Below are 72089 nucleotides of genomic sequence, written 5' to 3'. Positions count from 1 at the left end.
CAGAAATGCCAGTAAACCAGACTCTTCCAGATCCGCCAGTCAGCCAGACTCTTCCAGATCCGCCAGTCAACCAGACTCTTCCAGATCTGCCAGTCAACCAGACTCTTCCAGATCTGCCAGTCAACCAGACTCTTCCAGATCTGCCAGTCAACCAGACTCTTCCAGATATGCCAGTCAGCCAGACTCTTCCAGATCCGCCAGTCAACCAGGATCTGCCGGAACCGTCAGTCAGCCAGACTCTTCCAGATCCGCCAGACTCTTCCAGATCCACCAGTCTGCCAGACTCTTCCAGATCCACCAGTCAGCCAGACTCTTCCAGATCCGCCAGTCAGCCAGGATCTGCCAGAGCCTTCCTCCTCTCCTGTGCTGTCAGAGTCTCCCACCTGTCCGGCGCTGCTGCCGGAGTCTCCTGCCTGTCCGGCGCTGCTGCCGGAGTCTCCCGCCTGTCCAGCGCTGCTGCCGGAGTCTGAAGAGCCCCTCTGTCCCGAGCTTCCCCTCTGTCCCGAGTTGCCCCTCTGTCCCGTGTTATTAAGTAGGGTTGCCGTGGCTAGGAGGTCACGGAAGCGGACAAGGTGGGGGGAAGACTACGGTGAAGTGGGGGCCACGTCCAGAACCAGAGCCGCCACTGCGGACAGATGCCCACCCAGACCCTCTCCGATAGGTTCAGGTTTTGCGGCCGGAGTCCGCACCTTGGGGTGGGGGGTACTGTCACACCCTGACCATAGTTTACGTTGTATGTTTCTATGTTTGTTTGGTCAGGGTGTGATCTGAGTGGGCATTCTATGTTGGATGTCTTGTTTGTCTATTTCTATGTCTGGCCTGATATGGTTCTCAATCAGAGGCAGGTGTTAGTCATTGTCTCTGATTGGGAACCATTTTTAGGTAGCCTGGGTTTCACTGTGTTTGTGTGTGATTGTTCCTGTCTCTGTGTTTTGCACTAAATTATTTTTTATAAAAAAAAAATAGGGCTGTTTTCGGTTTTTGCATGTTTGTTATTTTGTTAGTTTATCGTGTATAGTTTCTTTATTAAAATAAAATGAATAACAACCACGCTGCATTTTTGTCCACTCCTCCTTCCCACAACGAAAGCCGTGACTGTAACGGCGTTCTTCGTTTGTTGAATGAGAGTCGGACCGAAATGCAGCGTGGTGGTTACTCATGTCTTTAATGAAGAAAAACGGAACGATACATGAAATAACTAATAAATACAAAAAAACAACAAACGGAACGTGAAACCTATTACAGCCTATCTGGTGAACACTACACAGAGACAGGAACAATCACCCACGAAATACACAGTGAAACCCAGGCTACCTAAATACGGTTCCCCATCAGAGACAATAAGAATCACCTGACTCTGATTGAGAACCGGCTCAGGCAGCCAAACCTAAACTAAACACACGCCTAATCAACCACAATCCCAATGCCTACAAAAACCCCAATACGACAACACAATAACATAAACCCATGTCACACCCTGGCCTGACCAACTAATTAACTAAAACACAAAATATTAAGACCAAGGCGTGACAGTGACACCCACAGGAGATACAGTATGTTACCAATAAACAGACGCTTTGCATGTAAAAGGTTGTATGATGATGTAGTGTACATACAAATAAATGTGTCCATTCATTTCCCATGTACCAAATTAAAAATACAAATTTCAATGGGTTTCCATCGCATTTTCAACTCCACTGATGGTTCGTCACAAAAACTGTTGTGTTATATAGACTGCTGTGTTATATAGACTGTTGTGTTATTATAGACTGCTGTGTTATATAGACTGCTGTGTTATATAGACTGCTGTGTTATATAGACTGCTGTGTTATATAGACTGCTGTGTTATATAGAAAATGTGCCAACTCTGGTCTTGACACATGCGCTTTAGCCAACAGCTCGCAGCTACAGTGGGGGTAAACAATCTACATTATGACATTATTATGGATAATAGTGATTATTATTTGTATTTGTCAAACGGCAGCAAAGCATGGATCATCATGTTACCAGAATAACACCCTTGATATTTATTGGATAGGAGCATCAAGATCACCGTGAACTTTCACCACCATGTGAAGTTCATCATCATTTCTTCCATTTGTACTCTAATAAACTGCATGGTTTCCCATGTCATAGTGGGCTGCCCACACAACATATATTTTTTTATTTTCTATTTTATTTCATCTTTATTTAACCAGGTAAGCTAGTTGAGAACAAGTTCTCATTTACAACTGTGACATTGGCCAAGATAAAGCAAAGCAGTGCGACACAAACAACAACACAGAGTTCAACATGGAATAAACAAGCATACAGTCAATAACACAATATAAAAAAATAAAGTCTATATAGAGTGTGTGCAAATGGCGTGAGGAGGTAAGGCAATAAATAGGCCATAGTAGCAAAGTAATTACAATTTAGCAAATTAACACTGGAGTGATAGATGTGCAGATGGTGATGTGCAAGTAGAAACACTGGTGTGCAAAAGAGCAGAAAAGTCAATAAAAACAACATGGGGATGAGGTAGGTAGACTGGGTAGGCTATTTACAGATGGGCTATGTACAGCTGCAGCAATCGGTTAGTTGCTCAGATAGCTGATGTTTAACGTTAGTGAGGGAAATATAAGTCTCCAGCTTCAGCGATTTTTGCAATTCGTTGCAGTCATTGGCAACAGAGAACTGTAACGAAAGGCGGCCAAAAGAGGTGTTGGCTTTGGGGATGACCAGTGAAATATACCTGCTGGAGCGCGTGCTACAGGTGGGTGTTGTTATCGTGACCAGTGAGCTGAGATAAGGCGGAGCTTTACCACGCATAGACTTATAGATGACCTGGAGCCAGTGGGTCTGGCGACGAATATGTAGCGAGGGCCAGCTGACTAGAGCATACAGATCACAGTGGTGGGTGGTATAAGGGGCTTTGGTGACAAAACGGATGGCACTGTGATAGATTGCGTCGAGGATCGGTAGAATAGTCCGTTTTACGAGGGTATGTTTGGCGGTGTGAGTGAAGGAGGCTTTGTTTGCGAAATAGGAAGCCGATTCTAGATTTAATTTGGTATTGGAGATGTTTAATATGAGTCTGGAAGGAGAGTTTACAGTCTAGCCAGACACCTATGTATTTGTAGTTGTAGATATCATCTGGTGACTCCATGTTAACTTCGATATGATGGTCATCATATGATTTTGGCGTATTAAACTTGGCCGGTGTGTGCTGACAGAAACACGCATCAATCTCAGATAAAGCATCCGAGCTAGCGAAATAGCATCCCACTGTCTCCGCAAGTGCAGACCATGTATCTGATGCTGTCTGGACAACTGGCATGTCATACTTTTTCTGGACAGACAGCATCCGTTATATGGACTACATATAGCAAGACAGAGGGGCGCTGTTTCGCTGGCTAATTTCAGCAGAGAAGAAGAGGCAAAGCAAAAGGGCTCACTCTCGCCAAAATATGTCCTGGATAAGCCCAATGCCCAAAGCTTGTCGCCTGCATTCCCGCCTTTGGGAAAACAACTCGCATTGTTAGGGTGGAGACATGAGGATCTCGTCAGATTATAGAGATCTCTGGTTTCAGCCACTTGCGAATGAGGAAGGAAAGTTGGCGGATGCACAGTGCACTATTCGGATGCTGGCTTCCCCTAAAGTAAATTGATATTTTGCCAAAATTATATAATTACGCCTGTCTAAATAAAATCATTCAAAATATTTTACCAGAGAGCTTGACTTAGCCACAGAGGATCATTAGCTTCTTAAAAAAAATAGCTGTGCATTGTTTCAAATCACAAGTGCACAAGCCTATGCCTATTTGGGAATCCAGCATCTTGGGCAGCACGCACAGCAATAGGCCTAGCTGATTATTAAGTTGTGGCTGTCAGTGAAAAGCATCTAAAATGTGTAACAATAATGTGTCTTGAGTATAATTTAAAATGTTGAGAAGAGAAGAAGGGGAGGGGTGTGTGGTGAAGATATGGGCGTCTTTCTCCAGAATGCATGCACTCAGCTCTCCAGAATGTGCTCCGCAGTCTCCCTCTAATAGTTGCCCAGTCATTGTTTCAATGTGTGAATTGTTTGCCCTTTGATTGTTTATTTGTATCAATACCCCATTACACATGTAACCAGTAGGCCTAGTAAATGTACCGTTAATCCCCGTAATTTGATTACAACAATTACTGTTAATGCATGCATTACAGTCATTTACCGTTCTCATTATCTGAGTGGAAACGTCGTTTGCAGAGTTCACAACCTGCTACACAAGTTTTGGTTCATTTCCTAACAATAATTTGGGAATTTAGTTAATTATTTCATTGTCTTTTTTGTTTGGAGTGCTCCATGTGAGCAATATGCATGTGTGTGGTTTCTCTGTCCTGATAACATTGAGGGAGCGAGCGAGCCTGAGCACACCAACCTCCTGAGATGATACAATGTTACACTTCATAAGTCATGACAGATAGAAAGGGAGGAAGACAGGCGGTGTAGAGAGATGAATGCAATTGAAAGAACCTGAATTTTCATGAGGATATTTTTTCTCATTTTTAATTTTCATCTTTAGGCCTAAGTAATTCATGGAAGTTATAGGCCTACTGCTGCATTGGTCTATAGACTATCTCTGAGTTCCATGCGCTAATTTCTTTAACCGCCAGTGGATCAATGGATCAATGTGTCTGTATTGCAAAGGCTGGTGCTCTTGCATTTAGTTGAATTTTAACTTTCAGATTTGTATAATTGAGCTGCCTAATGGTCTTTATTATAACACCGTTAACAAAACTCGTGCATGCGCGAGGGCGTGCACACAGGTCCCATGGAAAAAACGGCCCGCCTAAAGAAATCAGTTGCCCATCCAACTGATTCATTTTGATGCAATACTCTTTAGGCCCAGACAGCATCAGATACATGGTCTACAGATACTGAGACAGAGAGGCGCTGTTTACCTCGCTCGGATGCTTTATCTGAGATTGATGCAATTTTCTGTCTCTGTGAGTTTAGGTCAAATTAATGTGCAATATTTAAATATTTTATTTGGATGGGTAAGTAGGTACGGTAGGGCGGTCCAGGGGTTTTGATCCCCACATTTTTAGCAAAATAAAATTGTTATTTTGGCATTAATAGTGTCACATATCAGTTTGCAAACAATGTAATTTAAAAATATATATATAATTGATTTAATAAAGCCGCATACAAATATGGTCTCTTTTTGTTTTCTTGAGCAAGGCAGCTCCAAAATGCAGATGTTTTAGCCTAGCTCAGTGCTTTCTGTGGGGATGGGGCAAGCCAGCAGAAAATGCGGAGCGTTGCAGCCTGATTGGCCCAGTGATCTGTCACTCATGGGGACACTACTACTACTACTACTACTACTACTACTACAAAGCCAAGTCGAAAGGTAGTGCTAGAAAATTCTAGCCCCTTGGGTGCTACCATAGAGTTACATTAAAAGTGCCCGTCAAAGAAGGCTCAAGGTCAATGGCCACAGATAAAATGACCTCAAATCTCATTATATGTACAGTGGTTTTGATTGAACTGAACATGTCAACATCATACTTCCAAAATCTTAGCTAGGAGTCATCATCATGAATCAAGTCGACAATCTACTGGCAAATCCTTTTTAATCCTTGTCATATGAAGATAAATAATGAAGAGAAATGATAGATAAAACATATGGGTGCTCATCGGCCATTGGACATAAGCATTACACAACAAGTGGGATATCACAAATTCAACAATGAGTGTTTTGGAAGGGATCAGTGACAGTGGCTATTCAGTGTCTGTGTGGTCCCAAATCTGGGATTAAGGGGCTCTTTTCCAAATTTCAAATGAAAAACATTCAACACTGGCCATGCTATTAGTCTAGAACCAGTAAGAACATAGATTGAATGATCTGCTTTGTGCTATTGAGCAAGAGGCCTGACCCATTTCTATGCAAGAAGCCACACTTTTTATTTTTAGCTTCTTAATTAACTAACTCATAAATATGTTTTTTTTAAGTCAGCTTAACGTATATACTAGTACAAAATACTAGGTACATACACTTCAATCATTAGAATAATTGTCGTACACTCTATAATTTTCGTACACTCTACAATAGGTAAACATCTACAATAATCATGAGATGTACGCATCAGAGTTATCAAACCCCATGTCGGGGTTTGTACAGAGTTGGTTAATTCCCCGAAACCGAAATATGACATGTACATGTCATCATGGACAAAGGGTCATAAATCAATTATCGTCGACTTTATTCTCTCTCTATCTTCACTGAACAAGAAGGGTGCGGTCCTTATTTCGAATCGAAACCCATGTAGACGTTGTTTAAAACCATTCTGACTTTCCATGTTGAAAATCAATATGAAGACCGTGTTTAGAATATTGTCCATCCATAATGTCGTTACAAATATAATTTTTTCAGTGATATGAATCCCTCTCGGTGGCTGCGCTTCTAACTTGAAGTTGCAGCCCACATAGTGTTCATAAACGACATTATCTTACATATAGCTATTGTTCATGATAATCAAAGATTAGGATGTGATGTTGTAGGCTAGGCTATACAATTAGCACACAATAGCAAACAAGTAGTGTAACACATATTAGGTAGGCCAAAATGCTACGTTGGCCCCTGTCAGTCGGTTCAACTTACCTCCGGAGACCACCATTCGTGCCAGACAAAGCCAGAAACACAATCTGATGAGCGTTAGTTTGGGCATATCTGCTAGACTGTTTGTTTGTAAAGATAATAAATAACAGTACATTCAAATGAGATATGCTAAAACACTGTGTGCTTCATCTAGGCTGCTTCTGATCTTCTTTTCCCGAGGCTGTGAAAGTGAAAGTAAAATGTGGTTTAGTTCCTCACTATTCATGACCTTTTCGTGGAAAATAAAACAACGTTCCAATTGACTTGTAAATAATGTTTCATAGCTGCAATACAATCACACTGTATACCAACTGTATACAGTGTATAACAACACATTGCATTATGTTTATATGCTATTTAAGCAATAATACTTGAGAGGTTTCGCTTCGTGGCTATGATGATAAAAATGTCATAACACATGGCCTCGAGTGTATTTTTACTTTTATACAACGGGTTACCCGCATTAAAAATCAAGATTATTTCACAAACAATCAATTTTCTGACCAAACATGATGCTACATTCATTAACACTGGTTGTCAGGTGACATTTCAGGCGTTCTCTGGTCGTTAGTTATTTTCGTATTGACTGCCATGTAAAGAAAAACTACCCAAGTGCTGGTAGATAGTTCCCGAACCTTGGTTTCTAGGGGCGCTGTCCATGGTACTGAAAACAGTGCTGAAACATTGCAGCAAAGACATTGGAACAGCAGATCAGAATAGAAACCACAATGACATTTTCTTCGGATGGTCACAGGATCTACAGCTATTTATATGTGATACACATTGAATTTCACATTTCCATTCATTGTGCAATTCGTGAAGTAGATGTCTAACGCCGTGGTCTCAAGCGCAGTTGGGCGCCATTTCTCAGGAACAACTGCCTTGTTGTCGCACACAGCTACAATTGAAGTCTAGAAGTTTACATACACTTAGGTTGGAGTCATTAAAACTCGTTTTTCAACCACTTCACAAATTTCTTGTAATCAAACTATAGTTTTGGCAAGTCGGTTAGGACATCTAAGTTGTGCATGACTGTCACGCCCTGACCTTAGTTATCTTTGTTTTCTTTATTATTTTGGTTAGGTCAGGGTGTGACAAGCGTGGTTGGTTTAGTTTTTGTAATGTTCTCTGTGTTTTTGACCTGTCTAGGGTTTTTAGTATGTCTAGGTATATGTAGGTCTATGGTGGCCTGAATTGGTTCCCAATCAGAGGCAGCTGTTTATCGTTGTCTCTGATTGGGGATCCTATTTAGGTTGCCATTTTCCATTTTGGTTTTGTGGGTTATTGTCTATGTGTAGTTGCATGTCAGCACTCGGTTTATCATAGCGGCACGTCCGGTTTGTTAGTTTGTTTAAGTGTTCTTTGTTAATTAAAGAAGAATGTATTCTTATCACGATGCGCCTTGGTCTCATCATTACGACGAACGTGACAGAATAACCCACCAAACCAGGAACAAGCAGCGTGAAAAGGAGGAACAGCGCTTAATGGGGAAATGGACCTGGGAGGAGATATTAGATGGAGCAGGACCTTGGACACCGCCGGGGGAGTATCGCCGTCCTAAGGCGGAGTTAGAGGCAGTGAAAGTGGAACGGCGATACTACGAGGATAAATACAGAAGAAAAGAGGAACAGGCTATTCTAGCCCGGTGGGCTTTATTCCAGCTCCTCGCATTTTCCGGGCTAGAATGGTTACTGTCGCCGGATGCTCTGGACATATTGAGCCAGCTCTATTTTCTGGATCTCCAATGCGTCTCCACGGTCCAGTTTATCCTGTGCCTCCTCCCCGCACTCGCCCTGAGGTGTGTGTCACCAGCCTAGTACCACCAGTGCCAACACCACGCATCAGGCTTCCTGTGTGCCTCCAGAACCCAGTACGCCCTGTTCCTCCTCCCCTCACTCGCCCTGCGGTACGTGTCACCAGCCCGGTACTACCAGTCCCGGCACCACGCACCAGGCCTACAGTGCGCCTCCAGGGTCCAGTACGCCTTGTTCCGCTCCCCGCACTCGCCCTGAGGTGCGTGTCCCCAGCCCGGTACCACCAGTACCGGCACCACGCACCAGGCCTCCAGTTCGCCTCCAGGGTCCAGTACGCCCTGTTCCTGCTCCTCGTACTCGCCCTGAGGTCTGTGTCCCCAGCCTGGTGCCACCAGTGCCCGCACCACGCACCAGGCCTATAGTGCGCTCGGCAGTCCAAAGCGTCCGGCGACAGTACCCAGTCCAGAGTATCCGGCGACAGTACCCAGACCAGAGCATCCGGCGACAGTACCCAGTCCAGAGCGTCCGGCAACAGTTCACAGACCGGAACCTCCAACGACGGGCCACAGTCCGGAACCTCCAACGACGGGCCACAGTCCGGAACCTCCAACGACGGGCCACAGTCCGGAACCTCCAACGACGAGCCACAGTCTGTGGCCTCCAACGAGGGTCCACAGTCCGGGGCCTCCAGCGACGGTCCCCAGTCCAGGGTCTCCAGCGACGGTCCCCAGTCCACAACATCCGGCGATGATCCACGCACCGAGGGTCCCAAGCCCGGGGCCTACGGCGAGGATCCGCAGTCCAGAGCATCCGACGCTGATCCACGGGTCAGTGATACAAGAGCAGACTCAGTGTAAAGAAGGGGGGCGGTGTCCAGAACCAGAGCCGCCACCGGGGTTAGATGCCCACCCAGACCCTCCCATATAGGTTTGCGGCCGGGAGTCCGCACCTTTGAGGGGAGGGGGGGTACTGTCACGCCCTGACCTCAGTTATCTTTGTTTTCTCTATTCTTTTGGTTAGGTCAGGGTGTGACAAGGGTGGTTTGTTAAGTTTTGTAATGTCTAGGTGTTTTCGTCATGTCTAGGGCTTTTGTATATCTATGGCGTTTTACTATGTCTAGGTATATGTAGGTCTATGGTGGCCTGGATTGGTTCCCAATCAGAGGCAGCTGTTTATCGTTGTCTCTGATTGGGGATCCTATTCAGGTTGCCATTTTCCATTTTGGTTTTGTGGGTTATTGTCTATGTGTAGTTGCATGTCAGCACTCGCTGTATCATAGCGTCACGTTCGTTTTGTTGTTTTGTTAGTTTGTTTAAACTCAATGATAGGAACACTGTAGACAATTTTCCGCAAGTTGCAAACAAGAAATACAGAAATAAAAACTTTTCCAAAAACAAGGTCTAAATCATGTTTGATGCATTCTGTAAGTGCATTGTTTTTGCAGAACTGTTTAAACCAGATGATAGGAACACTGTGGACAAAGATCGTACTATTTGGAGAAATGTCTGATGAAACAAAAATAGAACGGTTTGGCCATAATGACCATCGTTATGTTTCGAGGAAAAAGGGGGAGGCTTGCAAGTCGAAAAGCACCATCCCAACCGTGAAGCATGGGGGTGGCAGCATTATGTTGTAGGGGTGCTTTGCTGCAGGAGGGACTGGTGCACTTCACAAAGTAGATGGCATCATGAGGAATGAAAATGATGTGGATACATTGAAGCAACATCTCAAGACATCAGTCAGGAAGTTAAACCTTGGTTGCAAATGGATCTTCCAAATGGACAATGACCCCAAGCATACTTTCAAAGTTGTGGCAAAACTGCATGTTTCCCTATACCCCAGCTGAGTGCCATGCACGAGGGGGGAGGGATGGTCTCGGGCTCCAGGGTGGTAACCATGGGGCTATAGCGGCGAGACAGGGCATCCGGGTTGAAATTTTTGGACCCCGGCTGGTAAAAGAGGGAAAAGTTGAACCGAGTATACAGCAGGGCCCATCTCGCGTGCCTGGAGTTGAGGCACTTGGTCATGCGGAGATACACCATGTTTTTGTGGTCGGTCCACAGAATGAACGGATGTTCTGCCCCTTACAGCCAGTGCCTCCATTCCTCCAACACCATCATCACCGCGAGAAGCTCCCAATTCCCCAAATGGTAGATCCGGTGTGTGCATTGAAGCGGTGGGAGAAGAAGGAGAAGGGATGCAGCTTAAGCTCCATGGCAGAACATTGGGACAGGACAGACCCCACTCCGACATCCGAAGCATTGGCCTCCACCACAAACTGACGAGAAGGGTCAGAATGAACCAAGATAGGGGCTGTGGTGAAGTGGTGTTTGAGGTCCCGGAATATCCGGTCAGCGGCAGAGGACCATGTGAACAGAACCTTGGTAGAGGTGAGTGCAGACAGGGGGGAAGCCAGGGTGCTCTAACCCCGGATTAAACGGCAGTAAAAGTTGGTTTGCCCCAGGAAACATTGTAGCTGCACTCTGGACGTAGGCTGAGGCCAATCCATTACTGCTCTCAACTTCCCGGGATACATCTGGACACTCCCAGCAGAGATGATGTAACCCAGAAAGGGGTGGTTCTTAACAGTATGTCATTGAGTTCCCGGTAGTCAATGCACGGGCGCAGGGTCTTGTCCTTTTTCTCCATGAAGAATAACCCTGTGCTGGCGGGAGAGGAAGAGGGACGGATAAATCCTGTAGCTAGGGAGTCCCCAATGTAGGTCTCCATAGCCTTGGTCTCTGGTCCCGACAGAGAGTACAGGCACCCCTGGGGCGGCTTGGTGCTAGGGAGAAGGTCAATCCCGCAGTCATAGGGGCGGTGAGGCGGAAGCAAAGTGGCCTGGGCCTGGCTAAACACCTCCCGGAAGTCTTGGTACTCCACGAGGATAGCGGAGGGGTCCGAGGCTCCTTCCGAGCCCTCAGGATGATGTCCCAGGACATCAGCTCGGAAGCCAGCGTCGACTCCAAAAAGCTCTCATCAGTCCCAGAGTCAATGAGGACCTGAAGAGATTTAGACTGGTTTCTCCACAGCAGAATAGCATGAAAATGGGTGTGAGCAAGGGAAGCAGAAAAGTTCGCCATATGGCCCACCAGAGTTCTCACTCCTACTGGTGAGCCTGGTCTTTTAAAAGGACAAGAGGACTCAAAATGACCAAGAGTCCCACAATACAGACAACCCTTCATGTGTATCCTGTATTGCCGTTCTGCTAGTGACAGCCCAGCTCTGCCTAGTCGCATAGGCTCGGGAAGTGGCAACTCTCGGCGGAGGTCGGGAAGCCGTGGGTTCTCTCAGCAACGGGACCGTCGGGGACTTCCGGGATGACTCGGAGGCAATGTGGAATCCCTGTAAGGGAATACCCCCCTGAAATGGACAAAAATGAATGGGAAACCATTGGCATAGGACAAACCATGTACACAATGGACAATACCACCCAAATCGGCGTTGATTCATGCAAAATAGTTTGCAAATGCCATATGGCAATTGCCAGTTGTAACACTTCAAAAATCCAACAGGTGGCGTGTGCGCTCCACCGTGGTTTTTCATATTGAAAATGGACCCCAAGTCAACATCCAAAAGCCAAATTTTTAAAAAATTTATTTTTTTTCAAAAACTTATCACCCCTTAAAAAAGTGCTTTCTGGACCGTTTTTCGAAATTCTTTCGCTTTTTTTGTCAATTACACATGTGTAAGAACTGTATGAATATACTTTTGTCCAATTTTATCATCATAATTTTTTTTTTTTTTTACTTACGCATTATTGCATATGTTTTCTCCATTTGCAATATGATTTCATAGGAAGTCAGAAGTCAATAATTGCAAAATTTCATAAAAAACTTTACACACCCCTAAAAAAGTGCTTTCTGGACCATTTTTTGAAATTCTTTAGAATTTTGCGTCAATTACACACGTATAAGAACTGTATCAACATACTTTAGTCATATTTTATTATCATAATTTTTTTTTTTACTTGTGCATTAGGCATATGTTTTCTCCATTTGGAACATGATTTCATAGGAAGTCAAAAGTCAAAAATTGCAAAATTTCATAAAAAACTTCACACACCCCTAAAAAAGTGCTTTCTGGACCGTTTTTCGAAATTCTTTAGAATTTTGTGTCAATTACACACGTATAAGAACTGTATCAACATACTTTAGTCATATTTTATTATCATAATTTTTTTTTTTTTTACTTGTGCATAAGGCATATGTTTTGTGGGGGCCAAATGTCATAAGAAATTTGACATGCTCAAAAATCCTGCAGAAATGCAAAATTGACTGGCCTGATGAACTCGGGATGGCCGGGCAGTGATTGTTGTTCCTTTCAATCACTCGTGGTGTTGATTTCATCATGTCCATTTGTTTATGTTTTCTCACTTTTGCAAAGTCACTGTGCATTTGCAATATGGTTAACTGGGCATTCACCATCACCAATTTGTCATGCTATAAAAATCGTGCAGGAATGCCAAATTGACTGGCCCGATGAACTCGGGATGGCTGGGCAGTGATTCTGGTACCTCTCCATCGCTCGTTTGGGTTGATTTCAGAATCACTTACTTGTGCATTAGGCATATGTTTTCTCCATTTGGAACATGATTTCATAGGAAGTCAAAAGTCAAAAATTGCAAAATTTCATAAAAAACTTCACACACCCCTAAAAAAGTGCTTTCTGGACCGTTTTTTGAAATTCTTTAGAATTTTGTGTCAATTACACACGTATAAGAATTGTATCAACATACTTTAGTCATATTTTATTATCATATTTTTTTATTTTTTTTACTTGTGCATAAGGCATATGTTTTGTGGGGGCCAAATGTCATAAGAAATTTGACATGCTCAAAAATCCTGCAGAAATGCAAAATTGACTGGCCTGATGAACTCGGGATGGCCGGGCAGTGATTGTTGTTCCTTTCAATCACTCGTGGTGTTGATTTCATCATGTCCATTTGTTTATGTTTTCTCACCTTTGCAAAGTCACTGTACATTTGCAATATGGTTAACTGGGCATTCACCATCACCAATTTGTCATGCTATAAAAATCGTGCAGGAAGGCCAAATTGACTGGCCCGATGAACTCGGGATGGCTGGGCAGTGATTCTGGTACCTCTCCATCGCTCGTTTGGGTTGATTTCAGAATGTCACTTTTGGTGATGGTCCCTCACTGTTAAAACATATTGCAAATGTTTTCTCACTTTTGCAAAGTCACTGAAAATCGTGCAGGAATGCCAAATTGACTGAACCGATGAACTCGGGATGGCTGGGCAGTGATTCTGGTACCTCTCCATCGCTCGTTAGGGTTGATTTCAGAATGTCACTTTGGTGATGGTACCTCACTCTTGCAAAGTCACTGTACATTTGCAATATGGTTAACTGGGCATTCACCATCACCAATTTGTCATGCTATAAAAATTGTGCAGGAATGCCAAATTGACTGGCCCGATGAACTCGGGATGGCTGGGCAGTGATTCTGGTACCTCTCCATCGCTCGTTTGGGTTGATTTCAGAATGTCACTTTTGGTGATGGTACCCCACTGTTAAAACATATTGCAAATGTTTTCTCACTTTTGCAAAGTCACTGAAAATCATGCAGGAATGCCAAATTGACTGGCCCAATGAACTCGGGATGGCTGGGCAGTGATTCTGGTACCTCTCCATCACTCGTTAGGGTTGATTTCAGAATGTCACTTTGGTGATGGTACCTCACTCTTGCAAAGTCACTGTACATTTGCAATATGGTTAACTGGGCATTCACCATCACCAATTTGTCATGCTATAAAAATTGTGCAGGAATGCCAAATTGACTGGCCCGATGAACTCGGGATGGCTGGGCAGTGATTCTGGTACCTCTCCATCGCTCGTTTGGGTTGATTTCAGAATGTCACTTTTGGTGATGGTACCCCACTGTTAAAACATATTGCAAATGTTTTCTCACTTTTGCAAAGTCACTGAAAATCATGCAGGAATGCCAAATTGACTGGCCCAATGAACTCGGGATGACTGGGCAGTGATTCTGGTACCTCTCCATCACTCGTTAGGGTTGATTTCAGAATGTCACCTTGGTGATGGTACCTCACTCTTGCAAAGTCACTGTACATTTGCAATATGGTTAACTGGGCATTCACCATCACCAATTTGTCATGCTATAAAAATCGTGCAGGAATGCCAAATTGACTGGCCCGATGAACTCGGGATGGCTGGGCAGTGATTCTGGTACCTCTCCATCGCTCGTTTGGGTTGATTTCAGAATGTCGCTTTTGATGATGGTACCTCACCGCTTAAACATATTGCAAATGGACAAGAGTCACCTGCAATTCACCGTCCATCAGTCAATTTGATATCATTCTGACACCAAACTGATAAAAACTGACACCAAACCCACTTTTCCCAACTCGTTTAGGAGCCAAGTATCACATACTTCAGAGCTGGCCCACAATTCACAACGCCTTCGGTTCAAACCATAAAAAAAAAACATAAAACACGTAGTTACGTTCTAGCTGCGGGTCCATTTCTTGTGTTATGTGTAGGCCTAGCTGAGGCGACCTGAGGTCTAGAACAGGATTCTAAAGTTTCGGAACTCTAGGTCTGACGGTTCTTTAAAAGTTCCAACAAGGTTAACTAATGCAGGGAGTGTTTGTCTCTACGCACCCCAATGGGTCCCTACTTCCAAGCTGTGTGTATGTGATTTAGTTTTCCTTTGAAATTTTATGGGAAAAATGACTGATTTACAGTTCATGGGGGTTGCCTAATCACATATATGAAGTTTTGGAAAGATCAGATTTTTTTAACCCCTCGAAACAGCCCATGAGACACCAATTATGGCACTTCCGGTTGGCACAGGAAGCTATAACTCAAAGCACATCCTCATTGGGGTATTATATTACAGAATCCTGAGTTTTAAGTCTTTACCATGAAAACTGACTGATTTACACAGGGTTGAATGTACTATGTCTATCAAACTGCAGGCAGGTTATGGGTAAACACTTTTAGGGCGATTGTAACCACTTCCGGTAGGTCTAGGAAGCTTAGAATCGACACAGGTAGACCTTATAGTGGCCTGATGGACTGGTACCGAAGACAGGTTCATAATGCATTCATAACCCATATAGACCCCAGGATGTATTTAGGGGAGCAGGCAATGTATTCCTATGGAGAGAGAAGTCAATGCAAACTGTTTTTATGTAAACACCTTCTTTTAACTGTGAGGGGTTAATGTCACACGGTCAAGGTTAGGCTTGCACAGATTGGGAGGACCTTAGGAACAGTCCTGTGTTTGAATTGTCCTTCTAAACCTAACGGTTCCGCCGCTGTCACCCAAAATCAAATGACGTACTGGTGCAGGCTTCATTTTGGGCCTACCTTTCTCATGGTCACTGCGCTCAGACCGAGCGAGCTACGGTCAAGCAGGGCGTCTCGTTGAACTCGGCACCGTCTGGACACTATGGTGATACCATTTTTTGTGTTGATTTCAGAATGCCATTTTGGTGATGGTCCCTCTCCGCTTAAACATGTTGCAAATGCACAAAAGTCAACTAGCAAGTCAGTGTCCATCAGTCAATTAGATGTCATTCTGACACCAAACTGATATCAATTGACACCAAACCCACTTTTTCCAACTCATTTAGAAGCCAACTATCACATATGTCAGAGCAGGCCCATAATTCACAGCGCCTTTAGATGAAAACATAATAAAAACGTAAAACACATAGTTACGTTCTAGCTGCGGGTCCAGTTCGGACATTATGTGTAGGCCTATGTGAGGCGACCCCGAATCCCGAGTTTCGGCTCAATAGGTCATTCTGTGCCCGAGTAAAACCCTAATTAGTGCTGAAAATCCACTTTTTTCAATTACTTGCTACGGGGTCCTTGAATGAGCTATCGGATAGAAACATTGGGGTCCATCTCTATGGGCCGAGCCGGTTTCAATGCACCTAGTCTTGTGTCTCTGAGACTTTTCTAAATGTCGCCATTTTTGTAATGGTCAAAATGAATTGAAGTCATTGCAAATGTACGAGGCTGTTTCTCGGTCCGAGAACCTTCTAGAGCCACCTAACTCACCACGCACTATCGACCTGAGGTCTAGAACAGGTTTCTAAAGTTTCGGAACTCTAGGTCTGACGGTTCTTTTGTAGCTCGAACAAAGCTAACTATTGGAGGCACTGTCAGCCTCTACGCACCCCAATACGTCCCTTCATCCAAGTTGTGTATCTGTTTGATTTAGTTTTCCTTTGAATTTTTATGGGACAAATTACTGATTTACAGTTCATGGGGGTTGCCTAATCACATATATGAAGTTTTGGACAGATCAGATTTTTTTAACCCTTCCAAACAGCCCCTGAGACACCAATTATGGCACTTCCGGTTGACACAGGAAGCTATAAGTCAACACATATCCTCATTGGGCTATGCTTTTACAGAATCCTGAGTTTTAAGTCTTTACGTTAAGAATTGACTGATTTACACAGGGTTCAATGCACTATGTGAAACAAATTGCAGGCAGGGAATGGATATACACTTTTAGGGTGATTTTAAGCACTTCCGGTTGGCCCAGGAAGCCTTGAATCGACACAGGTAGACCTTATAGTGGCCTGATGGACTGGTACCGAAGACAGGTTCATACAGCATTCATAACCCATATAGACTCCAGGTTGTATTTAGGGGAGCAGGCAATGTATTCCTATGGGGAGAGAAGTCAATGCAAACTGTTTTTCTGTAAACACCTTCTTTTAACTGTGAAGGGTTAATGTCACACGGTCAAGGTTAGGCTTGCACAGATCGGGAGGACCTTAGGAACAGTCCTGTGTTTGAATTGTCCTTCTAAACCGAACGGTTCCGCCGCTGTCACCCAAAATCAAATGACGTTGTGGTGCAGGCTTCATTTTGGGCCTACGTTTCTTATGGTCGCTGCGCTCAGACCGAGCGAGCTACGGTCAAGCGGGATATCTCGTTGAACTCGGCACGGCCTTGGGATTATGTTTATGCCATTGCCTGCTCTCTGTGTCTTTAAACACCGCGCTTTGTCACTCCATCCTTGCTGTGTTTGTGTGTGAGAGCTTTTCTTTTCTTCCTGTTGGCACAGGAAGCTATAAATAAACTCATATCCTCATTGGGGTATGCCTTTACAGAATCCTGAGTTTTAAGTCTTTACGTTAAGAACTGAGTTATTTACGGAGGGTTTATTGAGTGTTTTTTCAGAAAATCATAGAAAATCACAGAAATCTTGCAGAGCTCCGCAGCACACTTTAAAAATATTCATATGAACACCCTGCAACTGGATCTGTAACTGTTGAAAAAAAAACACCTATATTTGAACATCACAAATCTGTCATTGTACGATTTCTCTTAAATGACGATAGATAAATGGCTGATTTTTTTTTATTGACACCGGAGGCTCCTTGACTTTGACGTGAAGTGAAAAAATAATTTCTCTATTTTCATTTTGGACCTTTAATCCCAGAAAAATGGCCATAACTCAAAAACCGTTGAGGCCTAGACGCCATCTTGTTCGGGGCCAACTGCCCATTATGCCAAACCTATGCTCACCAAGTTTCGGCTTCGAAATATTTTCAGTTTTCGAGATATGGCCCGTCATGATTCGTGATGTTTTGTCAAATTGCAATATGATTGCTTATGCCGTCTTGTGGGATTTTCCGGCATAGCGATTATTTTATAAAACGAAAACCGAATGTCCGACAAAGTTCATTTGATGACTTCCCGGTAGGTCTGGCCCTGCCGCTCGGCCCGACGCCGTCCCCGAATTTTAAAAATGTTTTCGGACGTCTAGTAAGGGAAGGTACATTTGCAATATGGACCCTTTCACTAACCATACAGAAAATGTCGAAATGTTCCCTTATGTATGTACTTGCAAGTGAAATCGAATTTCGTCTCCCTCCGTCGTTCCCATAATCGCCCATTGATACAGATGGTCAATGCGATGAGGAAATTTAGATCCGTCGGTAACTCCTGAGCAGCAAGCTCATCTTTGACCTCCTCTGAGATGCGGTGCAGGAACATATCGAACAGTGCTTCCTGGTTCCAAGCAGTCTCCGCTGCCAACGTGCAGAAATCCACCACATAGTCTGCCACATTTCGGGAGTCCTGCCGAAGCTGGATTAGCTTCTGCAGAACGGGGCATCAAAAACCTTCTTCACCTCTCCCACGAACCCCTCCAGACTAACGCATATGGCCGGCTGTTGTTCCCATACAGCAGTAGCCCAGGTGAGAGCCCTCCCGGACATAAGCGTGATGAGGTAGGCTATCTTGGAGCAATCCGAGTGGAAGGAAGAGGGCTGAAGTTTGAAAATGAGGGCACACTGAGCTAGAAACCCCAACAGTTGCTCGACTCTCCATTAAATCATTCCGGGGTAGGTAAGCTGGGCTCCCAAGAAGGTGGAGTGACCAATGAGACGACGCTACTAACAGCTGAGTTACTGAGGGGCTGTGGGGTTACCACAGTGGTAGGCTGCCTCACAGACAACCCGTGGAATTGCTCCAGAAAAATGTCCAACGCCTGGTCATGGCGTTCAGCCAATGTTTGGACCCCTCCATGATGCCACCGAGCAATTCCTCGTGTCTACCGATGGTGGCTCCTTGTGGAGGAGATGGCATTGTGCAGCTGGCCGGGTCTGCTGGGTCAGTCATGGCCAGTTTGTACTATCACATTTTAAGGTAAGACCCAGATGCAGACAACGTCAAAGTAATAACTGTTTACTACTCCAACAGGAGCAGGCATGAGACAGGTCAAGGGCAGGCAGGGCTCAGTAATCCAGATAGGGGGGGCAAAGGTAAAGGACAGCAGGCAGGCTAAGGGTCAGCGCAGGCAGAAATGGTCAACACCAGGAAAACTAGAAAACAGGAACAATCGCGAGACAGGAACAGAGGGAAACATGCTGGTAGGCTTGAAGAAACAAAACTAACTGGCAACAGACAAACAGAGAACACAGGTATAAATACACAGGGGGTAATGTGGAAGATGGGCGACACCTGGAGGGGAGTGGAGACAGTCACAAGTACAGGTGAAACAGATCAGGGTGTTACAATACCTTGCACAGACGAGGCAGCATTAATGAAAGGGTGTTGAGTCCCATTGGTCCATGGTATACCACACGTTGTCATCATCGGATAGCTTTTGTCTGGGGCGTAGATAAAAGGCTGGGGCTTGTTCTGGTCATTTAGAGAGCTATTTTTCTAGCAATGCCACCTGGCAGAGCACTTTCCCTATCTTTTTATATGTGCAGCCCCGACTATTGTCTCCGTCTCTTTCCATTGGATTTTTGTGGTTCTTGGTTTCTTCAGTGAAACTCAGTGTTGCGTATCTCAATCCATTTTTTTCCTCTTTTATAACGAATGAGAATTGCTTCAGTTTGCGATTTCCTTTGTTGCCTCTTCGGCCAAAGTGCAAATGCAAATCAAACCACACCTTATTCAATAACCGTCTAGGGGTGGCGGGGCTCAAGGCTTCGGACTCGGAGAGGATTATTAGGTGCTCCTGTGACTGTGGGTGGTGGGTGGTGGTCGGTTCTGTCCCTGGGTGGTGGTCGGTTCTGTCCCTGTCCTCCCTTCTCAGCTGTTTTATGATACCAGCAAAGACATTGTTTGCGTTTAGGAACTCAATATCTCTCATCAGGCACCAAGACGGGCTCAGTGGAGGCTCATTTAAGTAGCGGTGTAGGACAGCCGCCGTCCAGCGAAGCAGGTGATTCCATATCGGTCTCTTTTAGCAGTCCATGCGGTGGTGTAGAAACTCTGGAGAATATTACCCATCTTCTGTTTTAAAACATTTGCCAGACCGATGTTTATCCACTTTTCTGAAAGCCATTCCAGAAAGCATTTCGCTGCCCAATTGGTTTGTCTTGATGTAGCTTTTTAATTGATCTCCTTTTCTATGTCGTCTATAACAGCACTAGTGATTTCTGCATGTCTAACGTTAACGCCATGCTGAGGTTGCTGGTCCACTTGCTCTTCTTCTTGTTTAATTTATTTCATATCCTCCTCCTCTTCTTGTTGGCATCATTCTTCATAGTGGTTAAAACAAATAAAAAGTAGCATTAAAATCATCCATGACGACTTACAGGTGCTAAGACTAGAAGTTCTAAAAGTAGTAGTGGTAGTGGGTTGCTAGGTAACGACGTAAACGATGCCACTTTATATGAACGTGGCCATGTGCATGTTGTCTCATTTATCATTGGCAGGAGAGGCTTTAACAACATGTTTTTCTACATTCCTTGATGTAGTCATGCCCATAGATGGTCATTGGTGCCTCCCTGTGTGTATAATTGGCTACAATGCACAGAATTACATATACAATTTAGAATTGATAGGATCACTGTGCTATAATGCAACAAAGGTTGGCAATACTGTAATATTCAAAGGTAATTTAATTAATAACTATAGTTAATTTAATTGTCCTCCTGTCCACTGAGCCTGAGGGCTTTTGATTCACCAGCCTGTAACCATTGACCTGTAGACCTACTGTTTGTGGCATGCACACAAAGGCATTCACACAATGAAATATTTTCGTCAAAACATCATACATTTTTGTTGCATGGATTAACATTTCATTATAATTCACATTATTCAAAGTTTATAACATTTATAGTAGCCTGGGCTAAACATGACGGCACATTGCATACAGGATAACAGTATGATGCATAATAACCCAAAAGAGAGATGAGTTTACTGAAGAGAAACAATTCTTCCCTGGATGGAATCTAAATATTTGTCAAACAAACTATAAATTCAACAACTGCTTTTCAACTGCTTTCTTCTGGTACAGGGGCTGTAGCTGTATTGGTCTCTGTTGGTACAGAGGATTTCCCTATACTTCGCTGTGAAGTGGACAGAGTATCTGAGCTACTCTTTATTGGTGTACATGCTGTATCTGAGCTGGTGTCTACTGGTCCAGAAGGTGCATCTGAACTGTAGTTTACTGGGGTAGATAATGTACCTACATGCTGTGGCTCTGAGACCAGCTGACAATCCTGGACTGCTTCTATCATGAGTGTCTGTACTGTCTGATACTGAGCTAGTGGGTCTCCTCAGACCTGATAGGTCAAGTGTTCCTCCCTCTCTGTCTACCTGACCACTGCTCCTCTGGGTTTCCATTGTCTTTACTACATTTCCTTGTTCTACGCCCATCTGATAGCAATGTGAGTGTCTTGTAAATGGTGGTCTTAGTGAAACATGTGTTGGGGGATTGTGGGAGCATGTTGTTGTTTTCGGAAAAGTTGGGGCTCTATGTATGGGAATTCGGGTTGGACGTGTTTGTTTCTGAGAAGTTAGGTTCTTTCACCTACTTTCTCTCTGACGCTCGATCGTCATCCCTTCTCTGAGGGGTTGGTGGAGACCTCTGACCGTCAGTCTGGCTGTCGTGTGTGGCTCCCTTGGTCCTCTGACCCTGGCTCCACCTCAGAGTGGATGTTCTCCTGTTGATGGGAATGACTTTCTTCTTTTCTATATCCCTCTTCTTCCTTCCCTTCTTCCTGTGTTTTCTATTCTTCATCCTCTCCCTCTGCTTTCCCTCTTCCTCTCCATCTCTTCTACCTTCTTCCTCACCCTCGCCATCTCATCTTCCCTTGTTCTCTCACTCTGTCTCTCCATCTCCCCCGTCTCTGCATCATAACCTCTGACCCTTGCCTCATGTGACTCCTGGTCAGATCCATTCCCATAATCCTCTGTCCCCCACAGTGTATCCTGATTGTGGTTCAGCCTGTATCCATCGCTGGTTTGTGACATCCGAGAGGGCTTTGGAAGGGGTGAGATGAGTCTGTGACATGTCCTTCTCCTGTCTCTTGCTCTCTTCCTTCACTTCCTTTTCTCTTTCTCCCTCTCTGTTTCTAGATACCTTAGTCAGTGTCCTCACCTGAGAGCAGGCTATTACTCTCAACATCACCTGTGTTATCAATAGTGTCAAGCATAGGTGTAATAGGTGGCAGGGAAGTCAGGCGCAGGAGAGTCAAACTGAGTGTAAAATGGAGTCTTTTAATAAAGTTCCAAGAGTATGCTCCATAACAATGAATGTACAAACAAACCAAACATGGGTACGAGGACCCGACGCGCACATATACAACAAACACACTATACTGACAATAAAACAATCTCTGACAAAGACATAAGGGGAAACAGAGGGTTAAATACACAACAGGTAATGAATGGGATTGAAAACAGGTGTGTGGGAAGACAAGACAAAACCAATGGAAAATGAAAAAAGGATCAATGATGGCTAGAAGACCGGTGACGTCGAACGCCGAGCACCGCCCGAACAAGGAGAGGCAACGACTTCGGCAGAAGTCGTGACAAATAGATCCTGCCTCATATAGTAACAGCTGCTTCTCTTCCTCACACTCTCTAGTTATCACAGCCTTGCTGGTGTGGGTAATCTGGTTATACTTAACAATAAGACCTGAGGGGGTGTGGTATATTCACAATATACCACAAACCCCCGAGGTGACTTATTTATGTTATAAATTGGTTACCAACGTAATTAGAGCAGTAAAAATACAAGTTTTGTCATACCCGTGGTATACGGTCTGATATAGCACGGCTTTTAGCCAATCAGCATGCAGTTCTTTGTCCTGCTCTGGATATCATTCAACATATCACACTTTCCCTTTCTTACTTTCAAAATCTGAATATTTTGTTGACCTGGAATCATTCTTTGATCCTGAGATAGCTAGAGATACACTTGTTGATATGAAACAATATATTTCCATCAAACTTCAAGGAGGAGACTCAAATAATAAAACATTTATGGTAATATTTACAGTAAAGACATGGACTTACCTTTGAAACACTTCCAGCAGATGAAACAGGCCTCTACACATGGATGAACAGCCAATAGAACAGAAGCAAAGACACCAATCACAGCACCAGCTATTAGGGGGACAATGGAAACATGTAAATACAGTAACAGTTTTTATTTTTCAAGGTCAAATATTTCTTACATAAATAAATACAACACACACACACACACACACACACACACACACACAATAGTATACACAGCACATACACTACCGTTCAAAAGTTTGCGGTCACTTAGAAATGTCCTGGTTTTCCACGAAAACATACATAAAATGAGTTGTAAAATGAATAGGAAATATAGTCAAGATTTTGACAAGGTTATAAATAATGATTTTGAAATGTTAATTAATTGTCCTTCAAACGTTGCTTTCATCAAAGAATCCTCCATTTGCATCAATTACAGCCTTGCAGACCTTAGACATTCTAGTTGTCAATTTGTTGAGGTAATCTAAAGAGATTTCACCCCATGCTTCCTGAAGCACCTCCCACAAGTTGGATTGGCTTGATGGGCACTTCTTATGTACCATACGGTCAAGCTGCTCCCACAACAGCCCAATAGGGTTGAGATCCGGTGACTGTACTGGCCACTCCATTATAGACAGAATACCAGCTGACTGCTTCTTCCATAAATAGTTCTTGCATAGTTTGGAGCTGCGCTTTGGGTCATTGTCCTGTTGTAGGATACATTTTACCCTGTACAAATCTCCCACTTTACCACCACCAAAAGCACCCCCAGACCATCACATTGACTCCACCATGCTTGACAGATGGCGTCAAGACCTCCTCCAGCATATTTTCATATTTTTCTGCGTCTCACAAATGTTCTTCTTTGTGATCCGAACACCTCAATCTTAGATTTGTCAGTCCATGACACTTTTTTACAATTTTCCTCTGTCCAGTGTCTGTGTTATTTAGCCCATCTTGTTTCTGGACATTTTGAGCCTGTAATCAAACCAACAAATGCTGATGCTCCAGATACTCAACTAGTCTAAAGAAGGCCAGTTTTATTGCTTCTTTAATCAGACCAAAAGTTTTCAGCTGTGCTAACATAATTGCAAAAGGGTTTTCTAATGATCAATTAGACTTTTAAAATTATACACTTGGATTAGCTAACACAACGTGCCATTGGAACACAGGAGTGATGGTTGCTGATAATGGGCCTCTGTACGCCTATGTAGATATTCCATTAAAAATGAGCCGTTCCCAGCTACAATAGTCATTTACAACATTAACAATGTGTACACTGTATTTCTGGTCAATTTGGGGCAGCAGTGTAGCCTACTGGTTGGAGCGTTGGACTAGTAACCAAAAGGTTTCAAGATCAAATCCCTGAGCTGACAAGGTACACATCTGCCTTAACAAGGCACTGTTCCCAGGCTGTCATTCAAAATACGAATTTGTTATTAACAGACTTACCTAGTTAAATAAAGTTGCTTTTCTTTCAAAAACAAGGGCATTTCTAAGTGACCCCATTTTTGTGGAAAAGTGGAAAAATAATAGTTTACATGTTGATTGCCAATAGTTGGATGTCAACTATGTCAAATCAAAATCAAAAATCAAATCAAACTCTATTTGTCACATGCGCCGAATACAACAAGTGTAGACTTTACCGTGAAATGCTTACTTACAAGCCCTTAACTAACAGTACAGTTCAAGAAGAAGAAAATATTTACCAAGTAGACTAAAATACAAAAGTAATAATAAAAGTAACACATAAGAATTACAATAACAAGGCTATATACAGGGGGCACCGGTACCTAGTCAGTGTGCGGGGGTACAGGCTAGTTGAGGTCATCTGTACATGTAGGTGGGGGCGAAGTGACATAGGTGCATAGGTGACAAATAAACAGCGAGAAGCAGCAGTGTACTAAAGGGAGTGGTGGGGTGGTCAATGTAAATTGTCCGGTGGTGATTTTATGAATTATTCAGCAGTCTTATGGCTTGGGGGTAGAAGCTGTTTTAGGATCCTTTTGGTCCTAGACATGGCACTACGGGGCCGCTTGCCGTACGGTAGCAGAGAAAACAATCTATAACTTGGGTGACTGGAGTCTCTGACAATTGTATGGCCTTTCTTCTGACACTGCCTAGGACTATAGGTCCTGGATGGCAGGAAGCTTGGCCCCAGTGATGTACTGGGCCGTTCGCAATACCCTCTAGCCTTATGGTCAGATGCCGTGCAGTTGCCATACCAGGCGGTGATGCAACTAGTCACGATGCTTCGATGGTGCAGCTGTAGAACCTTTTGAGGATCTGGGGACCCATGCCAAATCTTTTCAGTCTCCTGAGGGGGAAAGGGTTTTGTCGTGCCCTCTTCACGACTGTCTTGGTATGTTTGGACCATGATAGCCATGATAGTTAGTGATGTGGACACCAAGGAAGTTGAAACTCTCGACTCACACCACTACAGCCCGGTCGATGTTAATGGGGGCCTGTTCAGCCCGCCTTTTCCTGTAGTCCACGATCAGCTCATTTGTCTTGCTCACATTGAGGGAGAGGTTGTTGTCCTAGCACCATACTGCCAGTTCTCTGACCTCCTCCCTACAGGCCGTCTCATCGTTGTCGGTGATCAGTCCTACCACTGTTGTGTCGTCAGCAAACCTAATGATGGTGTTGGAATCGTGTTTGGCTACGCAGTCGTGGGTGAACAGGGAATACAGGAGGGGCCTAAGTACCCACCCCTGAGGGGCCCCAGTGTTAAGGATCAGCGTGGCAGACGTGTTGCTGCGTAGTCTTACCACCTGGGGGCGGCCCGTCAGGAAGTTCAGGATTCAGTTACAGATGGAGGTGTTTCGTCCCTGAGTCCTTCGCTTAGTGATGAGCTTTGTGGGCACTATGGTGTTGAACGCTGAGCTGTAGTCAATGAACAGCATTCTCACATAGGTGTTCCATTTGTCCAGGTGAGAAAGGGCAGTGTGGAGTGCAATAGAGATTGCATCATTTGTGCATCTGTTAGGGCTGTATGCAAATTGGAGTGGGTCTAGGGTTTCTGGGATAATGGTGTTGATATGAGACATGACCAGCCTTTCAAAGCACTTCATGGCTACAGACGTGAGTGCTACTGGTCGGTAGTTGTTTAGGCAGGTTACCTTAGTGTTCTTTGGCACAGGGACTATGGTGGTCTGCTTAAAACATGTTGGTATTACAGACTCAGACAGGGAGAGGTTGAAGATGTCAGTGAAGACACTTGCCAGTTTGTCAGCAGGAATCAGGAGGATAGAATTATGGTCAGATTTGCCAAGTGGAGGGTGAGGGAGAACTTTGTATGTGTCTCTGTTTGTGGAGTAAAGGTGGTCTAGAGTTTTTTTCCATCTGGTTGCGCATTTAACATGCTGATAGACATTTGGTAAAACAGATGTAAGTTTTCCTGCATTAAAGTCCCCGGCCTCTGGATGAGCATTTTCCTGTTTCCTTATGGTGGAATACAGCTGCTCATTGAGTGTGGTTTTAGTGCCAGCATCGGTCTGTGGTGGTATGTAGACAGCTATGAAAAATACAGATGAACACTCTCAAGGAAGATTGTGTGGTCTACAGCTTATCATGAGATACTCTACCTCAGGTGAGCAAAACCTTGAGACGTCCTTATATCGTGCACCAGCTGTTGTTTACATATACAGTGGGGCAAAAAAGTATTTGTCAGCCACCAATTGTGCAAGTTCTCCCACTTAAAAGATGAGAGAGGCCTGTAATTTTCATCATAGGTACACTTCAACTATGACAGACAAAATGAGGGAAAAAAATCCAGAAAATCACATTGTAGAATTTTTAATGAATTTATTTGCAAATTATTGTGGAAAATAAGTGATTGGTCAAAAACAAAAGTTTATCTCAGTACTTTGTTATATACCCTTTGTTGGCAATGACAGAGGTCAAACGTTTTCTGTAAGTCTTCACAAGGTTTTCACACACTGTTGCTGAGATTTTGGCACATTCCTCCATGCAGATCTCCTCTAGAGCAGTGATATTTTGGGGCTGTTGCTGGGCAACGCGGACTTTCAACTCCCTCCAAAGATTTTCTATGGGGTTGAGATCTAGAGACGAGCTAGGACACTCCAGGACCTTGAAATGCTTCTTACGAAGGCACTCCTTCGTTGCCCGGGCGGTGTGTTTGGGATCATTGTCATGCTGAAAGACCCAGCCACGTTTCATCTTCATTGCCCTTGCTGATGGAAGGAGGTTTTCACTCAAAATCTCACGATACATGGCCCCATTCATTCTTTCCTTTACACAGATCAGCCATCCTGATCCATTTGCAGAAAAACAGACGCAAAGCATGATGTTTCCGCCCCCATGCTCCACAGTAGGTATGGTGTTCTTTGGATGCAACTCAGCATTCTTTGTCCTCCAAACACGACGAGTTGAGTTTTTACCAAAAAGTTATATTTTGGTTTCATCTGACCATATGACATTCTCCCAATCTTCTTCTGGATCATCCAAATGCTCTCGAGCAAACTTCAGATGGGCCTGGACATGTACTGGCTTAAGCAGGGGAACACGTCTGGCACTGCAGGATTTGAGTCCCTGGCGACGTAGTGTGTTACTGATGGTAGGCTTTGTTACTTTGGTCCCAGCTTTCTGCAGGTCATTCACTAGGTCCCCCCGTGTGGTTCTGGGATTTTTGCTCACCGTTCTTGTGATCATTTTGACCCCACGTGGTAAGATCTTGCGTGGAGCCCCAGATCAAGGGAGATTATCAGTGGTCTTGTATGTCTTCCATTTCCTAATAATTGCTCCCACAGTTGATTTCTTCAAACCAAGCTGCTTACCTATTTCAGATTCAGTCTTCCCAGCCTGGTGCAGGTCTACAATTTTGTTTCTGGTGTCCTTTGACAGCTCTTTGGTCTTGGTCATAGTGGAGTTTGGAGTGTGACTGTTTGAGGTTGTGTCTTTTATACTGATAACAGGTTCAAACCGGTGTCATTAATACAGGTAACAGGTGGAGGACAGAGGAGTCTCTTAAAGAAGAATTTACAGGTCTGTGAGAGCCAGAAATCTTGCTTGTTTGTAGGTGACCGAATACTTATTTTCCACCATAATTTGAAAATAAATTCATAAAAAATCCTACAATGTGATTTTTCTGGATTTTTTTTCTCCATTTTGTATGTCATAGGTGAAGTGTACCTATGATGAAAATTACAGGCCTTTCATCTTTTTAAGTGGGAGAACTTGCACAATTGGTGGCTGACTAAATACCTTTTTTTGCCCCACTGTATGCATAGTCCGCCACACCTTGCCCTTCCAGACACCGCTGTTCTATCCTGCTGATACAGCCACACAGTGAAGCATAAGATATCATTTTTTTAATGTCCCGTTGGTAGTTTAATCTAGGTCGTTGATTTTATTTTCCAATAATTGCACGTTAGCTAGTTGAACGGAAGCCGGGTGGGTTTATTCGATTGCCTACAAATTCTCAGAAGGCAGCCTGACCTCCGTCCTCTTTTTCTCCGTCGTCTCTTCACGCAAATGACAAGGATTTGGGCCTGTTCCCGGGAAAGCAGTATGTTGTTCACGTCGGGCTCGTTAAAGGAAAAAAAACTTACGCCAGTTTGCGGTGAGAATTCACTGTTCTGATGTCCAGAAGTTATTTTCAGTCATAAGAGACGGTAGCAGCAACATTATGTACAAAATAAGTTAAAAACAAGTTACAAACAACGCAAAAAAACAACAACAAAAAAACACAATCGGTTAGGAACACGTAAATCATCCGCTATGTTCTCCGGTGCCGTCTTGATGATACAGTATATCAGGGGTAGGTAACCCTGTTCCTGGAGTACCGCAGGATTTTGTTCCAACTCGGCACCACACCAGACCAACTGAGCTAAATGATCAGTTCAGTGATTGCCTAAATTCAGGTTTGCCTACCCCTGCAGTAGATGAATGCTTTAAGCAAACTGTAAGCTCTTAAAGACACGAAACCTGCAAAGGTCTTGAGACATTCTGAAACAAGCCACATCTCCAAACTGGTAACAGTAATATCAAACAAAACAAGATGGAAACAGTTCTCAGAACTGAAATTGTTCTGATTAACAACCCTGGAGCAGATCAAGTAAAGCAGATTGTGAAATAATTGGCTTTTCAACAGTACAAACTAGCAAGGGGTGACAGTGACAATCTTTATCCACAGTGTTACCTCTATGGGTGACATTTTGACATTGCAAAAATGCATAGATGTAAAGATAAACCAAAACCAAGCAGGTTATTTCAAATACTTGTCACAAGTATATTGTTTAAAGCACATTTTCCTTGCAGATTCCAACCTTATAATACACATTTTATATATGTTAGTCCACACACTGCTCACTTTAAACTCACATTAGTAATCACCTTCTCATACTGTATGTAGATGTCACTAAAACATGTTCTTCAAATAAATGCCACCACAAATAAGATGAGTAACACATCTGGCAACATCTCTACATTGTCAAAATATCCCCATAGAAGTACCATGTAAAAGGTGTGTGTCGTGGAAATTTCCTCTATTTACCAAATCATGAGAGCAAATCACACACAAGTCAGAGTTAGTTATCAAAGTCCATCTTTAATTATATGAGCTCTATCACAACCCTGTGACTCTCAGATCAATTCAGTGTCTATCAATGAATTCTCTGAGAGGCCCTTCCACATTTCAACTGAGATCCTTTATAGCAAAGACACACACAGGATAAGACAGCATCGGCATAATTCATTGTTCAGCTTTGTCTCCTTTCTCCTTTCTCAAACTCAGAACCATAAACCAATCCTCCATATCAACAGGCATATATCAAATCCATCCTATCTTGACAAGATCACAGAGACACACTGACTGGCACACAGACATTGTGGAGCCAAGAGATACACGCTTGACCTCTCCCCTCTCTCCGGCCCAAGCAACTTAGTCTTGACATAGAACAGATACTGCAACCCCGCCACAGTATTATACAAACACATTCTGATGAGAAGTAACTTACAAACATATGATGAATATAAAACATCTAACTCATGTTACCACCTAATTCTGATTATTCCCCAACATGTGTTAGTGTTACTACCTGTGTTAGTGGGCTGATTGTTATTATTCTGATTCATGGAGTAATCTCAAGAAGAACAATCTGAAATTCCTTTTTGATACTGTTGCAAAGCTAACTAAAAAGCAGCATTCCCCAAGAGAGGATGGCTTTCACTTCAGCAGTAATACATTCATGAACTTCTTTGAGGAAAATATCATGATTATTAGAAAGCAAATTATGCACTCCTCTTTAAATCTGCGTATTCCTTCAAAGCTCAGTTGTCCTGAGTCAGCACAACTCTGCCAGGACCTAGGATCAAGAGAGACACTCAAGTGTTTTAGTACTATATCTCTTGACACAATGATGAAAATAATCATGGCCTCTAAACCTTCAAGCTGCATACTGGACCCTATTCCAACTAAACTACTGAAAGAGCTGCTTCCTGTGCTTGGCCCTCCTATGTTGAACATAATAAACGGCTCTCTATCCACCGGATGTGTACCAAACTCACTGAAAGTTGCAGTAATAAAGCCTCTCTTGAAAAAGCCAAACCTTGACCCAGAAAATATAAAAAACTATCGGCCGATATCGAATCTTCCATTCCTCTCAATTTTATTTGAAAAGGCTGTTGCGCAGCAACTCACTGCCTTCCTGAAGACAAACAATGTTTATAAAATGCTTCAGTCAGACCCCATCATAGCACTGAGACTGCACTTGTGAAGGTGGTAAATTACCTTTTAATGGCATCAGACCGAGGCTCTGCATCTGTCCTCGTGCTCCTAGACCTTAGTGCTGCTTTTGATACCATCGACCACCACATTCTTTGGAGAGATTGGAATCCCAAATTGGTCTACACGGACAAGTTCTGGCCTGGTTTAGATCTTATCTGTCAAAAAGATATGTTTGTCTCTGTGAATAGTTTGCCCTCTGACAAATCAACTGTAAAGTTCGGTGTTCCTCAAGGTTCCGTTTTAGGACCACTATTGTTTTCACTATATATTTTACCTCTTGCGGATGTTATTCGAAAACATAATGTTAACTTTCACTGCTATGCGGATGACAAACAGCTGTACATTTCAATGAAACATGGTGAAGCCCCAAAATTGCCCTCGCTAGAAGCATGTGTTTCAGACATAAGGAAGTGGATGGCTGCAAACGTTCTACTTTTAAACTCGGACAAAACAGAGATGCTTGTTCTAGGTCCCAAGAAACAAAGAGATCTTCTGTTGAATCTGACAATTAATCTTAATGGTTGTACAGTCGTCTCAAATAAAACTGTGAAGGACCTCTGCGTTACTCTGGACCCTGATCTCTCTTTTGAAGAACATATCAAGACTGTTTCAAGGACAGCTTTTTTTCCATCTATGTAACATTGCAAAAATCTGAAACTTTCTGTCCAAAAATGATGCAGAAAAATTAATTCATGCTTTTCTCACTTCTAGGTTAGACTACTGCAATGCTCTACTTTCTGGCTACCCGGATAAAGCACTAAATAAACTTCAGTTAGTGCTAAATACGGCTGCTAGAATCCTGACTAGAACCAAAACATTTGATCATATTACTCCAGTGCTAGCCTCCCTACACTGGCTTCCTGTCAAGGCAAGGGCTGATTAAGGTTTTACTGCTAACCTACAAAGCATTACATGGGCTTGCTCCTACCTATCTCTCTGATTTGGTCCTGCCGTACATACCTACACGTACGCTACGGTCAGAAGACGCAGGCCTCCTAATTGTCCCTAGAATTTCTAAGCAAACAGCTGGAGGCAGGGCTTTCTCCTATAGAGCTCCATTTTTATAGAATGGTCTGCCTACCCATGTGAGAGACGCAAACTCGGTCTCAACCTTTAAGTCTTTACTGAAGACTCATCTCTTCAGTGGGTCATATGTTTGAGTGTAATCTGGCCCAGGAGTGTGAAGGTGAACGGAAAGGCTCTGGAGCAACGAACCGCCCTTGCTGTCTCTGCCTGGCCGGTTCCCCTCTTTCCAATGGGATTCTCTGCCTCTAACCCTATTACAGGGGCTGAGTCACTGGCTTACTAGGGCTCTTTCATACCGTCCCTAGGAGGGGTGCGTCACTTGAGTGGGTTGAGTCACTTATGTGATCTTCCTGTCTGGGTTGGCGCCCCCCCTTGGGTTGTGCCGTGGCGGAGATCTTTCTGGGCTATACTCGGCCTTGTCTCAGGATGGTAAGTTGGTGGTTGAAGATATCCCTCTAGTGGTGTGGGGGCTGTGCTTTGGCAAAGTTGGTGGGGTTATATCCTTCCTGTTTGGCCCTGTCCTGGGGTGTCATCGGATGTCATACTTCTCCTGTCCTATCCGGTGTCCTGTGTGAATTTAAGTATGCTCTCTCTAATTCTCTCTTTCTCTCTCTCGGAGGACCTGAGCCCTAGGACCATGCCTCAGGACTACCGGGCATGATGACTCCTTGCTGTCCCCAGTCCACCTGGCCGTGCTGCTGCTCCAGTTTCAACTGTTCTGCCTGTGATTATTATTATTTAACCATGCTGGTCATTTATGTTCTGTTATAATCTCCACCCGGCACAGCCAGAAGAGGACTGGCCACCCCACATAGCCTGGTTCCTCTCTAGGTTTCTTCCTAGGTTTTGGCCTTTCTAGGGAGTTTTTCCTAGCCACCGTGCTTCTACACCTGCATTGCTTGTTGTTTGGAGTTTTAGGCTGGGTTTCTGTACAGCACTTTGAGATATCAGCTGATGTACGAAGGGCTATATAAATACATTTGATTTAACTTTTCCCCTATAGTGTGTGGTATCCCGGGAGGTCTACCACGGGGGTTGGTGATAGAGGAGAGGTATGTGCTGCGACGTTGGCTCCTTCTGCTGGGAGTACACGGACTGGGCACCCCGACATGCATGGCCCCAAGTAGAGGTAATTAGCGGAAACCAGCTGTGGAGGCCACATAATAGCAGCACTATGGCACACCGCGGGAGAGAACAGAGAGACCGAGACATAGAGCAGAAGCTGAGAAGAAGGACTGAGCCAACCCTACGTGATTGTATTTTATTGCCTAGTGAAGTCGTGTTTGCTGACTAGAACCTCCCTGTCTCTGTGTTAATCTCTGCACGCTCAACCCAACACCCCATGATTTACCACAAGCAGACCAGAAAGAACCCCTGAAGCTCCACGGTTGGCAACCTGAACATCCCCTACAGTGTGATAAACAGTATCCAGGGAAACAGAAATCTGATTGTTGACTGCATCCCTAAAGTTACACCATCCATCAACATTGTTTACAGCAAACAGAGTAAAAGACGTTCCATGCGTAAGGTTATAATGACAAAATATGGAAATATTCTGGGTGGTAGGACTACAGCTATGCACTCTCTCTATCTCTCGCACACATACACTAACATTAAAACAGGTATCTTGATTTCTGGGATGGGACAAAAACAAACTGCTGTCCTGTGCTGAGAGGAAGCATGTGTGCAGTGCATGGAAGGTTGTGAATATATACATGAATATTGTTGTGTTTGTATTACTTTGGGGACCCTGTTAGCAGGTTGAGTCAATTTGGGGCAGGTTGAGTCAATTTAGGGCAAAACTTACAATAAATTCCACCACAAAACATGCCAAAAAAGTTGATCCGGGTGTCTTGGGGATATCCTGAAATGAAAAAAGACAAACAAATGTAAGACATTATTAAGACACTTAAAGCATTTAAATGGACTTCACATTGTGTAACATTTTAGGGAAGCAGTGAGTATGAAGAGTTGAACCAGGAAGAGCCAGACAATCATCATACCTTTTATTTTCTTCCATACCAACCAAACCGGGGAGTAAAAATGTTCATATTTTATCACTTCTTATAGTACAAGTCTGCATTAATTTTCCGTCGGCTATTGAGTATGACTTCACCCACAATTACATGTTTAAGCTGCAATTAGAAGACATATTTTCTGAGAGCACCAATAAACATCCTACATACAGCACCTGCACATCTGAACAGTACTGTAAATACAGGTAGAACAGATACCCCCTTCAGGGGGTATAGCTCCCTGTTGTTGCTGCTGTTAAGTCAATCTGTGCTTCACAACTATGTACATGTACAGTGCTCTGTTACTGTAGATGTGCTGTTCTTACCTATTAATTAGGCAGACAAGTATTAATATTGCAGTGACAATGAAAGGAACAACAGCACCGATATTGGAAGGCTCTGAAATGAAAACATTTTTTATTGATACTTTGACAGGAGTTGATCAGGTATTCAACATAGTGCAGCATTTAAAATGCCCTACAACACTAGCAGTGTTACTGACATATCAATAGATAAGGCTGTAACACACTTATGAGTGTCCACTCACCTGGACCAAACACCTCTCCAACTGGCTCACTGACTTCCCCTTCTCCATCAGAGTTCTTCAGCTTGCAGATGTACTTGTAACCATTGGTTGATTGGCCAATGTCGCTCTTAAAGACATTAAACTGTTCTACTCCGATTTCCCACGCCCCCTCTGCCACTTTCCATCTGTAGGTGACGGGTTCAGGATCAGTGGTGTCACCTTCACAGGTCAGAGTGCAGGAGGTTTAGTCTGGGTTACAGGAAGAAGTGATGGTGGGTTTGGGGACTGCCTCTGTAAATAGAGGAAAGAAACAGGAATCATTTGGGAAAATGCTTGATGTAGTGTTGCACGGTATACGGAATCTTATGGTACTTTTTCAATACTAGAACATGAAAAATGATTTGGCACTAGAATTTGTGTTACTTTCGGTGCTGCAGATGTCCCCCTTAACAGCGCACAGTGCCTGCTCCATTTAGCCTGCATTGGGGGTCTGTTCTGCAACATGTTGGCACCCCACACTGCACAGAAGTTAACACACTTGAATAGCTACCACCACTAAATGTTGTGGAAGGACCTGAAACCAGCAGCTAATGCGCCAAAACCCTCAAGTATACACATGTTGTTTTATTTGTTCACTCAGGTTTCCTTTATCTAATATTACGTTTTGGTTGAAGATCAAAAAATATTCTGTCTCAAAACATGTTGCTAAAATAGAAAAAAATCAGAAAGGGGGCAAATCCTTTTTCACAGCACTATATACACAAACACACACATATAACAAGGTACTGATGACAGCTAGTTTATGTCTTGTAAACAGTGGCGATCTTGGTGGGGCAAAAAGTAAATAAAATTGTAGATGCATGCCAGCAAAGCCACAACTCAACACTAACAATTACATTAATTGCACTATAACAGTGGCAAACGGCGCCCAACAGCAGAGCTTTCTTTTCAGCATCATGGAGGGAATCCTTACCACCGCTACTACTGGCTATCAGCGGAGCTTTATCTGGCATCGAAACAATGTATTCGGACTCATTTACTGACTTCTAATGCTTCCCCCAGAGAACGTAGAGAAAGCAAGAAGCCCCACTATCCAATTTTTTCTGATCGGGGCGGGGCCTCTCTGGTCTACTTACTGCCCAGACCCCATGGAAGGGGTTCCCCAGGGTGAGACATCACACTGGATAATTGTTTCTGGGTGGGGCGGGGCCTCTCTGGTCTACTTACTGCCCAGACCCCATGGAAGGGGTTCCCCAGGGTGAGACATCACACTGGATAATTGTTTCTGGGTGGGGTGGGTGAGGCAAGCAGGAGGGGGAAGTAAGTAGATCAGAGCCAGCTGTTTCCTCGCGCGTGAGCATGCCAGATATTATGGATGAACCATAAGCTCACACAGGAAAAGCATGCTCACACCACACGGTAAAAGTATACTAACACGAGAGAGGAAAATACCCACTTAAGACCGGAACCGTCACCATTTTTTTCAATGGTAAAAGGCCTCAGTAAAATGTATTATCTATCCAGCACCTTTGCTTCCACTTCTAACCAACAACTATAACTATGTATACTGAACCAAAATATAAACGCAACATGTAAAGTGTTGGTTCCATGAGTTGAAATGAAAGATCCCAAAATTTGCCATATGCACGAAAAGCTTATTTCTCTCAAATGTTGTGCACAAATTTGTTTACATCCTTATTAGTGAGCATTTCTCCTTTGTCAAGATAATCCATCCACCTGACAGGTATGGTACAGTGGGGAGAACAAGTATTTGATACACTGCCGATTTTGCAGGCTTTCCTGCTTACAAAGCATGTAGAGGTCTGTAATTTTTATCATAGGTACACTTCAACTGTGAGAGACGGAATCTAAAACAAAAATCCAGAAAATGACATTGTATGATTTTTAAGTAATTAATTTGCATTTTATTGCATGACTTAAGTATTTGATCACCTACCAACCAGTAAGAATTCCGGCTCTCACAGACCTGTTCGTTTTTCTTTAAGATTCCCTCCTGTTCTCCACTCATTACCTGTATTAACTGCACCTGTTTGAACTCGTTACCTGTATAAAAGACACCTGTCCACACACTCAATCAAACAGACTCCAACCTATCCATAATGGCCAAGACCAGAGAGCTGTGTAATGACATCAGGGATAAATTATAGACCTGCACAAGGCTGGGATGGGCTACAGGACAATAGGCAAGCAGCTTGGTGAGAAGGCAACAACTGTTGGTGCAATTATTAAAAAATGGGAGAAGTTCAAGATGACGGTCAATCACCCTCGGTCTGGGGCTCCATGCAAGATCTCACCTCGTGGGGCATCAATGATCAGCCCAGAACTACACGGCAGGACCTGGTCAATGACCTGAAGAGAGCTGGAACCACAGTCTCAAAGAAAACCATTAGTAACACACTACGCCGTCATGGATTAAAATCCTGCAGCGCACGCAAGGTCCCCCTGCTCAAGCCAGCGCATGTCCAGGCCCGTCTGAAGTTTGCCAATGACCATCTGGATGATCCAGAGGAGGAATGGGAGAAGGTCATGTGGTCTGATGAGACAAAATTAGAGCTTTTTGGTCTAAACTCCACTCGCCGTGTTTGGAGGAAGAAGAAGGATGAGTACAACCCCAAGAACACCATCCCAACCGTGAAGCATGGAAACATCATTCTTTGGGGATGCTTTTCTGCAAAGGGGACAGGACGACTGCACCGTATTGAGGGGAGGATGGATGGGGCCATATATCGCGAGATCTTGGCCAACAACCTCCTTCCCTCAGTAAGAGCATTGAAGATGGGTCGTGGCTGGGTCTTCCAGCATGTCAATGACCCGAAACACACAGCCAGGGAAACTAAGGAGTGGCTCCGTAAGAAGCAATTCAAGGTCCTGGAGTGGCCTAGCCAGTCTCCAGACCTGAACCCAATAGAAAATCTTTGGAGGGAGCTGAAAGTCCGTATTGCCCAGCGACAGCCCCGAAACCTGAAGGATCTGGAGAAGGTCTGTATGGAGGAGTGGGCCAAAATCCCTGCTGCAGTGTGTGCAAACCTGGTCAAGAACTTCAGGAAACGTGTGATCTCTGTAATTGCAAACAAAGGTTTCTGTACCAAATATTAAGTTCTGCTTTTCTGATGTATCAAATAATTATGTCATGCAATAAAATGCTAATTAATTACTTAAAAATCATACAATGTAATTTTCTGGATTTTTGTTTTAGATTCCGTCTCTGTGACGTAGAAGTCCGTCACTGGCCGCGGGCAGCATTTGGTTCTTTAACGCACACACATATTCATCACTCCTCCCTGCGCCATTATAAGATAAGTTAACAATGTGGGTCGACACACAAATTAACTTCTGTCTTGGTGCATGCATTTCACACTTGTCAATGTTCATATTTGAGAGATACAATAATTATTATACTTATCAATGTTGTGGATGAGCGCATTGTTTGTTTGTTCTGTTCCTCTCTCTCCATCTCTGTAGCTTCCAGGTATGCTGGAAAAGGACCCGAGCTAAGGGAATTGGGTTGGCTTTATAGTGCCTGTCCCAAATGGCTCATTAATGCATATGGGCATATTGAAAGATATTGTCAGTAGTGATGTAATGTTGTAAATGTTATGTTGTGATATTGTTTAAAACCGTGTTGCAATGTATATCCTTTAGTATGTTTAGTTCATGGAAAATGTAGGTTTGTATTGTTAATTGATTAATTAATTAGGGTTAATTGTTCTGAGGGGAGGGGCTAGCCCTACAAAAGGAGCCTCTCCTCCAGTCTCTAGAGAGGCAGTTTGGATTGAGCTGTGGATGGGGCAGCATTGTTTTTAAGCTGTCCCATAAGGTAGACGTTGATGGCAGTACTGTTGTTTTTGTTCCGGAATCACTTGTAAATAAACACCTTTGCACAGAAGAACTTTTGCGGTTCCGCCATCTTTTTATTTTGATAGAGGTTAGGTTATCCAGTTTAGCCTTCTGGCCTACTCTACATGACATATGGTGGCAGTGGTGGGATGGCGTACCGCAAATCAGTGAATTCCAACAAGAGAAGTAAAGGAATGCGTACAGGATTGCGTTCTCAGCAACAGCATCAACTGTCAGAAAAGGTACCTGAAGTTGAACCGGGGTGGAATACCATGGAATCGTCTGGTGAAGAAGAGGGAAGAGCCCAACACCGAATCCCTGTCCGTCCGGCGGGCACGGGAAATGTGGTGTATAGAAGACCGCTTTGCCCGGTGTCGATCGGGGGCCTGAGTCCTTCTGATCGAGGCTCAGCCCGTGGACGGTGTGAGGCCGGTAACGGCCCCCGTTGCGCCGGGGTCCGGTCTTTTCAGAGTCGGGTTGCTTGGGAATGCAGCCCAAAGTGGGTGGTAAACTCCATCTAAGGCTAAATACCGGCACGAGACCGATAGACGACAAGTACCATAAGGGAAAGTTGAAAAGAACTTTGAAGAGGGAGTTCAAGAGGGCGTGAAACCGTTGAGAGGTAAACGGGTGGGGTCCGCTACGACCTCAGATCAGACGAGACAACCCGCTGAATTTAAGCATATTATTAAGCGGAGGAAGAGAAACTAACCAGGATTCCCTCAGTAGCGGCGAGCGAAGAGGGAAGAGCTTCCTGTGCTGTACCTGAGTCGGAAGCTGTTGCCCAGGGAAACCAGGTATTCTACAATCGAAAAGGAGTGCCTGGCTATAAAGTGGGCCCTAGATAGCCTCCGTTACTACCTTCTTGGGAGGGAATTTGACCTGCACACGGACCACAGAGCACTGACCTGGATCCAGACCATGAAGGACCGGAATTCTCGTGTGACCAGGTGGTATCTGGAGCTCCAGCCCTTCAGGTTTTGTGTCCGTCACAAGGCAGGAAAAGAGAACGTTACTGCGGACTACCTATCAAGGCTCCCGAACATGGTCACTTCAGGAGAGGAGGAAGGTAACGTGACGTAGAAGTCCGTCACTGGCCGCGGGCAGCATTTGGTTCTTTAACGCACACACATATTCATCACTCCTCCCTGCGCCATTATAAGATAAGTTAACAATGTGGGTCGACACACAAATTAACTTCTGTCTTGGTGCATGCATTTCACACTTGTCAATGTTCATATTTGAGAGATACAATAATTATTATACTTATCAATGTTGTGGATGAGCGCATTGTTTGTTTGTTCTGTTCCTCTCTCCATCTCTGTAGCTTCCGGGTATGCTGGAAAAGGACCCGAGCTAAGGGAATTGGGTTGGCTTTATAGTGCCTGTCCCAAATGGCTCATTAATGCATATGGGCATATTGAAAGATATTGTCAGTAGTGATGTAATGTTGTAAATGTTATGTTGTGATATTGTTTAAAACCGTGTTGCAATGTATATCCTTTAGTATGTTTAGTTCATGGAAAATGTAGGTTTGTATTGTTAATTGATTAATTAATTAGGGTTAATTGTTCTGAGGGGAGGGGCTAGCCCTACAAAAGGAGCCTCTCCTCCAGTCTCTAGAGAGGCAGTTTGGATTGAGCTGTGGATGGGGCAGCATTGTTTTTAAGCTGTCCCATAAGGTAGACGTTGATGGCAGTACTGTTGTTTTTGTTCCGGAATCACTTGTAAATAAACACCTTTGCACAGAAGAACTTTTGCGGTTCCGCCATCTTTTTATTTTGATAGAGGTTAGGTTATCCAGTTTAGCCTTCTGGCCTACTCTACGTGACAGTCTCTCACAGTTGAAGTGTACCTATGATAAAAAATTACAGACCTCTACATGCTTTGTGAGTAGGAAAACCTGCAAAATCGGCAGTGTATCAAATGCTTGTTCTCCCCACTGTATATCAACAAGCTGATTAAACAGCATGATCATTACACAGATGAATCTTGTGCTAGGGACAATAAAAGGCCATTCTAGAATGTGCAGTTTTGTCACACAACACTGTCAGGATTTGGCCAGGGTTGTTCCGGGTTTTGGTCACTTGATGCCCCCATTGTGCTTTTTGACCTTATGTTTTTTCCCTTGTTCCCCATTATTATTTGCACCTGTGCCTCGTTTTCCCTGATTGTATTTAAACCCTTAGTTTCCCTCAGTTCTGTGCTCTGTGTTTGTATGTTAGCACCCAGCCCTAGTGTTCTGTGTATTCTTGTCGATTCCGGTGGATGCTCTTGTGGAATTCTGTTTTTGTTCTTGAGTATCTCTTGAGGCTTTTTGTGCTATTCCTACCACCTTTTGGATTTGCCATTTTTTGTATTGAAGGACTTCTCCTTTTTACTTTATTAAATACACCGTCTTAAGTACTGCTGTGTCTGCCTCATCTTCTGGGTTCTGCTGACTGTTCGTGGCTCAGTTGGTTAAGTGACTGTTTCTCACTCCGGAGACCCAAGTTCGTAACCGGGTCCTGACACAACACAATGTCACAGATGTTTCAACTGTACCAGGCAGATGACAGACAGCGCGTATGACGTCATTTGGGCAAGCTGTTTGCTGACATCAACCTTGTGAACAGTGTGCCCCATGGTGGCGGTGGAGTTATGGTATGGGCAGACGAAAGCTAAAGACAATGAACACAATTGCATTTTATCTATGGCCATTTGAATGCACAGTTACCGTGACAAGATCCTGAGGCCCATTGTCGTACCATTAATCCACCACCATCACCTAATGTTTCAGTATGACAATACACAGCTCCATGTCGCAAGGATCTGTACACAATTGCAGGAAGCAGAAAATGTTCCAGTTCTTCCATGGCCTGCATATTCACCAGGCATGTCACCCATTGAGCATGTTTGGGATGTTCTGGATCGATGTGTTCCAGTTCACCAGTTCCAGTTCACGTCAATATGCAGCAACTTCGCACAGCCATTGAAAAGGAGTGGGACCACAGTCCACAGCCTGATCAACTCTATGCAAAGGAGATGTGTTGCGCTGCATGAGGCAAATGGAGGTCACACCAGATACTGACTGGTTTTCTGATCCACGCCCCTCCGTTTTTTTAAGGTATCTGTGTTTTTATTAGCAGTGTCGTAAGATTATGCTGTATTGACTTGTGATATCCTTGTTTGTAATCAGCACACATAACAGACCAGTAACTTGTAATAAACACGAGCGCATCTTTAAAAGGAGAGTTTTGCACCACCCAGACAACAACCTGTGCAACAGAATAACCTACCTGATGATACTGCGCAGAGTATCGCTTCTGTCAAAGTGACGCTATGAAGTGTGAGCCTTTTCTTAGAAGTAATTTTGCTAGTTTGTTTGTAGCTACCGACTGTTTGTAGTATGTTGACTCACTGTGGCGGTCTTACACCTGCCTACCTAGCAGACATGACGTAAAAGTGAAAGTACAACTTTTCTGTAATTCTTTGGTTTTATTTTATATTCCTCAAAGTAGCCATCCTTTGCCTTAATGACAGCTTTGCATTCTCTCAAACAGCTTCATGAGGTAGTCACCTGGAATGCTTTTACAACAGCCTTGAAGGAGTTCCCACATATGCTGATTAGTTGCTTTTTCAACCCTCAATTGGGTTGAGGTCGAGTGATTGTGGAGGCCAGGTCATCTGATGCAGCACTCCATCACTCTCCTTCTTGGTCAAAGACCCCTTACACAGCCTGGAGGTGTATTGGGGCATTGTCCTGTTGAAAAACAAATGATAGTCCCACTAAACCCAAACCAGATGGAATGGCGTGTCGCTGCAGAATGTTGTGGTGGCCATGCTGGTTAAGTGTGCCTTGAATTCTAAATAATTCACTTAGAATGTCACCGGCAAAGTGCCCTCACACCATCATATCTCTTCCTCCATGCTTCACGGTGGGAACCACACAAGCAGAGATATCCGTTCACCTCCTCTGCCTCTCACAAAGACACGGCAGTTGCAACCAAAAATCTCAAATTTGGAAACATCAGATAAAAATAAATTTCCACCAGTCTAATGTCCATTGATCATCTTTCTTTGCCCAAGCAAGTCTTCTTCCTATTGGTGTCCTTTAGCAGTGGTTTCTTTGCAGCAATTCGACCATGAAGGACTGATTCACGTAGTCTCCTCTGAAAAGCTGATGTTGAGATGTGTGTTACTTGAACAATCTGAGGTGCAGTTAATTGGTGATTTCTGAGGCTGGTAACTTTAATGAACTTGTCCTCTGCAGCAGAGAGAATTCTGGGTCTTCCTTTCCTGTGGCGGTCCTCATGAGAGCCAGTTTTATCATAGCGCTTGCTGGTTTTTGCAGCTGCACTTGAAGAAACTTTCAAAGTTCTTGAATTTTTCTGGATTGACTGACCTTCATGTCTTAAAGTAATGATGGGCTGTCATTTGTCTTTGCTTATTTGAGCTGTTCTTGCCATAATATGGACTTGGTCTTTTACCAAATAGGACATCTTCTGTATACCACCCCTACCTTGTCCCAACACAACTGATTGGGTCAAAGGCATTAAGAAGGCAAGAAAGTCCACAAATTAATTGAAATGCATTCCAGGTGACTACATCATGAAGCTGGTTGAAAGAATGCTAAGAATGTGCAAAGCTGCAATGGTGTGAAGTACTTAAGTGGTACTTTAACATATTTTTACTTAAGTTGTTTTTTGGGGGTATCTGTACTTTACTATTTATATTTTGGACAACTTCTTCACTACATTCCTAAAGAAAATAATGTACTTTTTACTCCATACATTTTCCCTGACACCCAAAAGTATGTGTCACATTTTGAAGGCTTAGCAGGACAAGAAAATTGTCTAACTCACACACTTATCAAGACAACATCCCTGGTTATTTTGCCTCTGGAAAATTTCAAGAACTTTGAAAGGTTCTTCAAGTGCAGTTGCAAAAACCATCAAGAGCTATGATGAAACTGGCTCTCATGAGGACCGCCACAGGAAAGGAAGACCCATAGTTACCTCTGCTGGAAAGGAGAAGTTCATTAGAGTTACCAGCCTCATTAATGTCTTCACTAGGATTCTACAATGTAGAAAATTATAAAAATAAAGAAAAACCCCTTGAATGAATAGGTTTCCAAACTTTTGATATATATATATATATATATATATATATATATTTATTTATATATATACATATATATGTATATATATATTTATTTATATATATACATATATATGTGTGTGTGTTAATAATATAAACAAAATACTCCTATATGAGCGGAGAAAAATACTATGACAAAGATTCTCAGCAGCACCCCTTGTTATTTTCATATTTAAATATATTTGGCCTGAGCGTTTTTTTGCTAAATATATAAAGGCATTTATCCAAACTTCTTACATACAACACACACACCACATACACTAGGATTAATGTACAACAAGGGAAAATGATCATGTCGATATAAGCATACAAACAAGCAAATCCAGTTAAAATACAGTAGGCCGACGGTACGTTCAGGGCATGGAAATTCCTCTGCTTGTTTACCTAATATCTTGACATGTGCATAACACTTGCTAGCAATAATTGTGTTCTTAAAAAGAAGAGAGGACAGGTGGAAGATCAGAAATATGCAGAGTAGAAGAGGGCAGCTTTGGATATTACTTACTAAACAAGATTCAAATAAACTAACACGTGTAACGTTGCCACATTAAATGTGATACGAAACAGAATTAATGGTCATGCATGTATTCCTTACCATGATGTAAGTGCCACAAAGTGGATAATCTGTTGATTGGCCAGAAATGATACCTGTCAATTTAAGGATGTGGTCATGTGTGTGTGTAGGAAAGGGAAGAGCTAACTTTTTTCTAAAGGCTATGGTGTGAGGAACAAAGAGGAAATGCTTTTTTGAAAACTTTGCATGTAAAATAGCGCCGTAATGGTGTAGTTTAAACCTGTTCCACTGGATTATTTGCCATAAAAAGGGAAATGACTGGATTTAAGGACTTCCATTCAACACCACGGAATGATGAGTGTATCTGATTGAATGTGAATTGTTGATCGACTCTCCTGCTCTTACTATTGGAATATAATTTATATTTTTTGGGAAAGAACTCAATTGAATCTTGGGAATCCTGGATTTAAAGGACATTTTTGGTTGAACTGAATCTCTTTTTGACTTTGACCTTTGGACTACTGACAGTATTGACTATTCATTTGATTGCTGGTTATATCTGATACAAGAAAGCCTTATTGCATCCAATTTTGAGTTGGTTTATGATTTGTTGCTGCTTCATTTCTAATTAAAACTGTAATATGATGCTTTAAAGGTGCTTTTCTTTGTTGGGCTTGTGCATTTCTATACTTTCAATTTCAAAAAGTTCTTCTAGGGGTCAAACTATTGCTACACATTTCCCACTCCTTGTTTTTATATAGCACACTTGTTTAGAAAGGACAAGTGACTGTTATAAATGGACCTCAGTTTCACCGAACACAAGCCAGTCTATTGCCATGGAAATGTTCTCTGAACGTTAGAATGTCTTGTCGTCCAGTGCTGGTAACTCAGGTGAGACGGTGGGTTCTCTTGTCTTCATGATCTTCTGCGTTCCTCTGGTCCACAGTTCCCTGTCTAGAGAGACATCAGTTAGCAGGAACAAGAGTTGGTAACAGACTAACAGTCTACTTATAGTGAGTTGACCAGAGTGTGGCAAGAAGTATTGCACAATAAAGGGAAATTAAGTGAAAACAGTCTACATTGTTATCACACTCCAACTTACCGTCCTACAATACGGAATCATCTTTCCCTGCAAGAAAACACAATAGGAGAACTGAACTTGAGAAATGAAACCATTCAGAATTACTGTGATTCAAGAATGCTGTAATTACAATGGCACTAATTCCTGCTCTGTTATGACAGTTTAAGATGCCAGTCTTTCCCATCTATTTGAGACAGCGGTCTGTACATTTATCCTGATGCATTTAGAGGGACTTGAGGTTTACTATCCCTTTCTCATACACACCTCCTTTTGCCTCTCCTTCAGCTGTGTTTCGGTCAGCCCCTGGTGCAGCGCTGCCATCCGTTTTAGACTCATCCTCGCCCACTGGTGCAGCGCTGCCATCCGTTTTAGACTCATCCTCGCCCACTGGTGCAGCGCTGCCATCCGTTTTAGACTCATCCTCGCCCACTGGTGCAGCGCAGCCATCCATTTTAGACTCATCCTCGCCCACTGGTGCAGTGCTGCCATCCGTTTTAGACTCATCCTCGCCCACTGGTGCAGCGCTGCCATCCGTTTTAGACTCATCCTCGCCCACTGGTGCAGCGCTGCCATCTGTTTTAGACTCATCCTCGCCCACTGGTGCAGTGCTGCCATCCGTTTTAGACTCGGCAACTGAGGAAACAAACAGAGAGGGTAAACCATGTTCTACAGCCTCTCTACTGAACCACCAGTGTTTCCCAGACAGTGTTTGTTTAGACAGGACAAGCCCTCCCACCACAATGTTTTTCAAACCCGACATGTTCTAACAATCCTCAACATATTTGATTGTAGAATTCCAGTGTAACGCCACTTTCACCTCAATCTGTAACCAGGTGTCCAGCCAACCTTTTTATGTAAGTACATGTCCGATCATTTTTTTTAAAGGCCAGCCTGTTGGAAACAACTAATGTCAGTAAACTTTCCAAATGTCGACAAAACACACAAGACAAGGTGGGATCTTTGTGTCTGTCAAATTAATTATGTGAGAAATGACAGTGGAAATGTTTTTATGCACAAATATTGATTTAATAATGATCATATTAAAGTAAACTTGGAGTCACGCAATGACGTGTGGTCTTGCCTCTACGACTCTGGAAAGTACGCAGTTTATTAGGTTACAGACTAAAGAAATGATGAACTTCACAGGGTGGTGAAAGTCCAAGGTGATGAGTTTGATGCTCCTTTCAAATAAATATTGAGGGTTTTATTCTGGTGACATGATGATAGATAGTTGGCTGCTGTTTGACAAATAAAAAAATAATCTGACTTTTGTCCATAATAATCTCATCATGTATGCTATGCCCACACTGTATCTGAGAGCTGTTGGCTAGAGGGCACATTTTTGGGTGAAAAACCATCAGTAGAGTTGAAAATGGGATGGAAACCCACTTAAGTTGTATTTTTTATTCAGTAGATGGGAAATTAACTGCAAATGTTATTTTTATGTGCACCAGGTCATCACGCACAGCCTTTTATCCGCTACAAGTCAGTTTCATGGAAACACATCTCTGGTGGGAAAACATGCATATTGTTTTTATGCAGATTTTAGAATATTCTCATGAAAATCTGTCGCCAATTGGATGGAAACCTAGCTAGTGTCTTAACCTTCTTCAGGTTCTGTAACTGGCTTAACACTGTTGGCATTGTTACCAGCCGTCCCTGAGGACAGAATAACAAAGTTTGTCTATAAATCATCTCCCCCAGTTAAGGGGCTGTATGACTCCTATCCTGTCTGTAGTGGGTAGTGGAGCTTACAGGTAGTGGAGCTTACAGGTAGTGGAGCTTACAGGTAGTCGAGCTCTCAGAAGAAATACCTAGCCACACAGAGAATTAAGCTCCTAAGATATTCTGAGATATTCAGATACACATCTAATACAGTCTAAAATTTGCTGATGATTTCAGGAAATCTAAGAGTCTATGAAAAAGTATGGAAAAAACTTTGCAAGACCACAAGCAATGAGCTGTTGGAAGATTTATCCTACATTTACACTCTAAGCTACTTCAATAATGAGGACACAACAGAGAACACTAACAAAGAACTGCCGTACTGTATATGCACACCTAAGATCTACTGTAAATACAGGTAGAACAGGTATCATTTCAGAATGACTGTCAGCAAAATGGTGTAGATATTAGTAGTACTGGCCCCCACTCACCTACAAGTTGCCACTTACTAACCTTCTATTTTGACAAGAATAACTTCCCAATAAAGTATACGAGTAGGCATAGCATCATACACAATGACTTCCTGCTGACAGTTATCAACAGAATTAAAATAAAATAGCCATCTAAGTTCTTGTGATATGCAGATGAGCATCTATGCTACTTCTTATGCTCCTTCTGCTTTATGACGACAAAACCTGCAAAGGTCTTCAGATGTTCAAACAAAACATGGAAGTTCTGATAACTCAAAATGTTCTGATTGACAGATCAAATAAAGAATAAGACTCATACTGAGGCTCATTAAATAATTGACTTTTGGAACATACAAACTAGCAAGGGGTAACAGTGACAATCTTTATCCACAGTGTTGCCTCTATGGGTGACATTTTGACAGTGCAAAAATGCATAGATGTGAAGAGAAACCAAAGCCAAACAAATGATTTCAAATACTCATCAAGGCACTTAATTTAAAGCACATTTTCCTTGCAGATTCCAACCTTATAATACACATTTTATATATGTTAGTCCACACACTGCTCACTTTAAACTCACATTAGTAATCACCTTCTCATACTGTATGTAGATGTCACTAAAACATGTTCTTCAACTAAATTCCACCACAAATAATATGAGAAACACATTTCTGGCAACAGCTCCACATATCTGCATTGTCAAAATGTCCCCACAGATGTACCATGTAAAAGGTGTGTTAGTGTTACTACCTGTGTTAGTGGGATGGTTGTTATTATTCTGATTCCTGGAGTAATCTCTAAAAGACTTCTCCCCTACAGTGCTATAAACTGTATCCTTGGCAACCCCAGATAGAATCCCTGAAGCTCCACGGCTGGTGACCTGATCATCCCCTACAGCCCAATAAACGATATTCAGGGCAACATCATTTGATTGTTGCCTGTGTACCGTGTAAAGCTACACCATCCATCAAGATTGTTTACAGCAAACAGAGTAGAAGAGGTTTCTTGAATTTAGGAGGTATTTGCCCTTTTAAGTGTGCATAAGGTTATGATGATAAAACTTGGAAATATTCTGGGTGTCAGGATTATAGCTGTGCATTCTCTCTCTCTCACACACACACACACACACAAACACACACACACACACACACACACACACACACACACACACACACGAGTAAAGTTTCCTAATTAAATGTAAACAGATTTCTGGTGATGGCCACTGTAACCTCTGCAGAATCACACACAGAAGGAAATCAACTAAAGCCTCTACAATATGTAACTTTTTGGGAGACCCAAACAAATTCATAGAAATGTGAGTTCTCGATCTTTCATTCTCATTGAAAGCTAATCGAAGAAGCAGTAATCTCTTCTATGCTTCCTCTTCTTTTCTTCTTTTTTTTACACCAGCTTCAAAACAGCTGAATATACAATATTTTTGGTTATGGAAAATATATTACATTTTTGGATTTGAAAAAATATTTCATTTTTGGTACAATGATTCTCTACACAATGACTGCTTGTTCTTCACATGGCCTAATTTTAGTTTAACTACTAGAATTTTAGAAATTAGGAAATGGCGGAGCGATTTCTGCATAGTTCATCTTTAACTTCTTGAAACTCCCCATCCCGGATCCGGGTTTGTGACTAAAGCCTCAGGCTCATTAGCATAACGCAACGTTAACGATTTCTGAAAATCGCAAATAAAATGAAAATAATGCGTCTGCTCTCAAGCTTAGCCTTTTCTTAACAACACTGTGTCATCTCAGATTTTCAAAATATGCTTTTGAACCATAGAAATTGACTAATTTGTGTAAGAGTATGCAAAGCTAGCATAGCATTTTGAGTAGCATTTAGCACGCAACATTTTCACAAAAACCAGATAACCAAATAAATAAAATCATTTACCTTTGAAGAGCTTCTGATGTTTTCAATGAGGAGACTCTCAGTTACATACCAAATGCGCAGTTTTTCCTGAAAGCGTCTGTGTGTAGGAGAAATCGTTCCGTTTTCTACATTGCGTCTGGCTACCGAAACGAACCGAAAATTCAGTCACCTACAACGTAAAACTTTTTCCGGATTAACTACATAATATCGACCGAAACATGGCAAACGTTGTTTGGAATCAATCCTCAAGGTGTTTTTTCACATATCTCTTTATTGATATGCAGTTCGTGGAAGCTTGCTTTCCTCTCTGTATCCCAAGGAAAAATACTGGCAGGTGACTTTTGCGCACCAATTTCGGCGCAGGACACCGGGCGGACACCTGGTAAATGTGGTCTCTTATGGTCAATCTTCCAATGATCTGCCTACAAATACGTCACAATGCTGCAGACACCTTGGGGAAACGACAGAAAGGGCAGGCTCATTCCTCTCGCTTTCACAGCCATATAAGGAGACAATGGAAAACAGAGCCTCAAAAATCCTTGTCATTTCCTGGATGCCATCTCATCTTGGTTTTGCCTGAAGCTCACGTTCTAGGGCACGCACAGAGAATATCTTGGTATTTCTGGACACGTCAGAGTGTTTTCTTTCGAATGGTATCAATTATATGCATAGTCGAGCATCTTTTTGTGACAAAATATCTTGTTTAAAACGGGAACGTTTTTCATCCAAAAATGAAATAGCTCCCCCATAGATGTAAGAGGTTAAAGACGTTTTTTCTGCTTTATACAGCCTTAAATTAACTGGATTACTTGCCTAGGTCTGGCTGGACTCCATCACTGCCTTTAGATGAGGAGAAGAAAGAAAAGTTAAGCTTAACATTCTCATACACAGACCACATTAGCATTGGTTGTTTTCACTTCTGGATGACATTGAAAAGGATGCTAGGTGACAAAATTCCAGGTGAATGCCACTGTGTCTTCTTACAATCAAACTTTGACTCATCGTTAGGACTGTTGGATCTACTAGGTTTATCTGCAAAAGCGAACAGAAGGACAAACTTTCTAATCAGATCATTTCTAGTAACCCTCTAGATCATGTGTCGAAGTCATTCCACGGAGGGCCGAATGTCTGACGATTTTCAGACTGCATTCCAGACACGTAAAAGACACACCCTCCTCCACTTGCCTTACGCCCTTGGGGGAATCCCCGCAGCCATCTTTTCCGTCGGTCCAAACAATTAGCCAAGCAAGGAAGTTGGCAACATAACCCCTCAGACCTCATTTGTGATAGTGTGCGAGTGTATAATTCTGTTCACTCCTGGGCCTGAAACGCCTCATAATACAATTTGTGATGATTGTACATCTGCTAAGAGAAGTCAGCCTAAACTTAAAACCAACATCAATATGGAGAAGTCAACATACGTAGGTAAAAAAATAATGTAAATAAGTTAATAATTCACCAGACGGCACAAACATCTCATAAAAGTAATGATGTTTTTGTTTGGTTAGCTTTCAACTTTCCCTGACATCACACATAATACGTTTTGATTTACCCAATATCGTTGGATGGCAAGTATTCGATTGTCTTCTAGCGGATGCGTTGTCTTCTAGCCAAGATAGGAAATGCTATCATAAATGACTGTAGAGCATGTAAAGCACCCACACAACAGCTACCGGTGGTTCCATGACGACTGAAAACACAACCGTGGGACAAATGAGAGACAAATGTCCTGGCAAGGGCGGTCCATTTAACATTCATTCATTCATACATTCCTCCCTTGAACTTCAAGTGTCAACTCGTCATACATCATCAGAAGTGTCCACTTAATTCGAGGGCTGGGGGTGTGCCTTTTACGTATTCGGAATGCAGCCCCACTCCTCCCTTGTAGAGGTCGACCGATTAGGATTTTTCAACGCCGATACCGATACCGATTATAGGAGGGACAAAAAAACGCTGATACCGATTAATTGATACCAATTACAACAATACTGAATGAACACTTACTTTAACTTAATATAATACATCAAAATCAATTTAGCCTCAAATAAATAATGAAACATGTTCAATTTGGTTTAAATAATGCAAAAACAAAGTGTTGGAGAAGAAAGTAAAAGTGAAACATGTGCCATGTAAGAAAGCTAACGTTTAAGTTCCTTGCTCAGAACATGAGAACATATACAAGCTGGTGGTTCCTTTTAACATGAGTCTTCAATATTCCCAGGTAAGAAGCTTTAGGTTGTAGTTATTATAGGAATTATAGGACTATTTCCGTCTATACCATTTGTATTTCATTACCCTTTGACTATTGGATGTTCTTATAGGCACTTTAGTATTGCCAGTGTAACAGTATAGCTTCCATCCCTTTCCTCGCTCCTCCCTGGGCTCGAACCAGGAACACAACGACAACAGCCACCCTCGAAGCAGCGTTAGCCATGCAGAGTAAGGGGAACAACCACTCCAAGTCTCAGAGTGAGTGACATTTGAAACGCTATTAACGCGCACCCTGCTAACTAGCGAGCCATTTCACATCGGTTACACCAGCCTCATCTCGGGAGTTGATAGGCTTGAAGTCATAAACAGCGCAATGCTTGACGCACAACGAAGAGCTGCTGGCAAAACGCACAAAAATGCCGTTTGGATGAATGCTTACGAGCCTGCTGCTGCCTACCACCGCTCAGTCAGATACTTGTATGCTCAGTCAGATTATGTGCAAAGCAGGACACTCTAGATAAACTAGTAATATCATCAACCATGTGTAGTTAACTAGTGATTATGATTGATTGATTGATTGTTTTTTACAAGACAGTTTAATGCTAGCTAGCAACTTACCTTGGCTTACTGCATTCGCGTAACAGGCAGTCTCCTTGTGGAGTGCAATGAGTGGAAGGTGGTTATAGCGTTGGACTAGTTAACTGTAAGGTTGCAAGATTGGCTCCCCCGAGCTGACAAGGTGAAAATCTGTCCTTCTGCCCCTGAACGAGGCAGTTAACCCACTGTTCCTAGGCCGTCATTGAAAATAAGAATGTGTTCTTAACTGACTTGCCTAGTTAAATAAAGATTAAATAAAGGTGTAACAAAAAAACAAAAAAAATTGTCCAAATCGGTGTCCAAAAATCCCGATTTCCGATTGTTATGAAAACTTGCAGACACGAAGTCCTCCATGGAATGAGTTTGACACCCCTGTTCTAGATGAACCCTTTATATTTGTAATGCACAGTATGATGTATTTAGCTTTTAAGAATCAGTCAGTTATATGAATCATCTGGAACAGATATGGATTGGGTGTACTGTAACTGCCAAAGCACTGATTCCAGATTTGTTACAGGTTAAACCATCCGCTTATGTCTCATACACACCTCCATTCCCCTGCAATTTGTCTGTGTCATCATCCCCTGTTTTGATGGACAGTAGCCTAACCGTCTCTGCAGAATCACAGAAGGAAAAATTAACTACAGCCTCTCTCCTACGACCTCAAATGCTACTTAAGAAGTTACTTCTGCTTTATACAGTCTTAAATGAACTGGATTACTTGCCTTGTTCTGGCTGGACTCCATCACTGAGTTTACCTGAGAAGAGAGAAAAGTTGAGCTTCGCATTCTCATACACAAACCATATTAGTATTTGTTGTGTTGACTTCTGGATGACAATGAAAAGGATGCTGAGTGACAGAATTCAAGGTGACTGCCACTGTGTCTTACCATCAAGTGTCATTGATTTACACAGCGACTTCCTACTTAAAGTGATTAACAGAATTCAAATAAAATAGATTGATTGCTATGTTCTTGTGATATTCTGAGATATGCAGATGAGCATCTAACTTCTAATGCTACTTCTGCTTCATGACGTCTTAAATTAGCTGGAGGACTTGCCTGTGGTTTGGTTGTTTCCATCATTGGATCTAACTGAAGAGAGAATAGATCAGTTTAGCATTCTCAAACATCTTTGTTGTGACAATATTGAATGATGATGATGCAACTATTTGATTTGTAACATACAGTAGATCAGGGGTAGGTAACCCTGTTCCTGAGGTGCAGCAGGATTTCGTTCCAACTAGGCACCACACCAGACCAACTGAGCTAATTAATCAGTTCAGTGATTGCCTAAATTCAACACACTTGGTCTTCCAGGTTGGTTAAAAAAAACCATGAAGTTCCTACGGCCCTCCGGGACCAGGGTTGTCTACCCCCGCAGTAGATGAATGGTTTAACCATGAGCTCTTAAAGACACAAAACCTGCAATGGACTTGAGACGTTCTGAAATAAGCCACATCTCTAAACCAGCAACAATCATATCAAACAAAACAACATGGAAACAGTTCTCAGAACTGAAAACGTCCTGAATGAAGATTGTGAAGTAATTGGCTTTTCAACAGTACAACCTAGCAAGGGGCGACAGTGACAATCTTTATCCACAGTGTTACCTCTATGGGTGACATTTTGACAGTGCAAAAATGCATAGATTTAAAGATAAACCAAAATCCAGCAGTTTATTTCAAATACTCATCACAAGTATATCGTTTAAAGCACATTTTCCTTGCACATTTCTGGCAACAGCTCCACATATGTGCATTGTCAAAATGTCCCCACAGAAGTACCATGTAAAAGGTGTGTTAGTTTTATTACCTGTGTTAGTGGGATGGTTGTCATTATTCTGATTCCTGGAGTAATCTCTAAAAGACTTCTCCCCTACAGTGCTATAAACTGTATCCATGGCAACCCCAGATAGAATCCCTGAAGCTCCACGGTTGGTGACCTGATCATCCCCTATAGTGTGATAAACAGTATCCGGGGAAAATTATTCTGATTGTTGCCTGCATCCCCTGTAAAGTTTCACCATCCACCGACATTGTTTACAGCAAATAGAGTAGAAAAGGTTCCTTGAATTTAGGAGGTATTTGCCCTTTAAAGTTTGCATAAGGTTATGATGAGAAAACTTGGAAAAATTCTGGGTTGTGGGATTACATCTGTGAATTCACACACTCTCTATCACAGTGCATGGAAGGTTGTGAATATATACATGAATAATGCTGTGCCTGTATTACAGACCCCATTAGCAGGTTGAATATGGACCAGTCGAGTTAAGGTAACACTTACCAAACCTTGCACCACAAAACTTTCTCAAAAAGTCAATCCAGGTGTTTTGGGGATATCCTGAGAGGAAAGAAAGACCAAAATGTAAGACATTATTAACATTTTCATTCAAATGGTTCTTTGTTTTCACTGGAATCCAAATGTTCTACCATTTTTGTGAAGCAGTGAGTATGAAGAATAGAGACAGGAAGAGACAGAGAATTATCCTACTTGTCTTTTTCTTCCACACCAAAAATCCTGAGGAGTAAAAAAAGAAACGTTTTATTTTCCAAGTTGATCCATGGTTCTGTAGCTTGTGTTAGCTATATCAGAGTGAGAAATACCTCTTAAAGTACAAGTCTGCATTAACCATTCTGTCAGCTGTTGAGTATGACTTCACCCACATTTACATGCTTAAGCTGCAATAAAAATACATCATTTCTGAGAGCACCAATAAACAACATGCATACAGTACCTGAACAAGGCCGACTTCAAATCAATGTGAAAGTAACCGGTGCATTAAACAACTGACGACGAATGCAAACTATGATAGATAAATCCTACACGTGCGTTGAAATAAAAGGCATACAACTAAGTCCTACAATCAACAAGGACGCACAAAATATACACATGCTTTTTTGAAGGGAGCTAACATGCTGAACACCCCACTGCTGTTGCAAAATAAATGTACACATACGATGCACTCAGAAGGTATTCAGACCCTTTCCCTTTTTACATATTTTCTTACATTACCTTTATTCTAAAATTGATCAAATAAAAAAATGTCCTCATCAATCTACACACAATACCCCATAATAAAACAGCAAAAACAGGTTTTTAGAAATGTTTGCAAATATATAATAAAATAAAAAACAGAAATAGCTTATTTACATAAGTATTCAGACTCTTTTCTATGAGACTCGAAATTGAGCCCATGTGCATCCTGTTTCCATTGATCCTCCTTGAGATGTATCTACAACATGATTGGTGTCCACCTGTGGTAAATTCAATTGATTGGACATGATTGGGAAAGGCACACACCTGCCTATAGAAGTTCCCACAGTTGACATTGCATGTCAGGACAAAGACCAAGCCATGAGGTTGAAGGAATTGCCCAGAGCTCAGAGACAGGATTGTGTCGAGGCACAGATCTGCAGAGGGTACCAAAACATTTCTGCAGCATTGACGGTCCCCAAGAACACAGTGGCCTCCAGCATTCTTAAATGGAAGAAGTTTGGAACCACCAAAACCAAGATTGAACTATTTGGCCTGAATGCCAAGCGTTGCGTCTGGAGGAAACCTGGCACCATCCCTAAGGTGAAGCATGGTGATGGCAGCATCATGCTGTGGGTATGTTTTTCAGCAGAAGGGAGACGAGTCAGGATCGGGGGAAAGATGAACGGCGCAAAGTACAGTGTGACCCTTGATGAAAACCTTTTCCAGAGCGTTCAGGACCTCAGACTAGGGCAAAGGTTCACCTCTGGAGAGACCTGAAAAGAGCTGTGCAGCGACACTCCCCATCCAAGCTGTCAGAGCTTTAGGATCTTCAGAGAAAAATGGGAGAAACTCCCCAAATACAGGTGTGTCAAGCTTGTAGCGTCATATCCAAGAAGACTCAAGACTGTAAACACTGCCAAATATGCTTCAACAAAGTACTGAGTAATGGGTCTGAATACTTATGCAAATTTAATATTTCTGTTTTAAATTTTTTATAAATTAGCAAAAATACAAAAAAAACTGTTTTTGCTTTGTCATTATGGGGTATTGTATGTGGATTGATGAGGCAAAAAATCGATTTAATACATTTTAGAATAAGGCTGTAACGCAACAAAATGTGGAAAACGTCAAGGGGTCTTAATACTTCCTGAATGCACTGTACATGTCATTCAATGATTTCATCCAAAATGATTGCGCGTGTCAATGAGTGTCTGCGTAGCCGGGCGCTAAAATAGAACCGCCTCTTCCATCTCCTCATTGGTTTTTAGGAGCATATACCCACGTGGGTGATTGAAAGATGAACTGAGGTCCACACTCCAGTCCAGTTGGTGGTGGTAATGCACCTTATAGTTGATTGCCAACTGCCATATAAAGTCAGAAGCAGAAGATGACGACTGAAGGAGAGATTATTGGAAACCAAAGGTATACAAATAATTACTAGAAACTAACTAACTAGGTTTCCCCTTTTATCTGTGGATTAATTGGCAGAGTAGAAAGCACGTGATTTTGTATGACTCAAAATGGGTAAAAATTCTACAAAGATCCAGAAAAAAGGACATTGTGCATTTCAGGAAACCGTACAACTGTAAGGGTTTTCCTCTGGTGAAGGAGAAGCGGACCAAAATGCAGCGTGGTGGTTATTCATGTTCTTTAATAAAAGGAACTCGACATGAAATAACTAACAAAACAATAAATGTGTGAAAACCTAAACAGTCCTATCTGGTGAAAACACAGAGATAGGAACAATCACCCACGAAACACTCAATGAATATGGCTGCCTAAATATGGTTCCCAATCAGAGACAACGATAAACACCTGCCTCTGATTGAGAACCACTTCAGACAGCCATAGACTTAACTAGCACACCCCACTAAGCTACAATCCCAATACCAACACACCACATACAAAAAACCCATGTCACACCCTGGCCTGACCAAATAAATGAAGACAAACACAATATACTTCGACCAGGGCGTGACAACAACCCAATGTTTATATCCCAGGACAAATTAGCTAGCAACAGCAAGCTAAATGGCCATGAATGTTTCAACCTGTTCCCAAATAAATATAGTTGGTTCAGAGTTTGTTCTGATATTTCAACCTGCGTGTTCTGATTGCGTCTAGTGTGGATGGACAAAATCAACATGCTCGCGATGGCGCACTTGTGTGCCCAGTCTAGTCAGCATGTAAGGCTGCTTCTGTGATTCAGCACCGCTGAATGGACAGCTCCTCGTTACAGGTAGACATAGTGGAGTTCTGTGGCGTGGTGCTGATTGGACAGCAACTCTGTCTCATAGACAGCTATAAAATTCTCCGGTCTGCGGGCAGTTAGACATTTTCTGGGCATGGTTAGGTAGCTTACAATGCATATATGAAAATCATAACTGACACGCAGAACTTTAGAAATGGTAGGAAAAATTGTATATTGGCACTGCAGATGAAAAAGGTTGCCGACCCCCTAGGCTACAGCCACTTGAACGGCGCATACAGTGTTGGCCTGTAATGACTTCCCACCAACGTCTTTGTGGAAAGTGGGAAGAGAGCAAGACAATGTTGGTGGGAAGTCATTGTTGTCTTCAACGACACAGGAGAAGAGAACACGAACGGTCTAAAAACAATAAGTAGCCTAGCTTTATAAAAAAATCAGGACATGTATTTTGGGGAAGTTGTTCAGTTGTGTTTATTTGTATAACAATACATGAAACCAAAATGGCACTAGCCTCCTGGGCCAATTAAGCTACAGCTATCACAACCTATATTTTAATAGCAATAAAATAGCTTTTGGTTTCCAATGGTCACCAAAAAGGTGGACTCCACCAATTCCCTGGCTATCAGATTACAACAAGGATTACAAGGGCGAGTTCAAATCCTGACATAAGATTCAAATCAATCGGCGACCGGCCTAAACTGCTGACCGGCAAAACAAACTGGTACTCTGTTCTCCGCTTTCTAAAAGTGAAAGAAAAGGTACCATGCTGGCAGCTGCTTTCTGAGCCATGCCATCCAATACTCTAAACAGACGTTGCATTTTAAATCGGGATTGGAATGATTTTAGTCTACTTTCTTAAATGATCGTTCTTGAGCTACCCTGCTAATCCAAATGGAATGCCCCTGGGGGTTGGAGAGTAACTAAATACATGTAAACTCCCCAACCCTGGAAACCCCCTACTTCTTATGGTAAAGCCACCCACACACACACCCACACACAGCTAAAATGAACCAGCCTTTTATGGACCTGTAGATGGGCCTCATGCACAGTCACATTAAAGTTAAAGGGTGTGGTCGATATTGTATGGAGAACATAGCATACTTGTGCGACTAGGGGAGAATCTCAGTGGCATACTCCTTGCGTCCTCTCTCCTCTCTACTACTTCTCAAAACCCATTGGATGAGAAAGCCAGAGATCCCTCCCCTGTGACCTTCTCCTCCAATGGGTTTAAAGAAGGAAGCGAGGACACGAGGAGTAAACAATTCAGATTCTACCCATGGCTTATTATTAGCAGTTTCCTAACATTATGTTTTATTGACATGTGTTGTTATTTATGTACTTCAAGCCCGCCGCGATGGGGGTAAGTATTTGCATAAAGTTCCCTGACTTTAGTCCAGCCCTGTTCCCGACAGTTCTCGCATCGCCAAACTGTCCCCTGCCACTTCGCTTCTCTTCCATTGGAAATTAATGGCTTTCCGTGGTTTCATGGCCCACATCTTCAGAGGCACTGGGAGCCTTTTCTTTGAAGTAATTTTCTAGTTTGCTTGTAACTAACAGTTGTATAGTATGTTGACTGTGGCTATGTCTTCAGCCTACGTAGCAGACATGAGCTTTCTGTAAAAGTTGAGCCATTCAATTTAAAAAAATAGGATGGATGTAGCCTATGACAAAGGTTAAAATATCCTAGCCAGCGATTTCACATCTAATATCCATAGAAACTAAACATATTTTTAGGTTGACACAAAGTATTTACCATCCTTTTTGCTGATTAATTCAGACTGGACTAATCCATATTGTGCCGGTCCAAATTGGTTCCTCCTTGTGACACATTATGAATGAAGACTGTGACCTATGGCAGGTGGTGCATCTAACCCCTTGTCTTGACTGTAACAGTAGCCTGAACACTACTGTAAATACAGGTAGAACAGGTATCCCCTTCAGGGGGTATAGCTCACTGTTGTTGCTGCTGTTATGTCAATCTGTGCTTCACAACTATGTACATGTGCAGTGCTCTGTTACTATAGATGTGCTGTTCTTACCTGTTATGACGGCAGCAAGCACTAATATGACAACACCAACAACAATAGTACTGGTATTGGAAGGCTCTGAAATGAAAACACATTTTGTATTGATACTTTGACAGGAGTTGATCAGGTATTCAACATAGTGCAGCACTCAAAATGTCCTACAACACTAACAGTGTTACTGACATATCAATACATAAGACTGTAACACACTTATGAGTGTCCACTCACCTGGACCAAACACCTCTCCAACTGGCTCACTGACTTTCCCTTCCCCACTAACAGCATTATTCAGCTTGCAGATGTACTTGTAACCATTGGTTGATTGGCCAGTGTCGCTATTAAAGACATTAAACTGTTCTACTCCGACTTCCCACGCCCCCTCTGCCACTTTCCATCTGTAGGTGACGGGTTCAGCATCAGTGGTGTCACCTTCACAGGTCAGAGTGCAGGAGGTTTGGTTGGCGTTGCAGGAAGAAGTGATTTTGGGTTTGGGGACTGCCTCTGTAAATAGAGGAAAGAAACAGGAATCATTTGGGGAAGTTCTTGAGGCACTACAATAACCTGATGTTTCTACACGACCACGCACACACATACACACACACACACACACACACACACACAGAAACACTTACTGATAACAAACAGTGTATATGTCTTGTCAAGCAGTTTGCTGTTGAGCTCCACAGAATAAACTCCACTGTCTGTTTTCATCAATCCACTGATTCTCAGCTCTCCAGTTGTCTGGTTCAGGGTTGTGCGGCTTTTGAAGTCAGCATAGATGTCCAGACCCCCAAAATCCTTGTCCCACTCTGCCACCTTGTTCTTCCCATGCTTCCATAGGATGCTTGTGATGGGGTCAGTCACTGTGGACTTGTCTGGCGTCAACACGAGCTCACCTCCCACTTCATGATAAAGATCTGGAAAAGCAGACATTTCATACATGTATCAGAGTATCAATGTATCCAGGGGAACACATTAGGGTTAGGGTATAAATATGTAGTCCTAACCCAATTGGCATTGAACTGTCATTATTATCAACCTTTACTGTTTATGTCTAGAATTCTTCTTGCTGGGTATATCTGGTCTATATAGTGTCATGACTTTGGCCTGGGGGGTAGGTTTATGACAGTCATAAATACCTCTTTCCCCCTTTTTCCTCTCTCTACCCTACTGATGTTACATTTGCAAAACCCTTGGTTAACATAGAGATTCTGGGAACATCAGTAGGTGGGAGGGAAATGAACTATATTCTGGTAATCCGACCAATGGAACATATGCGGTGGTACTTAATGAATATGATGTCAGTTCGGTTGTCATCTGAGACATTCTCATCAATGATCAGATGACATAAACTCTACAGTGGAAAGTCTACACATCAGAGTTATCGGATTCACATGGAATTGTTGTTCAATTTAAATGTTTGAATATGAAATTATTCGTGATGGGATGAATTGTGATTTTAGCTTCTAAAATGTGAGATTTGGGTTTTCATAAGATAGGGCTCTGCTCAATCAGTGGCCCGCCCCTGTGAAGGGACATGGGCTATAGAACTTTTTCAAACATGCCCTCCTCTCCCTTCCTATATAAACCCTTGACGACAATGTAACCTCCTGTTCCGAGGACGTGAGGACGACGGTCCGATGTCAGAATGATTCAGATAATAACTACAGAACGAAGCCAACATCAGCGTGAGCTTTGGTTGCGAATGGTATGAACTTTGAACTCTTATTCACTACAGAAGTGATACCTCCTAGCCGTTGAGTTAGCAACAGCTGATGCAACGAGGGTTCAGAAGGAACAGGCAGAGTATCCCCTTGAACCACACGGGGGGTGTTAACCCCGGTGTCCTGGCTAAATTCCCAATCTGGCCATCAAACCATCACGGTCAGCTAATAATCCCCAGTTTACAATTGGCTCATTCATCGCCCTCCTCTCCCCTGTAACTATTCCCCAGGTCGTTGCTACAAATGAGAACATGTTCTCAGTCAATTTACCTGGTAAAATAACAGATAAATAAAAATACATTAACACACAGAAATAGCAAATCCTCCATATAATTAATAGCATAGGACTAAAAGTACTGTAGATCTCTTTTTACTTGCACACAATATAGCTGGGTCCCCCCGTCCTGTCCCTAGGGGCCCACCACCCTGCAGCGCCCCACCCAACACACCTGACTCAGCTTTAGGATCTTCGTGAAACATATATTATTAGTTGTGGGTGTTAGGCTAAGGCCAGAGTGACCACCCACAGGACTGCAGACCCCCAGCAGATAGGGATAGGTATCTCCCCTGGCGTGGGCGTGTTTTCAATACAGACTCCTTTAGTCATACTGAATTCCATATAAGGCATCTAGGCCCTATGAAAATTGCCCAGTATACCCTTAATCTGGCAATAGATCAAAGCTAGTGATACATAACCAACTTTCCAATTAATGGCAATACATTTCTTATCCTCTCTAAATGCAGTTAAGTCTCCAATATCAACATTTAAAGCAAACAGAAACAGGAAGAAGGGAGAATCTGTAGGACTGCTGAGATAAAAGAAGATACTCTTTGTCAGAATTCAGCCAGCTTTCACAAGACCATAATATATGCAAATATGTCCCCTTTTGTGTTTTACACCTCCAATTGAGGAATGACATTTCCGAGTGCATGTTATTCAGTTACACTGGCATATAGAACGTTCTATAATAGATGGTCTTAAACTGCAGTAATTTATGTCTGAGATGATATGAACCTGACTGGGCATTCAAACACATCTGTATCCATTCATCATCATCAATAGCTTCACCAGGTCTTCCTCACATTTTAGTTTTACATGTTTTGTGTCATCGGGAAAAGCTTCTATTAACCCTTGATACCGTTTGTAAATCAACTTCGGAGGTTTGTCAGACCACCTTAAAATAGCATCTGGCTTGTCCAGGGTTTGCTGCACAGAGAGTGTTGTATCTGTAAAAAATTCCCCTGAGATCCATCACAGACTGATCTTCCCTGACTGCTTGATCCTGCTGAGACCCCTGTCACCATCTGATCCTCCTAAGATGAGGCATGACAAAGAATTACCTTGGTGTACATTTATACAAGATATCATCCAAGAATAGAATCAATGGTTCATTAATTGAAATTGTCATTATTCCCAGATCCCAAACTGTAGCTTTAAGCTTAAACTGTTGTCCTGTAGCTACTGTAGGTCTACCCATCAATTCCATATGGAAGTTTGTATCTTTCACTGATATTGTTAATATACTGCTAAATTCACTGTAGTCTGGTCTTCCCTGGCTGTCTGACCTGCTGGGACCCCTGTCACCATCTGATCCTGCTAAGACATAATGAGCATAGTGTTGTGTACTGACTGTGTACCAGAGGGCTGCTTTCATGCGGGTTCTCTGCGGGTTCCGACAGAGATCATTGCGGCTCGGTCTGCAGGTGGGAGCGGGTGGTCAGATAGACGACTTTGGGATGAAAACACTGTATTTAAGTTGTCCCATAGATTATTTGGAAACTGTCCTCTTTCTGCTTTGTATGTGTTAGCCTACATATTGTATTAAAATCACATTGTTTTTGCATTATTCACACACTCAGAATTCACTGCTTCAACTTCAGTAGCCTACTTCTTCTAGTTGGGCCTGAGAGTTCAAGTGCGTCTAGTGTGTGTGGACTCATTGAGATAAGAGTAGGCTGCCTATATGAGTGGAGAACCACGTGGCAGTTAACTTAAATAAAAGAGCAAAGAGGAAGAGGCGAAGCGAGAGAGCTCACTCTCGCCAAAATCTGTCCTGAATAAACCCAACACGTTTCCATGGGACATAAACTTGTCGCCTGCATTCCCGCCTTTGGGGCAACTACTCGCATCTCGTCATTATATACAAATCTCTGGTTTCAGCCACTTGCGAATTAGAAAGGAAACTTGGCGGGTGCACAGCTCACTGTTCGGATGCAGCCTTCCCCTAAAGTACTACTGTCAAATCTACCATTCCAGTGTTATAGTTGCTATATTGTATTTACTTTGCCACCATGGCCTATTTATTGCCTTTACCTCCCTTATCTCACCTCATTTGTTCACATTGTATATAGACGTATTTTTCTACTGTATTATTGACTGTATGTTTGTTTTACTCCATGTGTAACTCTGTGTTGTTTTATGTGTCGAACTGCATTGCTTTATCTTGGCCAGGTCGCAGTTGTAAATTATAACTTGTTCTCAACTTGTCTACCTGGTTAAATAAAGGTTAAATTAAAAAATTAAAAAATTAAGTAAATGGATATTTTTGCCAAAATTATATAATTACTCCTGTCTAAATAAAATAATGCAAAATACTTTACCAGAGACCTTGACTTAGCCACAGAGGATCATTAGCTTCTTTAAAAAATAGCTGTGGATTGTTTCAAATCAAAAATGCCTATTTGGGAGGCCAGCAATTTGCTCAGCGTGTGTGGCAATATGTCTAGCTGATTATTGAGGTGTGGCGGTCAGTGGAAAGCATCTAAAATGTGTGAAGATAATGTGTCTTGAGAATCATTTAAAATATTGAGAAAATAATAAGGTGAGTGTAAGTGTTCAGTGTGGTAAGTGTTCATGACTTTTTATTTAAACTGAACACTAAAAAAAATAACAAAGTGAATAACCGAAACCAAAACAGTTCTATCAGGTTCAAAACACTAAACAGAAAACAACTACCCACAAAAACTATGTGGGAAAAATCTACTTAAGTATGGTTCCCAATCAGAAACAATGATAGACAGCTGTCCCTGATTGAGAACCATACCCGGCGAAAACAAAGAAATACAAACACATAGAAAAAAGAACATAGAATGACCCACCCAAATCACACCCTGACCAAACCAAAATAGAGACATAAAAAGCTCTAAGGTCAGGGCGTGATAGTTCGTCCCCCCCCAAAGGTGCGGACTCCAGCCGCAAAACCTGAACCTATAGGGGAGGGTCTGTGTGGGCATTTCTCTGTGGTGGCGGCTCTGGTGCGGGACGTAGACCGCGCTCCACCTCTGGCTTGGCCCACTTAGGTGGCGCCTCTAGTGCGGGGACCCTCGCCGCCGACCCCGGACTGGTGACCCTAGCAGCAGGCCCCGGACTGGGCACCCTCGTTGCGGGCCCCGGACTGAGCATCATCGTTGCGGTCCCCGGACTGGGCACCCTCGTTGCGGAGCTCTGGTGCGCAGCCTTGGCACCACTCCTCCAGGCTGTATGTCCACTTTAGCCCGGCCCCTCCAGAGTGCAGGCACAGGTCGAATCGGGCTGTGGGGAGCACTGGAGATCTGGTGCTTACCACTTGCACCTCTCCACTTGGCTGAATGCCCACTTTAGCCCAGCACGGGCAGAGCGCAGGCATAGGACGACCTGAACAGTCCCAGCGCACCGGAGACACAGTGCGCAGAGCCAGCGCAGGATACCCTGAGCTAAAACGGCGTACCGGAGACCAAGCGCGCTGAGCTGCCACAATCTGCCCTGGCTGGGATGCCCAGTCTCGCATGGCACTTGCGGAGGGCTGGCATATAAGCGCACTGGGCTATGAGCGCGCACTGGAGACACTGTGTGCTTTACCGCATAACACGGTGCCTGACCAGTACCATGCTGCTTCCGGTAAGCAAGTGGAGTTGGCTCAGGTCTATAGCCTGACTCCGCCGATCTCCCCGTGTGCCACCCCCCCCAAAAAAATTGGGTGTGCTTCTCGTGCCTGCTGCGCTGACTTGCCTCATACCACCGCCTCTCAGCTTTAGCTGCCTCCAGTTCCTCTTTCGGGCGGCGATATTCCCCAGCCTGTCTCCAGGGTCCCTTTCCGTCCAGGATCTCCTCCCATGTCCAGGAGTCCTGAACCCTCTGCTCCTCAATACCACGCTGCTTGATCCGTTTGTGGTGGGTAGTTCTGTAACCGGTGGCATCATCGGATGAAGAGGAATCGGACCAAAGCACAGTGTGGTAAGTGTTCATGACTTTTTATTTAAACTGAACACTAAGCAAAAATAACAAAGTGAATAACCGAAACCGAAACTAACCTGAAGGGTGCAAAACACTAAACAGAAAACAACTACCCACAAAAACCATGTGGGAAAAAGCTACCTAAGACAATCTCTGATTGGGAACCATACTTAGGTAGCATTTTCCCACCTATGTTTTGTGGATAGTTACTTTCTGTTTAGTGCCTTCTGCACCTGACAGGACTGTTTCGGTTTCATTTTGCACATTCTTATTTTGTTCTAGTAATCAGTTTAAATAAAAGTCATGAACACTTACCACACTGCGCTTTGGTCCGATTCTTCTTCATGCAACGACGACCGTTACAGTGAGGGGTGTGTGGGGAAGTTAAATCTAGAATTGGCTTCCTATTTCGCAACAAAGCATCCTTCACTCATGCTGCCAAACATACCCTTGTAAAACTGACCATCCTACCAATCCTCGACTTTGGCGATGTCATTTACAAAATAGCCTCCAATACCCTACTCAACAAATTGGATGCAGTCTATCACAGTGCAATCCGTTTTGTCACCAAAGCCCCATATACTACCCACCATTACGACCTGTACGCTCTCGTTGGCTGGCCCTCGCTTCATACTCGTCGCCAAACCCACTGGCTCCATGTCATCTACAAGACCCTGCTAGGTAAAGTCCCCCCTTATCTCAGCTCGCTGGTCACCATAGCATTTCCCACCTGTAGCACACGCTCCAGCAGGTATATCTCTCTGTTCACCCCCAAAACCAATTCTTTCTTTGGCCGCCTCTCCTTCCAGTTCTCTGCTGCCAATGACTGGAACGAACTACAAAAATCTCTGTAACTGGAAACACTTATCTCCCTCACTAGCTTTAAGCACCAATTGTCAGAGCAGCTCACAGATTACTGCACCTGTACATAGCCCACCTATAATTTAGCCCAAACAACTACCTCTTTCCCTACTGCATTTAATTAATTTATTTATTTTGCTCCTTTGCACCCCATTATTTTTATTTCTACTTTGCACATTCTTCCATTGCAAATCTACCATTCCAGTGTTTTACTTGCTATATTGTATTTAATTTGCCACCATGGCCTTTTTTTGCCTTTACCTCCCTTATCTCACCTCATTTGCTCACATCGTATATAGACTTGTTTATACTGTATTATTGACTGTATGTTTGTTTTACTCCATGTGTAACTCTGTGTCGTTGTATGTGTCGAACTGCTTTGCTTTATCTTGGCCAGGTCGCAATTGTAAATGAGAACTTGTTCTCAACTTGCCTACCTGGTTAAATAAAGGTGAAAAAATAAATAAAAAGTGATGGGCGTCTTTCTCTAGAATGCATGCACTCAGCTCTCCAGAATGCGCTCCGCAGTCTCCCGCCAATTATTACACATTCATTGTTACATTGTGTGAATTTTGTATTGTCTTTTGTTTGAAGTGCTCCATGTGAGCAATGAGTAAGTGTGGTTTCTCTCTCCTGATAACGTTGAGGGAGCGTGCGTGCAGAACTAATCAGTTGAATGGGCCTTTGATATCCGTAGGGGGGCACGGCTTGCGTGTTCACACTTTTTTATGTGTGTTATAGTAAAGACCATAGGCAGCTCGTGAGATTGAAGTTTGGGGAAGCTTACAATTTATCTTACCTTTTCTACCGATCTGCATGAAGGTTCTGATTATTTTTATATGTGCATTTTCGTGGAACAGTTTCATTTCAATAATAACGTTTTCGTTTCTCAAAATCATTGGCAAATGGTTAATTATACAAATCTCAAAGTTAAAATTCAACTAAAGCTGTGTGGACACTACACGACTTTCAAAATCCTAACAACACTGAGCCTCTCACATTAAACGACTGTGTTTCCTGTCATTTTTTGATGTAGCCAATGTAGTGGTGCTCACACTAAACGATGTGGCACAAGACGGAGGTCAAACACTACAATATTCTTCACCTTGTCGTGAGGATTATCGATACCACGCTGTCTCGTGAAAACAATGACGTGATCAGATTTACTTAGCTACAAGCTGTGGCCCAAAGCAGCTTCATAAACGCTTGCCATACAGAGTTCCGACATCTAGCCAACATTTTGTTGAAATATCTAGCCAACATTTTGTTGAAATATCTAGCCAACATTTTGTTGAAATATCGAGCCAACATTTTGAATTGAATAACATTGCTTGTGAACTTCAGAGCTGTAACGATTTGACACGTTGGCTTTCGGTGTCGGTGATGGCTGCGCGCCCCGAGTAGGCCACGACGTGGGGATTTTGTCTCCAATCTCGAAAACTGGGTCTGGGACATCTAAATCATGGCCAAAATTGTGTAGTGTACACCTGGTTTAAGGCGAGAGCACCATCCTCTGCCATATGGACACTGATACACTGTGGTCCATTGGCGGCTAAGGAAATTAGCGCATAGAACTCAGAGATCGTCTATAGGCCAATGCAGCAGTAGGTCTATAACTTCCATTCTCAACTAAGTAAGATAGATAGACCTAAACCGACAATTAAAACAGTAGGAAATATCCTGATGAAAATGCTGATTCTTTCAATCACATTCATCTCTCTACTCCGCCTGTCTGCCTCTCTTTCTATCTGACTTGAGCTATTGCTTGTGAAGCGCAACATTGTGTCAAATCATCAACTGGCTGTCCCTAGCAAACTTGCAAACATTGTATCAACTAGCCTATTCCAGGCCCTCAGAGTTTCCCGCACCAGTGAGCTCAGAACAGACATTTCTGCTAGATATATGAGATCATCAGATCATGATATTTTGATAATCGAGTGTTGGAAAGATTTTTCAAATACTGAGGAAGTATAATTTGCAACTGATGTAAAAAACAACAACAACAAAACACTTTGTTTACAATGTGTGAGGCGAAGAAAAAATTACTGTGACGTTCAGCGTATTACTGGTGGACATGGTGAGTTAAGAAAGTCAGAAATCAGACATTGCCAATTCGGCATTTTCCTACAGTTGCAGGCAGCAAGCCAGGTAGCACTACTTCTATGTGTGCTCCCTCAACGCGATCAAGACTGAAACCAGACACATACTCATTGCTCACCGAGCACTCCAAACAAATAACAAGGAAAAGATTGACAAAACTCATAATGATTATGAAATAAACCAAAACTTGTTTCTCACAAGTGTAGCAGGTTGTGAATCCTGCAAACAATGTTTCCACCCCGAGAATGGTAAATTACTGTATTTAATGCCCGCATTAACATAAATGTATGCAACCAAATTAAGAGGGATTTACTAGGCCTACTTGTGACATATGTGATGGGGAATTGATTTAAAAAATAAACAAACAAACGGCAAACAATGAAACAATGAATGGGCAAGGATTGGCGGGAGATAGCGAATTGAATTCTGGAGAGCTGAGTGCATGCATTCTGGAGAGAAACGCGCCCCTCCCCTTCTTCTTGTTGCAACATATACAAAAATATACTCAAGACACATTATCTTCACACATATTTTACATTATTTTAAAATCTATATTTTTATTTTATTTATTTAACCTTTATTTAACTAGGCAAGTCAGCGAAGAACACATTCTTATTGATGGCCAAAACTCAGTCAGCTAGACATATTGCACACCCTCTGCCCAAATCGTGGGAAAGGCAAAGGCCTTTGCACTAGTGATTTTTTTTTTGAGAAGCTAATGATCCTCTGTGGCTAAGTCATGCTCTCTGGTGAAATATTTCAATGATTCTCTGTGGCTAATTCATGCTCTTTGGTGAAATATTTCAATGATTCTCTGTGGCTAAGTCATGCTCTCTGGTAAAGTATTTGAATGATCCTCTGTGGCTAAGTCATGCTCTCTGGTGAAATATTTCAATGATTCTCTGTGGCTAAGTCATGCTCTCTGGTAAAGTATTTGAATGATCCTCTGTGGCTAAGTCATGCTCTCTGGTGAAATATTTCAATGATTCTCTGTGGCTAAGTCATGCTCTCTGGTAAAGTATTTTAATGATTCTCTGTGGCTAAGTCATGCTCTCTGGTGAAGTATTTTAATGATTCTCGGGCTAAGTCATGCTCTCTGGTGAAGTATTTTAATGATTCTCTGTGGCTAAGTCATGCTCTCTGGTGAAGTATGTTAATGATTCTCTGTGGCTAAGTCATGATCTCTGGTGAAGTATGTTAATGATTCTCTGTGGCTAAGTCATGCTCTCTGGTGAAATATTTTCATGATTCTCTGTGGCTAAGTCATGCTCTCTGGTAAAGTATTTTAATGATTCTATGTGGCTAAGTCATGCTCTATGGTGAATTATTTAAATGATTCTCTGGCTAAGTCATGCTCTCTGGTATAGTATTTTTTGAATGTTTTCATTTAGGCAGGAGTAATTATATATGAGCATTTATATAATTTTGGCAAAACAATCATCAATTTACTTTAGGGGAAGCCAGCATCCTAACTTTATATAATGATGAGATACTCATGTCTCCGCGCTAACGATGGGAGTCATTGTCCCAAAGGCGGGAAGGCAGACAACAAGGTTATGTCTGCATATTACGCCCATGTGGCTTATTCTTGACTGATTTTGGCGAGAGTGAGCCCTCTCACTTCACCTCTTCCTAGCTGCTGAAACATGCCATACTATTTTGATCCAGATAGCATCAGATACATTGTCTACAAATACTGAGACAGAGAGGAGACGTTTTGCTTGCTCAGGTGCTTTACCTGAGATTGCTGTCTCTTTCTGTCGGCGTGCATCTCAGTCAAATAAATGACAAATATTTCAATATTTTATTTGGAGGGGCAAGAAGGTATGGTAGCCCCCCCAAGGCCTGTACATATCACCGGCCCTGCCATGATCACACAGGCCCTTCTGTAGGTTTACGCCTTGGTTAGGCCAGGGCTGCGTTTCAAAACGTTTCAAAAGACACACTCTCGTCCACTTACCCTCGCCGTATGCCCTTGGGGGAATCCCTGTCACCATCTTGGACATCGGTCCAAATGATTAGCCAAACAAGGGACGTTTGCAATGTAAGCCCCTCAGCCCTTGTTTTTGATTGAGTTTGCGAGTGTACAATTATGTTCACGTCCGGGCCTGAAACGCCCCATAATTCAATTCGCAATGATTGTGCATCCACTAAGAAAAGTCAGCCGAAACTTAAAACCTCAATGTCAATATGTAAGTCGCTCTGGATAAGAGCGTCTGCTAAATGACTTAAATGTAAATGTAAATATGGATAAGTCAACATACAAGTGTAAGTAAAAACTTCATATTCAACCACTTCCCAAAGTGTGTGTGTGTGTGTGTGTGTGTGTGTGTGTGTGTGTGTGTGTGTGTGTGTGTGTGTGTGTGTGTGTGTGTGTGTGTGTGTGTGTGTGTGTGTGTGTGTGTGTGTGTGTGTGTGTGTGTGTGTGTGTGTGTGTGTGTGTGTGTGTGTGTGTAAAAATAATACGGGCGCGGTCCTTATTTCTCTTCGAAACACCCATAGACTTCGTTTAAAACCATTCGGACTTTCCATGTTGAAAATCACTATGAAGAGGGTGTTTAGGCTATTATCCATAATGTCGATATAAAAGTTTCTTGTTTCAGATTGCCATGTTTTTTCATTGATGTGAATAACACTTGGGCGGCTTCGTGTGTTCTTGAAGTTGCAACGCACATTGTGTTAATAAGGCACATTGTAACATATCATATACCTATTGTTCATGATAGTCAAACATTATGTGATAATATTGTAGGCTATACAGGAAGCACACTATAGCACACAAATAACATTACAAATATTAAGTAGTCCAAAAACTACGTTCGGCCTTGTCAATCAACTTACCTCCGGAAACCACCTTTTGCACCAGACAAATCCAAAAGTACAATCCGATGAGCGTTAGTTTGGGCATATTTGCTCATTCGTTTGTTTGTTCAGATAATAAAAGTAAATTAAAATTATATATGCCAAAACATTGTGTGGTTCATAGTCTAGTCTACTTCTGATATTTTATTTCCCAAGGCTGTGAAAGTGAAAGCAAACAGGTTTAGTTCCTCCTTATTCATGACCTCTTGGTGGAAAATAAAATAAAGTTCCATTTGACTTGTAAATGACGGCGGCAACTAAATAATATTTTATAACAAACACATTGCATTATTGTTTATATGTTATAATAACTTTAATAAGCATTTTTTTTCTAACCAGTTCTCTAATATTCCTTCATGAAGTCAACCCATACCTGGTCTTTGGCGCCTCCCTGTGTGTATAATTGGCTGCAACTCACAGAATTCCATATATCTAGTTTAGAATTGATAGAATCTCTGCTATAATGTAACAAAACTTGGCAATACTGTCATATTCAAATGTAAATGAATAACTATAGTTAATTTAATTGCTTTCCTGTCCATTGAGTGTAAGAGAGATTTTAATTCACCAGCCAATAGCCATTCATTCACAGGCCTATATGGCATGCACACTAAAACATTGACAATATTAAATATTTTCCTCAAAACGTAAACTCAGCAAAAAAAGAAACGTCCTCTCACTGTCAACTGATTTTATTTTCAGCAAACTTAACATCTGTAAATATTTGTATGAACATAACAAGTTTCAACAACTGAGACATAAACTGAACAAGTTCCACAGACATGTGACTAACAGAAATTGAATAATGTGTCCCTGAACAAAGGGGGGGTCAAAATCAAAAGTAACAGTCAGTATCTGGTGTGGCCACCAGCTGAATTAAGCATTGCAGTGTATCTCCTCCTCATGGACTACACCAAGTTCCTGGACATTTATGGGGGGAATGGCCCTAGCCCTCACCCTCCGATCCAACAGGTCCCAGACGTGCTCAATGGGAGTGAGATCCCGGCTCTTCGCTGGCCATGGCAGAACACTGACATTCCTGTTGTGCAGGAAATCACGCACAGAACGAGCAGTATGGCTGGTGGCATTGTCATGCTGAAGGGTCATTTCAGGATGAGCCTGCAGGAAGGGTACCACATGAGGGAGGAGGATGTCTTCCCTGTAACGCACAGCGTTGAGATTGCCTGCAATGACAACAAGCTCAGTCCATGATGCTGTGACACACCGCCCCAGACCA

The 72089-nt window shown here is 42.7% G+C and overlaps 1 protein-coding gene across 4 annotated transcripts; it reads right to left on the bottom strand.

Annotated features, from left to right (window-relative positions):
- Nucleotides 1-43594: 43594 nt before the first annotated feature.
- LOC135542746 (uncharacterized) lies at nt 43595-71072 on the bottom strand. Of its 4 annotated transcripts, none has more exons than XM_064969920.1 (14): nt 70832-71072; nt 59725-60009; nt 59321-59593; nt 59105-59170; nt 54371-54397; nt 54164-54220; nt 53693-53833; nt 52940-52972; nt 52604-52636; nt 52427-52492; nt 49884-49910; nt 45313-45681; nt 45070-45096; nt 43595-44917 (listed from the first exon to the last, which is right to left on the bottom strand). In XM_064969920.1, exons 1-13 carry the CDS (start codon nt 70896-70898, stop codon nt 45074-45076), a joined length of 1467 nt encoding a protein of 488 aa, XP_064825992.1. In that variant the 5' UTR covers nt 70899-71072; the 3' UTR covers nt 43595-44917; nt 45070-45073. The 4 variants fall into 4 exon arrangements, with proteins under 4 accessions (XP_064825992.1, XP_064825991.1, XP_064825993.1 ...); XM_064969919.1 differs by having other exon boundaries at nt 43595-44921; nt 70832-71070; XM_064969921.1 differs by lacking the exon at nt 49884-49910 and having other exon boundaries at nt 43595-44921.
- Nucleotides 71073-72089: the final 1017 nt, after the last annotated feature.

Source organism: Oncorhynchus masou, chromosome 6, assembly GCF_036934945.1.
Source record: "Oncorhynchus masou masou isolate Uvic2021 chromosome 6, UVic_Omas_1.1, whole genome shotgun sequence".
Lineage (NCBI taxonomy): Eukaryota > Metazoa > Chordata > Actinopteri > Salmoniformes > Salmonidae > Oncorhynchus > Oncorhynchus masou.
The sequence above is the reverse complement of the archived record's forward strand: the minus strand, read 5'-3'. Positions and strand labels throughout refer to the sequence as shown.

Excerpts from the sequence above, each read along its gene's own strand:
- LOC135542746 (XM_064969920.1), bottom strand. The coding sequence starts at position 70,898 with ATGCCCAAACTAACGCTCATCGGATTGTACTTTTGGATTTGTCTGGTG. Across the intron at positions 60,010-70,831 it reads GCAAAAGGTGGTTTCCGGAG|ATCTTTATCATGAAGTGGGA; the intron begins GTAAGTTGATTG and ends CTGCTTTTCCAG. Across the intron at positions 54,221-54,370 it reads GGTGTGGAAGAAAAAGACAA|GATATCCCCAAAACACCTGG; the intron begins GTAGGATAATTC and ends CTTTCCTCTCAG.